Genomic DNA, 72,089 nt, shown 5'->3' with positions numbered 1-72,089 from the left:
ACTGACGAAACCACGTCAAATCTGGAGGCCAAAATCCAGAACAAAGCCCGAAAAAACCGAGGCACTGGCTGCTGGCTCGGCCAAAGCCGAGTCACTAAAAGCTGGCTCGGCCAAGGCCAAGTCACTAAAAGCTGGCTCGGCCAAGGCCGAGTCACGAATTACTGACTCGCGTAACCACCGAGCTGGTTCATCTCCGTCTGCAGAAATTTCGCCTCCTACGACCAGCTTCAAGTCTCCGATAGCTCCTGCTTTTGTTCCGATGACTTCCTCACCTCCTGTAAAACCCCACGGCGGCATGGACTCATCCCGAATTAAAATGAGCATTATGGATCGTCTCGGCCCTTTGCATAAAGACAAACCCCGCATGATTTGTCAAAATGGGGGTCGGGAGCGAGTCTCCAGTAACTCAAAAACCCCTCATACAGAGAAAGTACCAGTAACCGCTCGCCTTGGGCTACGGGTAGAAGTTCGAGATTCTGTTGAACCCTCACACGCGCGAAGGCGAGTTTTCAAACGAGCGACTCTTGAAAATAATGACAGAGCGATATATCCTCAAAAAGAGCTTTATTCGTCAGAAGAAGATGATGATAGAATAAGAGGGTTATGCCAACACAAGATAGGTGGCTCCGATAATAATATCGATGAGCTGTACTATCAGACTGGGGGTATGAGTAAATCTCGGAAGAGAAACTCCCGAGAAGGAGATTTTCGTTGTGCTTGTACTAAACTCATCAAGGCAGTGTTAGCAGAATGTAACTGTTCCAAAACTGCCTCACAAAGGATTTCAGTGTTTGAAAGACTTTCTACAGAAACGAAGAGAAACAAATCAAGACGTTTCCGTAAAAGAAAGCCACCCGTTCAGGAACGTGAACTCTCGGAATTCACGATTAATATGGCAGAAAAAGGAAAGTCCACGCGGCGCTACAACCCTGAGCCTTTTTCACAGATGTCCAAACGGTTGACTCGGCTGCAAACCGGGGCTATAAGGCCTAGAGATTACAATTACAACAGATTCCAGAGAGGACAGTCCTCAGACGAAGAAGCGTCGGATGCTAACTCAGCGATCGCTTCAGATGCTACTGTATCCAGTACAGGACAGTCTCGAGAGTCGTTCATGATCACCACTGAACAGATGGCTCAACTTCTTCAAGAAGCTTTGGCAAAGCGAAAGGAGGATTTTAAAATTGAAATGGAGATGGCTGTACAACGTGTTAAAGATTTACACGCACAATAACTCCAACAGCTGACAAACCAGCGCGGTGAATCTAGTCGTCGTCCGACCGCTAATCAGATAGATAGCGACTCAGAGGTAGAAGAAAATCTTAACATCGAGACTCCCCGCGAGAACAGGAATACGGAAGGCGTTCTTAACGCTGAGGGTGGTATCAATATCCATCCCCAAAATCGCCAGAAGAGAGAGGTAGGCGAAGATCTTAAGATGAAAGACTTGGAAAGCAAAATCAATGCTTTGATGTCTGCCCAAGAAGTAAAAAAGACTGGCATTCCGTGTCCCTACCCGAGGGAGTGGGACTCCATTCCATACCCACCGAAGTTCAATTTGATCAACTTCACACCATTCGATGGAAGGGGCTCCCCTACCCAACACTTGATTTATTTCAAGTCTCACCTGGGGATCATTTCAGGTAACGAACCTCTGATGGTACGATCATTCGTAGGAACCCTTCGCGCTGCTGCGTTTGATTGGTACCGCCGGCTTAAACCGGGAAGTATCACTACATGGGACGATATGGAAAGCATGTTTCTCGCTAATTTCTTCGACGATGACACGGAGGTGTCAATCGGGACGCTCTTTGAAGAAAAGCAGAAAGATGGAGAACTCGTGGAAAACTTTGTTAAACGCTTCCGGAACAAGGCAATGAACTGCCGAGATCCGGTCACGGAGGAGTTCATACTCCAGACGTGCCATAATAATCTTTCCATAGATGTATTAGAAGCTATGGGAACAGCACCGTCCAAAACGTGGAAGGATCTGAAGGTCCGAGGGGAGCAAGCTGAGCGATTCCTCCGAAGGAAGAAAGCCGAGAGGGGTCAATCAACAACTAAGCCTCCGAATTCTAACTTTGCCTCTCGTGGCAAAGGCAAATCACCTGCAACAGCTGTTGACGCTAACCAGACGTCGCAAAAGCAACTCCGAAAACAGCAAAAGACTTCGGGTCCGAGACTCCAAAAAGAGTACTCTTTCAAGGACGAAGACGTTCCAGCCATCTTCGAATCCCTCCTTGGAAGCAACAAGATCAAGCTACCACCTATCACAAATCAGGAGGAAGCTGACAACACTACGGACCCGAAGTACTGTGCATACCACAGGAAGGTCGTTCATCCCACTAAGGATTGCTTTGCTCTCAAGAATAGCATTCAGACCTTGGTTGAAGCCGGCGTCATAACGCTAAGATAAGCCAAATGAGAACGGCAAGACTCCAAAGAGTATACGAGTATAAACTGTTTCTCAATCCTCCAACAGGTGCAAGAGGTTAAACTGCTCCCTGCATCCTCCAACAGGTGCAAGAGGTTAAACTGCTCCCTGCATCCTCCAACAGGTGCAAGAGGTTAAACTGCTCCCTGCATACTCCAATAGGTATATGAGTCTAAACTGTTTCCCCACTTTTGACGGGAAGTTCCTGGAGAATATTAAGCTAATATTCTTAAGGATAACCCGGTTAAGTAACTGATAATAATGTCCGAACCAGTTCCGCAGAGGAAACTGGGGGTGGACGATTTATGTAACGGGAAGTTCCCAAAACCACAGCAATGTAATGAATAAGAACTCCCATTCAAATTCTCACCGTGTCTGTGCACTCAACACTCTCTCTGTTAGAGTCTGGACGTAAAGTTCCCAATTGGTCAAACCTTCATACAGTTAGGACCAAAACCAAAATCTCCTCTCGATTCCTTCAATGAACGAGAGGCCCACAAATCCGATAAACGAAGAACCCATTTTCAGTTTAGATAACCCATCCTATAAAAGGCAAGTTTATCTAAATTTTCCAGATTCTCGGAGTGGACACCCCACTTCTAGTTTCTTCTTCGCTGGAAATAGAATATAAAATTCTTCCTTTCCAGAATCAAGGAATAGAATATAAAATTCTTCCTTCCTTGTTTTCGGGTTCGCCTTCACCCTAAAAGAAGACCGGGAAATAGAATATAAAATTCTTCCTTTCCCGCATCGATCTTTTCCGAAATTTGTCAATTTAGGATTCATCCTAGGAAGTTTATCCCGAATCCTAAGCAGGGATAAGTCTGCGCCTAACACGCGCTGCCGGTTTAGTCTTTTTCCGTACAAAAAGACACCAGAGCTCAATTCTGGGGTATTCTATCCTGAAACCTAAGCAAGGATAAGTCGGCGCTTAACCCGCGCTGCCGGTTAGTTCTTAACCGTTAAAAAGAACACCCGTTCACATATTCAACATAGTGGCAGGTTGTTATTAATAACACCAGAATCCCTGCCTTACACGCATGGGGAATTTCATCCTGAATCCTAAGAAAGGATATGCCGACGCCTAACACGCGTCGCCGGTTTAGTCTTTCTCCGAAGAAAAAGACACCAGAGTTTGATTCTGGGGAATTTTATCCCGAAGCCTAAGTAGGGATAAGTCAGCGTCTAAAACACGTTGCTGGGTAGCCTATTCCCATAACAATGGTGAAGTCTACATATTCAAAGTTGTAGCATCAAGTCTAAGGGAGTTCATTCCTTTAGCACAACGTCACATGCGGAACGGACCCAGATAATTCGCATGCTAGCCCGACTCAAACGGTGGTCGGTAAAGGCTCATCAAACCCGTTGATGGCTGAGGGTTTGCCAAAAATCCTATAAATACGAGAGTCACTGACGCATCAACTTCATTAGTTGGTCTCGTGACTTGACCAACCAACCATTCAAGAACCCAAAATCAAGAACCAATTGATGGAGCAGGAAAACCCAAAACTGAACCCCCAAATGGTCGGTCATCACACAAGAAATCAGTCTTGGTGTTTCCCCCAAATCAGAAAAGCTAGGGTTTCGGCTAAAACTCTATAACCGAAGTTCAAAAAGTTAAATGGATTCGAATTGAAGATATAAAGAACGAGGCATACCTGAAATCCGATCAAGAACAGAGATGACGAACCCACGTCGCAAATCCCCTTCAAGATTCAAATCAAAACCCTAAGTCCCCAAACTGAGGCTTCAAGATTCTAGTCGAGCTCACAAATCAAATGAGGAAGGCTGGAAGAAGCTGAAGGATTTGAAAAGAGGAATAAAGGAGGGAAGAGAGAAATAACAGAGGAAAAAATCAAAACGAATGAAGAAGAAGAACAGTCGTTCTTTTAAAGTACCGCCCGAAGGTGACTCGCAAAAGCCGAGTCACCACCAGCTGACTCGCAAAAGCCGAGTCACCACCAACTGACTCGCAAAAGCCGAGTCACCCCAAAGCTGCCTCGCCAGTTCCGAGTCACCATTTACTGACTCGCAAGACCTGAAGCTGGCTCGCATGTATAGTAAGCTATTTTGGGTCAAATTTTGGGTATTTTGGTCCTTGGTATACGATATCCATATTTAAACTCCAATGGGTATACGAGTTTAAACTGTTTCCCACCCTCGACGGGAAGTTCCTGGAGAATACCGCATACAATATTCTTAAGGATAACCCGGCGACCTCCGATAAGTATATGAGGCTAAACTAACTTTCAGAACTCCCAAGAGTATACGAGTATAAACTGGTCCTCTCTGCTTCAAACGCATGACTTTTGGTCAATGTCTGTCAAGGCGTCACCAGATGGGAATTCCCCAACAACGATGGTCAATTCAATGTCAAATCAACGACGCCATTTAGTTTCAAGATTTCAACAGCGGTCAGGCGATAAACGCAGAGCCGTAAAAACTTCATTTTATTCGACAGAACGTGGAATAGATTGAAGGCTAGAGAAATCAAGAGATGAAATCCATTACGGCTCCTTTTTCATCGATTGAAGGCTGGGCCTATCATATCCAAAGTATTTCAGGCTCTTCTATAAAAGAAACGAGACCGAAACACTTTGGAGGGGGTATAGTGACCTCTGGGAGTTTGTCATCTCGCACAGCTGATCGTTTTCTACGGAAACACCTTGGCTTGGTTTCCGACGCTTCATAGGAAAGCCTTTGGAATACCGAGACCCTCTGTTGAGCGGTCTTGGGGTAGCTACATGCTGATAATACTGCCCTGATAATTTTGGTACAAGGACAGTGAGAATCCACTTTTCGGGTACCTCTCTTTCGAGATTTATTCGTACCCCTAATCCTATAGTACAACTCATCGACGTCGCGATCAGAGTAACATATCGGCTGTTTATACGAATTCTCAGGTATAACATGTTCGTCTGCTTGACGCGTTTTCTTCTGAGTAAACAACGCATTGTTGGCGTGTGCAGGAGTCACTCGTTTGGAATCACACTTTTCTGAGGGTGAAACCTTAACGGGCTCCTGGCCTTCTGTACACACCCCAAGCGGACGGTTACAGGAATCAATTTGTTAGGAGGTCGTGTACGACCCCCAGTCTGGATGTTTGCTCGGGGTTCCTTCAACTGTCCTAAGCGTTCCTTAACGGGCGGTTTGCCTCGATCTTCATGCAAAGGATCTAGGCATTCTGCTATTGCTTTCCTGCCTCTGGATATGTCCATACTATCATGGAGCTTCACCGGTAGTGTAGGATTAGAAGGAGCGAGATCTGAAGTTGACGAAGGTTGGAGAGCAGCCTCGGATGCTTTTGCGTTAGGCGCTGATTTGACCTTTGGCATCCAAACTTGCTTAGATCTTGGTAACTTTTTGACCACCTTTTCCTTCTGCAACTCCTGTGCCTTCCGCACAAGGATCCTTATCTGCGCTAGCAGTGCATGGCATGTATGGATACGCTCCTCAAGAGTTGAACGGATCTTTTAGACACGAACCCATCATTGGTTGTTGGTTTGGAGGAGGAGGCATTTGCTTGCTACTGGAACACTTGGCGCCTTCTGAGTTTCTGATCCGCATCATAGCAGATCCCGTTAACAGGCTCTAAAGCCTTGGAAAATTAGCGCGCGAGATGTTGATGGCGCCTTTGACGAGCCCTCTTCGTCAGCACTGGTGCACTTTCAACGGGCAACTCCTTGACTTTCGAGGAGTTGTCACAAACATTGGATCTGGTTTCTTTGGAGGCTGGGGAGGGATCTTCCACTGCATTCGGGTTCAAATCATCAGCCCTGGTCTTCAGATCTGAAGGCATGTTCTTCGTGGCAGTGGTTTTCCTGCGTTTGTAAGAAGAAGATCTGGAGGAGGAGGAGGAAATATATTCCTTGAATTTCTGCTGGTTGAATTCGTATTCGACCTCTTCGAACACCGGGATCTTAATCGTCGGCTGCGGCACGACAGCTTCGGCAGCGAACCTGTTGGCTCCCACTCTGATCGCCAGCTTGTTTGGGTAGAAAATTAATTTCTTTATTGTGGTACTCATTACAACTTCAGTCGTTACAATGAAAATACAAAAAGATAGTCTTTTTATAAGACTTTTAAACAATGAAAATATAATTCTCGTCAAACAGCACAGAGATCGTTTATCGGTCTTCTGTTTGTGTGGGATCTTGGCCTGTGACGGGGACATTGATATCCGTGGATCACCAAACGATCAGATCAGATTCGGAGCTTCGTCGATTCCGAAGGAATCAAGAATCCGAAGCGCTTATCTCGGCAATAGCAAGATAATTACTCTTCTTAAGATCACCGCAATGGGGTAATCTTAAGGGACGAACTGGGCTGTAGATCTAACGAACTCCTCTTCTTTATACCAAAGAATCCACTGAAGTCTCCTCCTCCTCTCTGAAATTTGTGGCTCTTCAATCCTCAATTCGGCAGGGCTTCGCCAACGCTCGAGAATTCCAGATCTGAAAAAATAAAGGCCCTGGGGCTGTATTTATAAGCTTCAGGAGCCCTGTGTTCAGATAAGAATGGTTGATTCCCTCTTATCTTCAATTAAAATCACTTAACCACATTATCAGCAGTTGGAACAAATCCAGACGGTTAACGATCGAAAAACCACCGAAAACACCAAAATCAGCATTTTTTGTATTGCAGACACTTCTGAGTGTCTTGGCCAAGCCAAGACACTTGAGAGTGTCTCGGCTTGGCTAAGACACTTATAAGTGTCTCGGCCAAGCCGAGACACTTTGAAGTGTCTTTGCCAAGCCAAGACACCATGGGGTGTCTCGGTTTGGCTTTTTCTGGTTTTGGTTCGTCGAGTTTGTTTCCACCGTAAATTCGTCGTCCGGACTCGGAATTACACGGTTCAATTTGCGTTAGAAAGCCGACGAGGAGATCTATAGGCTCCCATGATTGAATCATATGTGAAGTAAATGGGACACGAGGGGTGCTCCACCTTTCGTAAATGACGTGGGGCTCCCGATCAGCTCTTGTTCCCGTTATTCCGAAGTTTCGTGGCTTCGTATGGTCCGCCGACTCACTTCATATGTTTGTTGTCGTCAAATGAGCTCCTGTGACTTGGATAGAAACATTCATCATCTTCTCTCTATCTCGAGCCATGTGCGGGGACCTATAGGTAAATTTTGATGCCTACAAGCGGCTATAAAGAGAGGACTTTTTGGAAGATTTTTGGCGATCGCGTGAAGAGAGATCAGAGTCTGCATTCTCGTGATCTAAGCCACTGTCAGAAGCTTTTGTGATCTTGATATGATTGTTAATGGGAAGCAATCTCAGCTTGAGCATCGAGAGAAGCATCCTTTCGCCACCAAAAACCCACTTTTAAACAAAAGAAAAGTCGGATCAACCTTCTCTTCCTATGTAATCGAGAGAGAGTGAGTGATTGTAAGAGATTCGTACCAAGTGATCGAATCCATTTCTTAAAATAAGAAAATCAATCAACTTTAATTTTTTGATCCTACAGAAGATGGTGACCATAATGGAAGAAGCTATACTTTCTGATGAATTGATGGTGGTGCAGTCAGACAAGATTGCAATGGGAACCGAGATTGAAACTCTGGTCATAGAGTTTGACCAGACGAAGTATGAGGAGTTTCTCTCCTCTGGAAAGTCAAGTCCCATGAAGTCACGAAAGTGCCATCGAGTCTCTTATCAGACTTCAGCCCATGTGGCTTCGGATGATTCAACTCGAGTTAACCTTAAGGAAAAGTCTACTCCTCTTAAGGATGAGGCTCCAGCAACTAGCCGTCAAGCTAAGAAATAGGTTGTCAAACACCCTAACCAAACTTTGGCTTCTGTTAACCAACATGGCCAAAACCTGGCCGTTGTTGACGAACCTCGCCCAACTTCGGCTAAGGTAGTAACTCTTGTGCCAACTTTCAAGACGTGCGTGACAACGTCAACGTCAGAACCAAGCTCGCCATAGGGCTCAAGCTTTGGTCTCGTTGGACTGTTTCCACTATCGACCGAAAGTTGATTGGTTCAAGTTTAATAAGTCTGTCGGGTGTCAACTGGCTGAGGAACGTCAAAATGACGGATCTCATCCCTACACCTGAGTAGGCTCAGAGAACGATCCTCATCCACAGAGTGAGGTTCAACCAACTCAGTAAGTTGTTCACACCGAGGTTTATCAAGAGCATGAACCTCAAGCTAAGATGGACCGAGAAGGCGGATGCGCCAAGCTCGTCCTATCAACGAACCTCATCATAAATATATGACTGACAAAGTTTGTTCAGCTACCCAAGTTCGTCAACCTCTATCATTTAGAGGGTCTCGCTTAGGTAAAGCTAAGTCGACAGAGCTAGTGATACGAGTCGCCGTGCGAGCACTCTTGATCGCGGAATTATCAAGAGTGGGTAAAGAAGAAAACGACTGAAGAACACAAGAGTTATAATTAGGGCGAAGGAAAATACCTTCTATAGATTATGAGAATCAATTGGATTTACAAAATCTCTCTCTCACAATCTCTCTAGATCAAAGAACAACCTCCCTGATCTCTTTTCTGATTACAAACTGAGTTCTTTACCCAAGAAAAGTCGTGTTTCTATTTATACTAAACAGAAATCCCAACTGGAGCAGGAAACAGACCCAGGCCCGGAACCGCTACGCGGTCGACCGCAGTGCCCAAGGCGGTCGACCGGTCAGAACGACGAAAAACTAGAAAATCGATTACAGTGTTTCCGGTCGACCGCAGCGCCATCATCGGTCGACCGCTCTCAGTCCCGAGACATAGTCTGGGCCTGTGCACTACGCGGTCGACCGCCGTGACCAAGCCGGTCAAGCTCCCATGAGGATCGCTAAGCTCCCGAAGAGAAGATACACCCGTATCATGGGTCCCCCCTTTAGGAACTTGAAGTCCCATTCAAGTTAGAACTTCAGCTGAGGGAACTCGCGAGCCCCTCCTTCTCTGTTGAACCACTTGGCCTTGCTAGGGACCTGAGAAACGACTCCTTCGTCCCCCGCCTCGTCTTGGTCGTCTTCCGTTCCAAAATACAATCTTCTTTCAGTGGCTCCTCTCTATCAAACCACAAGTCCTCAACATGCGGTAAGATCAACTTTTCATCACCTCCATCATCCAATAACGGAGGCTCAAACAACTTCAAGTACTCGGCATTGATCACCGAATACATGCCTAAGTAAGGTGGCAAATCTAAACGAAAAGCGTTGTCGCCAATCTGATCGAGAATCCGAAACGGACCATAACGAATAGGCTTCAACTTCTTCCCTTCTCCTTTCAACCTCTTCTTACTCAATTTTAGCCATACAATATCACCTTTACCAAAGTTACAAGGAACCCGATGTTGATCATGCTTCGCCTTGTACTTAGCTTGCGATTTCTTCAATTGAGCTTCAACCGTGGCATGACGCTGAGCACGTTGTCTTTCACTCCCTTCCTTGCCGTCCACTGTGGCTTCACTTGAAAACACAAGATCGAACGGGCTCGGCGGTAAAAATCCATAACAAGTCTCAAACGGTGACTTTCCGGAAGATCCATGAATTGCCCGATTAAAAGCAAACTGCAAATATGGTAAACTCTCATCCCAAGTCTTAGGATGCCTAGAATTATACCCCCGCAACATGTGCACCATAGTCCGGTTGACTACCTCCGTTTGTCCGTCTGTTTGTGGATGAAAGGCCGTGCTCTTCTTCAATTTAGTGTCCATCAAACTCCATAAAGAATCCCAAAAATGCCCGAGAAAACGGCTATCCCGATCCGAAATAATCGAGCTCGGCAACCCAAAGTGCTTCCACACATGTTCGAAGAACAATTGTGCTGCACCCGCTCCCGTCACGGTCTTCTTACAAGGAATCAATATCACTTTAGTGTCCATCAAACTCCATAAAGAATCCCAAAAATGCCCGAGAAAACGGCTATCCCGATCCGAAATAATCGAGCTCGGCAACCCAAAGTGCTTCCACACATGCTCAAAGAACAATTGTGCTGCACCCGCTCCCGTCACGGTCTTCTTACAAGGAATCAATATCACCATCTTACTGAACCGGTCCACCACAACGTACAAATAGTCATGCCCGCGCTTCGTAGTTGGCAACCCTCCTAGAAAATCCATAGAAATGCTCTCCCACGGCCTAGAAGGAACCGGTAATGGTAGGTACAATCCCCTCTTTCTGTTAGAAGGCTTCGAAATACAGCATAACTTACACCCTCCAACATACTTGGTCACATCATCAAGCATCCGTGGCCAAAACACATGTCGCCGTAGATTGAGAAGCGTTTTCTGAATGCCAAAATGCCCTTGCACACGCGAGGTATGCGCTTCCCGAATCCACTGCAACCTATCACCATCTTCCGGAATGCATAGTGATGTCCCACGATACAACAAGCCATCTTCTCCAAGTGCATACTCCCCCCTTCGACCAGCCTTCGCCTGCTCAAACACACTACCGAAGTCCCTACTAGATGCATACAGCTGTACATACTCCAAAGGAACCAAGGGCTGAATACGCGTCGCCACCAACAACGACCTTATCGGTGGGCGAGATAACATATCGGCCAACTTGTTCGTCGCCCCCTTCTTGTACCTAATAATGATGTTGAAAGCCATCAAATAGGACATCCACTTCATGTGTCGTGCCTGCTGTAGCTTTGTCTGGGCATGTAAGAACTCCAACGGCTTGTGATCCGAATGCACGACCACCTCCTTCCCTAACAAGTACACCCTCCAATGTTTGATTGCTTGATACAATGCATAGAACTCCTTGTCATAGGTCGGGTAGTTCGCAATAGCACCCGAAAACAACTCAGAATGGTATTCCACCGGTTTCCCATCCTGAATCAACACCGCGCCCATCGCATAATTAGACGCGTCGGTCTCTACCTCGAAAGTCCGCTGCAAATTCGGCAACGCCAACACCGGTGCCTCTGAGATCTTCTTTTTTAGCAACTGAAAAGCCTCCTCATGCGTCCTTCCCCACTCAAACTGAACTTTAGCCTTTGTGAGGCCATGTAACGGTGCCGCATAAGTCGAAAAATGTCGAATGAACTTGCGCAAATACTGGCAAGCCCCCATGAAGCTCCTCACCTCAGTCACTGTCTTCGGCGTCGGCCACTTTGTGATCACCTCCACCTTGCCTGGATCTATCCTCCGCTGGCCCTTCCCTACGATGAAGCCGAGATACACCAACTCGTCCTTCCCGAACTCGCACTTTTTCCCGTTGAGCTTCAGCTGTCCATCGTGCAACACTTCAAATACCTTCTCAACATGAACGAGATGCTCCTCCCAAGTCCTGCTGTACACCAAGATATCATCAAGGTAAACTATCACAAAATCCTCTATAAAGGGTCGCAACAAATCATTCATAAGCCTCATAAAGGTAGCCGGAGCATTGCACAATCCAAACGGCATCACCAACCACTCGAACAGGCCTTGCTTGGTCTTGAACGCAGTCTTCCAAGTGTCTTCCTCCCGAATCCTCACCTGATGGTAACCAGACTTCAAATCCAGCTTCGTGAAAACCTCGCTCCCTCTAACTGGTCCATAAGATCATCGATCTGCGGTAATGGGTAACGATTCTTGATGGTTATCTTGTTGAGCTCCCGGTAATCCACGCACATGCGCCAGCCTCCATCCTTTTTGGGCACCAACAACACTGGTGACCCGCAAGGTGAACAACTCGGCATAATCACTCCCGCCTCCAAGAGCTCCTGAACCTGCTTCTTGATCTCCTCGGACTCCAGTACTGATGTGCGGTATAGGCCTATGTTAGGTAAGGAACTCTCCCCGGTCAACATAATCTTATGCTCTATACCTCGACGTGGTGGTAGTCCTGTAATCTTCGAAAACAAGTCCGCATACTTGACCTTCAACCTGTCAATATCTCCCTCCTGGAGCTTGCTCAAGGTGGACAAGCACGTCCTACTCAGCTGCTCTTCATACGGCCGAATGAACAATAAAATGAACTTCCTGCCTGCGTTCACCAACCTCTTAGCCTGAGTCACTGTCACCAAGCTCGTCTCCTGTGGGAGAGATGCTGAACGAAAAATGAATTGCTCGCCATCCTTGTTGAACGTGTACTTTTGGGCTCGCCGATCATATACTGCGTATCTATCCCACAAATAAGGATTGCCCAAAATAACTTGGCAAACATCCAACGGAACCACGTCGCATGTGACCTCGTCAATATACGACTCGTGGAGTGCAAATCTGAATGAACACTGGTTCACCACACTCAATCCCGCCTCCTTCTGAATCCACCCTAATGGATAGGGCTTCGGATGCTTCACCGTCTTCAATCCCAGCTTCTGTACTAATGCCTCAGATATCAGATTTTTCTGACTCCCTGGATCTACAATAGCATCCACTAAGCTGGTCTTGACCTGCAATTTCAGAACAAAGAGCTGCTCCCTCGGGTCGTCATCTTCTTTGGTGGCCTGCTTCCCCGCCATAAGGTTGAGACTGCTATTGGGTTCGGTCATCCCGGGAACCTCCTTCGGACCCTGTGCTATCACGTACGCCTTCTTCTCCTCCTTCTTCTTCAATCCTTTTGGCTTCAGATGAGGATACTTATCCCAGCAACGATCAGCCACATGCCCTGTCTGCTTGCAGTGATTGCATGTCAATCCTGCTTTCCCCGAGTCAACCTTCTTCTTCTCATCCTTAGACTGAGAGGGACCCGTCTTGCTCCCTGATGGTTTGGAATCCCCCTTTGTCTCGTTGCCCTTCTTCTGCCGGCCCTCAATGGCAATGGCCTTCACGCTCGCCTCTGCGATTGTCTCCACTGAAAATAGCTTCATCTCCTTCCGGATGTAATCATTCAGACCCGCCATGTACTTCATGAAGATAGGGTACTCGGACGTTGTGATGTTTAGGACCATCGTCTGTTGTTGGAACTCCGTCGTGTACTCTTGAACGGTCTGATTAAATTTTTGGCGCAAGCCATACCACTTGTACCAACGCTCCTCAAGGAACCCCACTGGATAAAACTGTTTCCGAAGTAGCTCCTTGAACTTGTTCCACGACGCCGCTTTCTTCTCTTGTTTGCAATAGGATTTCCACCACGTCAACGCGTGCCCTGAAAGCTTCAATGTCGCGAACACTATTTTCTCCTTGGACGAATATCCATAGAGAGTGAAGTACATCTCCATGCGTTCGATCCAATCATCAAGCTTCTCCACATTGATACTCCCATCATAAACAGGAATCTCAACCTTGAAGTCAATCTTCAGATTCTGGTAATGATTCTTACCCCCATTGATGTCCAGTAGTCTTGACAATCTCAGTCTCCCCCTCTAAATCAGCTTTCTCGCTCTCCTCATCGGATTCGAAGAGTCCCTTGTCTCCTCCGTTGATGAGACCCACGAGTTGGGTAAGAGTCGTCCCGATCGTCTCAATCTGCTTCTCCATGGCATCAAGTCTTGTTGAATTATCTGCTTCAGACATCTTCTCCTTCCTTAATTTCTGGACCCCCTCCGAGGAATTAAGGATCTCGCCAAGCTTCTTATACTGTGAGCGAGTAAGGACCATACACAGTTCCCCCCTTCATAGGATCTAGTGCTCTGATACCAACTTGATACGAGTCGTCGTGCGAGCACTCTTGATCGCGGAATTATCAAGAGTGGGTAAAGAAGAAAACGACTAAAGAACACAAGAGTTATAATTAGGGCGAAGGAAAATACATTCTCTAGATTATGAGAATCAATTGGATTTACAAAATCTCTCTCTCACAATCTCTCTAGATCAAAGAACAACCTCCCTGATCTCTTTTCTGATTACAAACTGAGTTCTTTACCCTAGAAAAGTCGTGTTTCTATTTATACTAAACAGAAATCCCAACTAGAGCAGGAAACAGTCCCAGGCCCGGAACCGCTACGCGGTCGACCGCAGTGCCCAAGGCGGTCGACCGGTCAGAACGACAAAAAGCGGTCGACCGCAGTGCCCAAGGCGGTCGACCGGTCAGAACGACAAAAAACTGGAAAATCGATTACAGTGTTTCCGGTCGATCGCAGCGCCATCATCGGTCGACCGCTCTCAGTCCCGAGACATAGTCTGGGCCTGTCACTAAGCGGTCGACCGCCGTGACCAAGCCGGTCGACCGGACAAAGTCCAGCTGCAAATCCTGTAGTTTTGTCGAATCCTTTGACTTCGTCGCCTCCAATGGCCTCGTCTACGACTCCTCTACTCTATTCTCAAGATACCATGAGAATCATCTATCCTCAAGCTCCCATGAGGATCGCTAAGCTCCCGAAGAGAAGATACACCCGTATCAGCTAGCTAGGGTAGTTCCACTATGGACCTCCGTGATTATCTCACACGTAAACGTAGCATAAGTCAGATGCAATCTCATTGCTGTTGCGAAAAGCTTATTTTACAGTGCTTCCCAATGCCCATGTGGGAAGTCGGCATACTGTAGGATCTGAAATAGTTACACTAGAACACTAGAGGAGGGTGAATAGTATTCTTTTAAAAATTATGCAAAGTAGATTATAAATTACAAAGAAACAATGGTAACAATCTCAGAAAATCACAATCACAATCAAGAGTTTTTATACCGGTTCCACCAATCTGGTGTACATCCAGTCCCCAAGCAAATCCCGCTTGAGATTTCCACTATAATTTTGAATCAAGTACAAAATTAAAACCAAACCTGACCAATTTGCAAGTCCCTACAAATTGCAACACCAATTGATAACACTTTGCTAATTACACACCAATCTCTAAACCAAGAGATCAACCTCTCTCAAACCGAGAGACCTTTCCTTGAATCAAACAACTCAATTCCTATAAGCCTTGATTAGTAGTGTTGTGTATCAGTGGCTTAGGAATAATTTTATTTTCTGGAAATTGCCTAAATAATTTATATTTTGAATGAGGATAAAACTCAATTTTCAGTAAAGATCTTTTTCTCAAAACTTTCTGAAATCTGAATTTTTTGACTTTTGAAAAATGCACAAAGAATGAAGCTTATGAGTATATTATCATGTGTTATTTTTCTGAACATATAACCTTTATATAGCCCTTGAAAAGACAAATTTTAAAACTTCAAAACGTTTAAAAAACGGCTAAAAACTATCACAAGTTTAATTTCAAACGTTCAGAAAAACTATCTTAGTAGTCAACTATAATGCATAGTAGTCGAGTACTCTGTAATACAGAAAGTCTGGAATTCAGAAACTGAAGCTTAGTAGTCGACTATTCTTCTTAGTAGTCGACTACTCTGTATTACAGAAAGTCTAGAAAACAAAAATCAAAGATCAGTAGTCGACTATAATTGTTAGTAGTCGACTACACTATAAAATAAACGTTCTGTACAACAATATTTCAAAGCTCAGTAGTCGACTATATTTACTTGTAGTCGACTACTCTGTAAAACTGAAGTTCTATAAATCAAAATTCAAAGCTGAGTAGTCGACTATAATTCTTATTAGTCGACTACTCTATAGTTTTACAGAAACTTATATCTTGAACTTAGACTATAATAGTCGACTACTATTCTAATTAGTCGACTACTAAGGGTAAAAAATATTATGTATAAAATATTTTTAGACTCAATGATTAACTAAATACTCTAATGGTTAACATAGGGGATTTCTATTGTTAACCAACACACTAAGCCTGTGTTAGTGTGTTCTAATTTCTATGTGTGTGTGTGTGTGTGATGTAAAAATTACATTGATGTATTTGTTCTTCATCTTCTTTACTTCATAATGCCTTGAACTCATCTTGCACATGTTCATATTTGATGTTGAAAATCTACATTTAAATGTCAGTGCATTTGTATAACACACATAGTGATTCACATTATGAATAAATTGTTATCATCAAAATTATATCATGGGGACATGATATCCAACATTCTCCCCCTTTTTGATGATGACAAACAATTTATGCATATGTAAGTATATTTAAAAAATAAAAACTTTGATAAACAAATATACTTACTCCCCCTGCATAAAAGCACATTAGAGTCTACAATTCATATTGTTAAGTCTATAAAACATAAATTCTGAAAACATTCTTCCCCTTTGTCATTAACAAAAATAAATATATAACTATCCTAAACATATCATAATTTCCTCTTCATGAGCTAGCACTTCAAACAATTCATCCAGATTATGAACATAGCCCATAACTTCACCCATCCAGATAGGTAGGCAAAGACTTCCCATAAAAACCAAAAGTTCCACAATGTTCATCACCATAATCTGTTTAAAATATATATAGCACATGAATTAACTTTTCAATCATCATAAACGCAACATAAAATTCAATCCCATAAAACATACTAAAGTTAAAGCAACGTAGTAGCAACACAACACATATTACATATGTCTTAAAAACAAATAACTACGACATAGTTTGTGACAATCAAACTTAAACAACCAACATAACACATATTAGCATTGTTTTAACACTAAACATAAAAATTATCCAAATCTAAATGATGCATGGTGAGTCTTCTAAGGTGCTGGAGGTGGTTGATGTCCTTGAAAGAAAGCACTGAGCTTCATATCCAATGTATCAAACTTCATATTCATTGTGTCAAACTTCATCTCCAGAATATCAAATTTGTTGGTTAAGGCCTCTTGATTTTTCATCATGATCACAATTTGATCAAACAAGGCTTTTTGACCCACTTCCAAATCTAGTATTCTAGCAGATATTGTATTGTATTGTGCATCTGAGAAACAAGAGGATTCATGCATTTGTGGTATTGGTGGTGGAATATGATACGAGGAGGGTCCAGCTTCATCAGTGTTTTGTGGTTGGGGTTGTTGTTCTGTTTCAGGTTGATGTTGAGGTTCATCTTGGTGAATTTCAAAGTTTGTTAATTTCATCCTAGTTAGGGAGGGCATTAGAATCAAAGAATTCAATAGAATGAACGACAGAATTTTCAAACTCAATATCAACATGAAATTTATCAAAGATTTTTGTTAAAAAGGCACCGTAAGGAAGAAATCCTTTTGGTATTGTCAGAAGATTATCAAAATAAACTTCAGCCTAATTAACTTGGATATTCCCCCATTATAGCATATAATGCTTTTGCTAAGTCTAGGGAAATGAAATGAAAACTTTTAGTTTTTGGAAACAAGTTATAAGCTAAGATTCGGGCAATGAAACGAGGAATTAGACGTAGCTTATTTGAATTATTCAATGGTTTACTATAACCAGGAAGAAAAATATGATTAGATAGTAATTCTGAATCATTCATTCTGATTGACCTAAGAGAGACTTCTCGGAAAGGAATTGTTGAAAATTTTTCCAATTGACTTAGAAGTCAAGTCAATTTCTACTCCTTTGACAAGAGTTCTAAGCTTTTCAGTTCCACTAATAGTTCCTATACGTTCTATATTAGTATAGAACAATTAAACCAGAAAAGGATATGTGGGTTTTCTATTTTCAGCAGAGAATAATTCAAGCAATCCCACATTCTCAAAATATGATCCAAAATTCCATGGGATAAAATCATCAAATTTCACAAATCGTCCTGGAAGATCTTCAAATGCGAATATTTTGTTAAATTCTTCAAGTAAATCAGGACTTTTTAAATATATGATGATTTCATCGTTAACATTAGTATGAACTTGCTTAGCTTTAGCTCTAGACATGATGAATCAGGAATATACCACAAAATAAGAAAGATTAAGTTAAGAAATTACCAAAACAGATGAAACCCTAGGATTAGTCGACTATTGTTGGGTGTAGTCGACTACAGAAAATGTTAGACTGAAGAAACCAATGAATTTGATGAAGACTTTGAGAAGAAAAATGAAAATCTGATGATGCCCTAACTTAGATTCAATGGGTTCTGAAGAGGGGAAGAAGAGGGATCGGTTATGAGAAGAAGAAGATGGGTTTTGAGTTTTGATTTTCTTTAGAATAAAAATCATAATTTGTATGGTTAGGATTAAATTAAGAACAAATGAATGGTGAAGATTTGTTCTTAAAAATGTGGCTAGGATTGATAGGATTAGAATTAATGGTTGAGATGAATTTTACTTAAGTGAAACGGGTATTGGGTTTAGGGTATAATGGGTTTAAATCCAATATTCTAAAAAACTAAGATTGAAAAAAAAAATCTAAGGTTGTAGTCGACTACTAAGCAAATTAGTCGACTACACTGTAATTGACAGAACTTTAAATTTTAGTTTGAACACATATTAGTCGACTATTAAGTGAATTAGTCGACTACACTGTAATTGACAGAACTTTAAATTTCAGTTTGAACACAAATTAGTCGACTACTAAGTGAATTAGTCGAATACACTGTAATTGATAGAAAGTTGTTTTTCATATTTTAACTCATAGTAGTCGACTACAAAATGAATTAGTCGACTACACTATAATTTATAGAATACCTTATATTCAATGCTTGTGCATGTAGTCGACTATAAGTTAAATTAGTCGACTATTAAGGATATGTATGCATATGTATTTGTTTTAAAACTTTATTTAAATCTTCAATTGAACATATACCTAATTCACTTCTTAATTTAACATGAAATTCTTCTTTTAAGGATTTTGTTAATATATCTGCTATTTGTTTATCAGTAGATATAAATTCTAATGAAATATCACCTTTAAGCACATGATCACGTAAGAAATGATGTCTAATATCAATAAGTTTTGTGCGTGAATGTTGAATAGGATTTTTAGATAAATTTATTGCACTAGAATTGTCACATATTATGGATGATATGGGACAATTTATGCCATGATCAGATAATGTTTGTTTCATCCATAAAACTTGAGCACATGCTAGACTTGCAGCAATATATTCTGCTTCAATCGTTGATAATGATACTGAATTTTGCTTTTTACTAAACCAAGATACAAGTGAATGTCCTAAGAAATGACATGTTCCACTTGTACTTTTTCTATCAGATTTGCATCTAGCAAAATCAGCATCACTATAAGATAATAGATCAAATGTGCTATTCTTTGGATAAAACAAACCGTAATTTGTAGTATCTTTAATATATCTAAAAATTCTTTTTACTGCTTTAAGATGTGATTCTTTAGGATTAAATTGAAATCTAGCACATAAACATACACTAAACATATATCAGGTCTACTAGCAGTAATGTAAAGAAGTGATCCAATCATACCTCGATAGAGCTTTTGATCAATATTCTTATCATTTTCATCTTTGTCAAGAGATATAGTAGTACTCATTGGTGTTGGTTTGCTTGTTGTATTTTCCATTCCAAAGCGTTTGAGTAACTCATTAGCATACTTGTTTTGATTGATGAATATTCCATCTTTTAATTATTTGATTTGTAGTCCAAGGAAGAAATTGAGTTCACCCATGTGACTCATTTCAAATTCATCATGTATAGTCTTAACAAACTCTTGATAAAAATTATTGTTAGTAGAATCAAAAATAATATCATCTACATATATTTGAATTAATAATATATCTTTATTTATTTTCTTAATAAATAATGTTGAATCAACCTTTCCAATTTCAAAACTTGGAGTTAAAAGAAAATTCTTTAATCTATCATACCAAGCACGAGGTGCTTGTTTAAGACCATATAAGGCTTTCTTAAGTTTAAAAACATGGTTTGGAAAACTTTCATGTTCAAAACCAGGAGGTTGTTCTACAAAAACTTCTTCTTTTATAAAACCATTTAGAAAAGCACTTTTAATATCCATTTGAAATAGTTTAAAATTCAAAAAACATGCAAATGCAAGTAAAATTCTAATTGATTCTAAACGAGCAACTGGTGCATAGGTTTCATCATAATCAATACATTCTTCTTGATTATAACTTTGTGCAACTAATCTTGCTTTGTTTCTAACAACTTGACCAGATTTATCTAATTTATTTCTAAAAATCTATTTTGTTTCAATGATTGATTTATTTTGAGGTCTAGGTATAAGATCCCAAATATTATTTCTTGTAAATTGGTTAAGTTCATCTTGTATAGAAATTATCTAAAAATCATCAAGTAAGGCTTCTTTTATATTTTTAGGTTCAATAGTTGAAATAAAAGCAGTATAAGCAATCAAATTAAAATAAGATCTAGTAGTTACTTTATCAGAAATATTACCAATAATTAAATCATGTGGATGATTTTTAACTTCTATAAAATTCTTTGGTTAATTATTTTGTAAATTATCATCTTTTGAAGCATCTATCATTGGGGTATCATTGATAGTATCAACTAATTCATCATCATTGTTTGAAACAATAGGTGTTTTTGTAAAAATTTCATCAAAAGAAACATGCATTGATTCTTCAATAACTAAAGTTCTTTTATTGTATATTCTATAAGCTTTGCTATGGTTAGAGTATCCAACAAATATTCCTTCGTCAGATTTAGAATCAAATTTATCCAAATTATCCTTTGTGTTTAAAATAAAACATTTACAACCAAAAACTTTGAAATAAGAAATTTTAGGAATTCTATCATAAAATAATTCATAAGATGTTTTCTTTAAGATAGGTCTTAATAAAACCATGTTTAGAACAATAAGATGTTTTCTTTAAGATAGGTCTTAATAAAACCATGTTTAGAACATAACATGCTGTAGAAACAGCTTCTGCCCAAAAATACTTTGATAGGTCTTAATAAAACCATGTTTAGAACATAACATGCTGTAGAAACAGCTTCTGCCCAAAAATACTTTTGTAAATTACTATCACATAACATGGTTCTAGCACATTCTTGTAAAGATCTATTTTTTCTTTCTACAACTCCATTTTGTGGTGCTGTTCTAGGAAAAAAACTATGAGAAATACCATGTTTATCACAAAGATTTGAAAATAATTCATTTTCAAATTCACCTCCATGATCACTACGTATAGAAGTTATAGAAAGAGATTTTTGATTTTGAACTCTTTTGCAAAATATAGAAAACTCATTAAAAGCATCGTTTTTATATTTAAGAAATAATACCCATGTAAATCTTGAATAATCATCAACAAGAACAAAAGCATATCTACGACCATTTAAAGATGCTACTCTTGAAGGACCAAAAAGATCAATATGAATTAATTCTAATGGTCTACTTGTAGAAATTACATTTTTAGATTTGAAAGAAGATTTATGCATTTTTCCTTGTTGACATACATCACAAAAATTATCTTTATAATAAAGCTTAGGTAAACCTTTTACAGAATCATTTTTAGAAATCTTAGAAATATGTTTAAAATTAACATGTCCAAAATGTTTATGTCATGTCCAAAATGTTTATGTCATAAAATAGAATCATTAGAATATGTAAGAAGACAATGTTCATTAGAAATATTATTCATAGATAATACATATATATTATTTTTTCTATGTCCTTTAAATAATATAGTTATTAAATCTATGTCATAAATCAAGCAAGATTCTTTTTCAAAAACAATTTTAAAACCTTTATCACAAAGTTGACTTATACTAAGCAAATTATGTTTAAGACCATCAACTAATAAAATACTATCAATAAAAGGTTTATTTGGATTACCGATAACTTTTCCTTTGTTGTTATCTCCAAAAGTTACGGTACCACCATCCTTATTTTAAAAAGATGATAACAATTGTATGTTTCCAGTCATATGTTTGGAACAACCGCTATCCAAAATCCACCTATCTTTCTTAGGTACCTGAAATGATAAATATTTACAAATTTGGTACCCGTGCTATGTTGGGTCCATGAAATTAGCCTTTAGGAAACCAAACCCATGAAGAGTTTGATTTGCCTAAATAGTTAGTTGATAAACAAACAATTTTAATATAATCAGAAATATAAAAAAATTTATGTAATGAAGTTAGTTCTTTAGGCACCCAAATAGAAAAGAATTTTAATTTCTTTTTACATATATCATCATTTATATTACAAGAAGATTTTACAAAAATGGTTTTCTTAGATATATTTCTATTAACTTGAAAACCTAAACCTTTTGTCATTTGAGATTCTTTTTGAAAAGAAAGTATTTTATTAAGATTTTCTTTACCTTTATTGAATTTACTTACATTTAAATATATATCATCATATTTTAATTTAATAGAAGAAATATATTTATCTAAACTATTAATGCGAATATTTAAATTATTACATTCTGATTTTAGATAAACGTTCTCATTGGATAAACATTGATTTTCTTTAAGCAATGAATAATTTTCTTCTTTCAAATTAATTACTTGAGAATTAGAAATAGTAGAAGAATTAAAATCTAAAATTTCTTCAAGCAATCTTTTATTTTCTTCTTTAAGAAAATTATGTGAAGCCTTTAATCTCAAAAAAGTTACATATAATTCATTAAAAGCATCTAAAAGTTCTTCGTTGTTACTTACTTCATCTTGTGTCATAAAGCACATATGAGCACTTTTCTTTTCTTCAATTTCTTCATCTGAAGATGAATCATCGCTATCATCCCAAGCAACTGTCATTGCTTTCATTTTCTTATTGTTTTGAATATTGTTGAAGTTGTTGAAAAAATTTGATTTTTGCTTACTCTTCAATAAAGGACAATCTTTCTTCATATGCCCTGGTTTATTACACTTGAAACAAAGTAAGTTATTTGAATTTAAACTTTTTGATTTGTACTTACCTTGTTTTATGAATTTTCAAAATTTGCGTGCAAACATGCTCCTTTCTTCATCATCATCCGAATCTTATTTATCGGAAGTAATATTAAATGCAAGCACTTTCTTGTTCTTTGTTTCATCATTATTCTTTCAATCTTCAATTTGAACTTCCTAAGCCATGAGATTTCCGATAAGATTCTCAACCGTAGGAATTGAAAATCATTTGCTTCTTCGATTGCGGTAACCTTCTTTTCCCATTGTGGAGTGAGTGATCGGAGTATTTTTCTTACCATCTCCACTTGAGTGTATGTTTTTCCAAGACCAATGAGAGAATTTGTAATGTTGGTGAATCTTATGAACATTTCTCCAATTGTCTCATTTTCCTTCATCTTGAACAATTCAAATCTATGTACAAGAACAGAGATTTTAGATTTTTTAACTTTAATTGTACCTTCATAAGTTACCTCAAGTGTGTGCCAAATATCGTATGCAGATGAGGGCGTTGACACTCTATTAAACTCATTCTTGTCAAGTGCACAGAATAAAGCATTCATTGCTTTAGAATCCAAATTTGCATTATTTCTTTGTGAAGTAGTCCATTCTGAAAATGGAGTTGATGGCTTCTCATATCTTATTTCCATAATATTCCAAAGTTCGTAGCTAATTGATTGAAGGTAAATCTTCATTCGGCACTTCTAGTAGTTGTAGTTCAATCCATCGAACATTGGTGGACGGTTTGTAGAATGACCCTCTTTAAATTGTGATGTATTTATTGATGCCATCTTTCACCTTGCTCTGATACCAAATGTAGGATCTGAAATAGATACACTAGAACACTAGAGGGGGGGTAAATAGTGTTCTTTTAAAAATTATGCAAAGTAGATTATAAATTGCAAAGAAAGAATAGCAACAATCTCAGAAAATCACAATCACAAACAAGAGTTTTTATACTGGTTCCACCAATCTGGTGTACATCCAGTCCCCAAGCAAATCCCGCTTGAGATTTCCACTATAATTTTGAATCAAGTACAAAATTAAAACCAAACCTGACCAATTTGTAAGTCCCTACAAATTGCAACACCAATTGACAACACTTTGCCAATTGCACACCAATCTCTAATCCAAGAGATCAACCTCTGTCAAACCGAGAGACCTTTTCTTGAATCAAACAACTCAATTCCTATAAGCCTTGATTAGTAGTATTGTGTATCAGTGGCTTAGGAATAATTTTATCCTCTGGAAATTGCCTAAATAATTTGCATTTTGAATGAGGATAAAAGGTAATTTCAGTAAAGATCTTTTTCTCAAAATTTTCTAAAATCTTAAATTTTTGAATTTTGAAAATGCACAAAGAATGAAGCTTATGGGTATATTATCATGTATCATTTTTCTGAACATATAACCTTTATATATCTCTTGAAAAGACAAATTTTTAAACTTCAAAACATTTGAAAAACGGCTAAAAATTGTCACAAGTTTAATTTCAAACGTTCAGAAAAACTATCTTAGTAGTCGACTATAATGCATAGTAGTCGAATACTCTATAATACAGAAAGTCTGGAATTCAGAAACTAAAGCTTAGTAGTTGACTATTCTTCTTAGTAGTCGACTACTCTGTATTACAGAAAGTTTAGAAAACACAAATCAAAGATCAGTAGTCGACTATAATTGTTAGTAGTCGACTACACTGTAAAATAAACGTTCTGTACAACAATATTTCAAAGCTCAGTAGTCGACTATATTTACTTGTAGTCGACTACTTTGTAAAACTGAAGTTCTGTAAATCAAAATTCAAAGCTGAGTAGTCGACTATAATTCTTATTAGTCGACTACTCTGTAGTTTTACAAAAACTTATATCTTGAACTTAGACTACAATAGTCGACTACTATTCTAATTAGTCGACTACTAAGGGTAAAAAATGTTATGTATCAAATATTTTTAGACTCAATGATTAACTAAATACTCTAATGGTTAACATAGGGGATTTCTATTGTTAACCAACACACTAAGCCTGTGTTAGTGTATTCTAATTTCTATGTGTGTATGTGTGAGTGATCAAGGCTTGTACAATATTTCTAAGTAAAGAAAAAATGTAAAAATTACATTGATGTATTTGTTCTTCATCTTCTTTACTTCATAATGCATTGATCTCATCTTTCACTTGTTCATATTTGATGTTGAAAAACTGCATTTAAATGTTAGTGCATTTGTATAACACACATAGTGATTCACATTATAAATAAATTGTTATCATCAAAATTATATCATGAGGACGTGATATCCAACACATACAAGTCTTTAGTTTTTGAACAATTGACTGAGCTATTGATGATCTCGTCATCCAAAAGATGGCACTTTCATCCCAAAAAACAAGTACCCAAGAATCGCCACATTGAAGTAACGATTAATATGGTTAGCAAGGGCATGAGCAAAGTCTCGGCTAATTCTTCTGAATCTTCTGATCCTGAGTACTCTCCAAGATTAGGTAAAATACTTATTGATGGACAAGGAGTGTATCGGCACACTCGTACTCATACTGATGTGGTGATCCCACTAGACTACCAAAGATTAGTAGGCATTACAGTCGAGGCTGACAAAGAACCTGAAAACTCAACCACCGTAACCTCTTAGCCTTCTAATACCAATCAAAGTGAATAGGCAAGTGCTTACATGGTTGGAAGTGAGGAAGACATGGTAAGGAAAGTGGAAGAGCAACAATCAACCATCCTCCGGTAATAGGAATCTATCAGACGCTTGGAAGCAATGGTAGAAAGACTCCTCGGGTAGAAACAGAAAAAGAAGAAAGTTCATTCCCAAACCTCTGGATTGAGGCATAGGCGACCATCACCTGCTGATGAAGAAAATAGCCGTAGAAATCAAGATGGTAATGATGAAGACGATGAAGAGGAAAATGTTGTGAAGATTCATTCTGAATCATCTAAAGCTGAATCCAATCCTCATACGAAAGTACGGGACCAAAAATTGGATGATTTCCAGAAGCAACTTGACGCATTGAAGCTCCAAGGAAACTTCAAAAACATGGGGTAGCTAGACCCTATCAGTTGAATGGGATACTGTCCCATATCCCCAGAAATTCTAGCTGCTCAATCTAATGTAATTCGATGGCAAGCGTTCTCCTACCCAACACATTTACTATTTTCAGGCGCAGACTGGACGAATAGTGGGGAATGACCCTATCATGACTCGATTATTCATTAGTACCCTAAAGGGGTTGCTTTTAAATGGCTTCGCAGACTAGAACCTGGGTCTATTAAATGTTGGAGGGATCTAAAAAAGCTTTTCCTAGCCAGGTTCTTTGATGATGACACTGAGGTGTCTATGGCCGCACTATTAGCGAAGAAGCAGAAAAAGACAGAGTCTGTCAGTAACTTTGTTAAAAGATTTAGAAATCGATCGTTTCATTCACGTGATCAAGTATCAGAAGCAACTCTTGTGGAGATGTGCCGAAACAATCTTTCTACCAATATATTGTCAAAGATGGGCGTAGTTAAAACTCGTTCTTGGAAGGATTTAGCTTGGTAGGGAGAGTAGGTCGAGAACATGCTCAAGAGGATAGATGCTGAAGAACCTCAGGAGTCTCATTCTAAAAAGGGAGGGAATAAAGGCATCTTCAACCCTCAAAAGCAATCAAAGGGGAAAGACACTTTGGCTGTGGATACCAACCCTTCTCCTAAATCTTCTACAAAGCAAAAGGGAAGTTCTTCTAATAATCGCTTTCAGAAGAAATATGATTTTAAAGATGACAACATCATCCCGAACCTTAAGTCTTTGATAAAGACAAACAAGATCAAACTTCCCGATTTGAGGCATCCTGAAGAAGTGTCAAGGACAGATGATCCTAACTCAGGATGGTGCATCACCCAACCAAGGCATGCTATATCCTAAAGGATAAGATCTAGGCCTTGCTGGATGCAGGTGTTATGACCCTTCAGGCAGATCAAAAGAAGGTGTCAGCAAACATGGTCTCGTTGTAGTTTAGAGACTTTACGAAAGTTCAAGTTCAGGACGGTGTGAAACCAATTTCTCAAACAGAGACCAGGGTCATGAACCTCGATCCTCATCGACAAAAGGAGAAGGATATGGTTCCTTATACTACTCCCAAAGGTGAAATCATGTGGGTTCATCCTGACCTACTAATGGATGGACAATGGACATAGGCAGGCTCAAAGAAATCCAAATCCTAGCAAAAATCCTGCAATGTTGTGTCCGTCATTCCTGATGAGGAAGTTAAAACTACGTCCCTCAACAGTTCTGAAGACGAGCAGCCAACGTTCACCATACAACCTATGCAGATATCAAGAACCCATGGAGAAAAGGAGTATTTAAAGAAGTATCCTAAAGCAGTAGTTGCACCGTCAAGACCGGAGAAGGAGGTGGCGGATAAAATACAAGCATCTCCCAATGTTCCCAAGGTGAAGGAATTTTGTTACAACAAGGCACTCAGGAAGGATGTTCCAGAGAGCTCGAAGGGTCCTTTTCAGTTTGATGTATTAGCTCAATTAGCCAACATCCCAACAAGGATTACCTTGTTTGAGCTTTTACGCTTATCGCAATCGACAAGAGTAGCCCTCCGCGAAGCATTGGTGGATAATGAGACCTTCCTTGCTCACTTTCCACCAAGTCCGATAGAGGAAACATTAGAGGCCTACCCTCAATGTCATCAAGTCTTTCAAGGATGGATGTCATGCATTACTTTTTCTCTGGAGGATATGCATGTGAGAAACCCGAAGCATGATAGACCCATATACTTCACAGGGTATATAGGTTCTATTCTGGTAGATCAAATTCAAATTGATCCTAGTTCTGCTTTGAACATCATACCTTTAAGACTCATTTACCATCTTGGGGTCCCACTTTATCGATTGTCAACAACAGGAACCATCATTTATGGCTTCAATGCTTCCAAAACTCGTCCCCTAGGAAAAATGAAGCTCAAATGCCAAATGGGTGACTTGAGGACAGATGTCACCTGCTACGTCATTGATGCAGAAATGTCTTATAATTTGTTATTGGATTAGCCTTGGATCCATAACAATTTGATCGTTCCATCAACTCTACATCAAAGCATGAAATACGTGGATGAGAGCGGCGAAGTTAGAATAGTGGTCGCAGAAAAGCAACCATTTAAGAGAGTTGAGAATTATTTTACAGATTTCATCCACTGCCTTGATGATGAGCCAATTAAGGTACCACTAGTTAAGGACCTTGATAGTGGCAATGAGGCTGATACTGAGTTTGAGTGCGAACAGGGTCTTGTTTTCATTGACATTGAACCCGTCGTAATTGGTCTTGAGAGTCTGGATGTAAATAACATTACGGATGATGATAGTGGAATTATCTTTAATAACAATGATGATTTAGCTTACTTATCATGTGTTGAATATAACTCTAATATGCCAGATAGTAATAATAATGCAATATCAGATCTCCTTCCACGACTGTATGCTAAACCTGCTTTGCACATGCCGATCCAATCATCTTTCTTGACAAGTCGATGGCAGGTCGAATCTTCACAAGCAGTCTTCATAGTACCAGCCAAGAATAATGGTAAAAAAGACATCATCTTTGGGCAAACTGAAGGTCCAATACAAACCCTTTGGGAAGAATCTGAAAAAGAAGTAAGAGCCCCTCAATTCTTATAAGGAAAATGGGATACGTTTTCACCCGTAAAGAAGGTTTAAATTTTGGTAAAGGGTGGAAGACACCTCTTAAACTTGCCTATGTTCCGGAAGGGAAACCTGATGACTATCACAAAACTCATAGGGGGTTAGGATATGAATCCCCAATGTTAACATTATGCTTCGAGGCAACTGAGGAGTCAGAAGGTAACATCATCAATTCTTCATCTCAGTCGACCTGCTGAGATTCAGATGTCAGCACTGACACTGTATTTAAGGTACTCATGGTCAACATGACTTCGGCTCAGCCAATAAAGACTTAAGAGGATGATAATTTGCTCTTGTGTGAAGATCCATTGAGTAGGCAACTCGGCATACAGTGGGAAAATCAATTTGAACAACATGAACCTCCTACTGATGATAAAATGATTCGACGAGTCTAACCCGAAACCTATATTCATAAGTGATAGCCTATCACTTGAAGAAAAGGAGGACCATGTCACTCTCATTCGTGAATATATCAATGGATTCTCTTGGAATTATGAGGACATGCCGGGTCTTTATCCTCAGGTGACCATGCATCACCTTAAAATCAAACTAGACGCTAAGCCTGTTAAGCAACAACAACGGCGATTTAGGCCCCAGATCATGGAAGCAATTAAAATTAAAGTCAAAAAGTTCATTGAATTGGGATTTATCCATGAGGAACAACATCCTGATTAGGTGGCCAATATTGTTCCTGTTCTAAAAAAGAACGGGAAGATTCAAGTATGCATTAACGTCTGAGATTTAAATTCGGCTTGTCCAAAGGACTATTTTCATTTACCTATCATGGATGTCATTATTGACAATACGTGCGGGTTTAAAAGGATGTCCTTTATGGATGGATTCTCAGGGTACAACCAAATTAAGATGTATTCTAATGATGAGAAGCATACTTCTTTTCGAACACCTTCAGGAATATACGGTTACATAGTAATGCCCTTAGGGTTGAAGAATGCTGGCGCTACATATCAACGTGTCTTGGTAACTATTTTCTGAGAACATTTAAGGAAGATTGTGGAATTTTATATTGATGACCTAGTTGTCAAAAGTCATGATAAGGGAGATCATTTATATGACTTGAAAACAATGTTCGATCTCATGCAGACGCACCAATTAAAGATGAACCCAACCAAGTCATTCCTAGGAATGGCCAGCGGTAAATTCTTTGGGTTCGTAGTCACAGCTAATGGAATTCATCTTGACCCAGAAAAGTCAAAACTATTCAAGAGCTTCTGCCTCCAAAAAACCCTAAGGAACTTTGTAGTCTACAGGGGCATTTAGCGTACATGTTTAACCAACACAATCACTATCTCTCTAATGGAAATAACAAATAGGTAAAGGTACAAAACAGGCAAATAATAGAAGTAGTACAAAATTAGATATGCACAGAAGAAGTATATCAACAAATGAGCCCAACTGAAATAAAATGAAAATATCTCTGAGTCTGAAATACATCTAACCACAATGAGTCAAATGAAATCTTACTAAGGTACTCAGCCTCTACAAAATAAATACAACTCTAAAGTCTGAACAATGAACATAACTATACAGTGGAGCTTCAGCTACTAAGACTGTGCGACGGTAACTATGCTAGAACTCCGTCATCCCGCGGCTCTCCGAATCTCTGATCAACCTGAAAGAGATAATTTAAACAAAAAGAACAACAACAAGAGCGTCAGAGCGCTACAGCAAGATCACCTCCATCCGTCCCCAGAAGAAGAGCTACTAGATGGAGTGGATGCTCTATCTATTAAGTATAGTCTACCTATATTATTTTTCCTGTATCTAATGGAGTTAATATTTAGACATCTACAAGACAAGACGTAGTATGTCGAACGAAATAATCCAAACAAGAAAACCCTCATATATATACCATATGTCTCAAATTGTAGATCCCTAAATACCAATTCCAACTCTATGAATAAAAACAATATTCAAAAGAAATACTCCAACCCTCAACCATATAGAACCAATGTAAAAATCTCAAACTACTTCTCAAGTAGTTGGCGTATTAATAAGAGAATATCATCCAACTCAAAAATTACCAAAGGTCATATCCTGTATGACACAAATCAAAGAATGTACCCTACTCATGGGTAATCTAACATAGGAGTAACTACAACTGATAATACATATATGTGTACATCTCCTTGTGCAATAGCGATACTCTTGTAATATTCTTACTCAATTGCTCTGCGGCAATAGGTTTTGTCTCCCTATTCCGGATACATGAAATGATAATACTTTTATAATACACTTACTCAATCATCCTACAGAAATAGGTTTTATCTCCCTATTTTCAGAGGATGTATCCAGATGATCGTACAGTGGAGTATAGACATATCAGCCAAATTTAGAAAAAACCTCGATCATCTTCGAGTATTAGTACAGCCACGGTCTTATTGCGGGAAACATCCAATACTCCTAGTGTAGTACAGCCGCAGTCTCATTACAGGAAAACATCCACACCGAGTATCCATAACTGATGAACAATACTTTATTATATGTTATTACACTTTTATCAACTCAACGTGTATCAGAAATCTCAATAGTGCATGTTAACAGAACATAAACTAAGTGTACGTACACAAATCTCGGTGTGCGTGTCCATAACTGGTGTTCACCATTATCTCAGGTGTTAAACAACACTTAAGTATCATAATATATCAGTACAAGATCGAGAAACTCTCTCGAAAATCAAAATAAAGCCAAACAAACATGCACAGGTCAAAGACTGAGTGGCGGTCGACCGCACATACACGTCGATCGACCGCGACGGATTCCAAGGGCTACCCAGGCCTCTGTCTTTCACGCGGTCGACCGCCACTAAGGTGCGGTCGACCATGGGTTAAATTTCCAGATTGTGTAGGTTTCTGCACTGTGTTGTGTTCATATTGATTTCGTTATTCAAACTTGTTTAAAATCTTACTGAAACATATGTGGAACATTGTATACATCAAATCATCATCTCTAGGAATTATATCACATATCTAACATGATTATTTGTAACAAGAAACATGCTTAAACCCTTATACTTGAATGAAACATAAAACAAACTCTTGTGTTAATCTAAAAAAAGGGGCTTTTCAACCTAATTAACCAAATTCTTCAATCTAAAGCATGAACATTTAACATATTAAACATAAGTATGATTTCCAAACAACTTAGAAAAGATAAACATTTATATAATCATATTTTTAACACTTAATTAGGTATTACAAACCTAGGATTTTCTCATCTTTAATCCACATGTAAACTTAATTAAAATGTCAAATTAGGGTTTAAACATGATTAGAACATGATTAACAAGATAAAAATAAAATTGTTAAGAACCCTAATAATCATGATCATGTTTCTATTATAAACAGTAAGAAAAATATGTAGATCTAACATTTGTTTCAGATCTAACAACAAAAATCTAATCTTTTTCATATTAGATTAAGATCTAAGCATGTAAACACAAATTAAAGTCCTAAGCTAGTTATTTAAATATAGGGATGGGTTTGGATATAAGTGATCTTGCCTTAATATCATGTGCAAGCCTCTAAAATAAGCAGCAAGCTATCCCCGAGCATAAACAACCTATTCTCCCTCGCCACACGTCGATGATCTCGCCCTCGTGTTGGTGTTTTACTTCACAAAGCTCTCCAAACTCATAAGAAAAAGATATAGGGTTTTTTAGGGGAGAGGGTGGATGCTAGGGTTCATAGATATGATAAAACAAAAGAATTTTCGTGAAAAACACAGGTAGTTATAGAGGCAAACCCGAAACAAACATGTTTGACCCGAACAAGGAAACCTAGTCTGACTAGGAAAACAACCTTCGGTATTATGGCTGTAACTTTCTCATCTGATCTTGGAATGAGGTGATCTAAGATTTGTTAGAAAGCTGTTGAAGAGATCTACAATTTTAGTCTTTTACACTTTTTTAGATTCTAACTACATAGGTGTGTAAAACCTAGAAACTCATAACTAGTTATTATTCCCGGATTTTTACTCTTTTGGCCTTTTGTGCATGTTGTGTGCATTTGCACTCATATTTTTACAAATATACATTTAATTGATCTCAAATCAATTTTTATCATACTCAAACATCAAAATATATTATTTTTTACAATATAACATATTTATCATTATTTATCATAAAATATTCAAATTTACGGGGTTTTACATTCTTTCCCCCTTAAAAGAATTTCGACCCCGAAATTCCATAATCATATCTTAGGAATTAATAATATGAGAAAAGCATTAAGAGGCGATAATCTAGACAAGGAAACCCTCCCGTATACATCTCATACCATTAATCCCTAGATATGAATCACTAGCAATATTTATGCTTAACAATCTAAAATACGAATACTCTCACTTAACCCCTAACAAAACAAAACTAGTACGTCGGGCGAAAAATCCAAACAAGGAACCCCTTATATATATACCATGTGTTCCGAATGATTAGGAGCTAAGTGTTAATACCCCCATTCTAGCGTTAAATATAAATATGACCATATAGAAAATCAAAAATCATAATCATCAATAAGCTATAACCAAATCATTTTACGCATTCGAATAGGTGCGGGTAGTCACGACGCATATCCTCCTCGTGCTCCCAAGAAGCCTCCTCAGCTCTTTTCTATCTCTATTGAACTTTAACTTAATGTATTACTTCCTTTCTAAGCTCTTGTCCTCTCTAGTAAGAATACAACCCGTGATCTCCACAGAAGTTAAATCTATCTGAAACTCAAATTCTGGTGCATCAATCACTCTCTGCTACTCCTCATCGCGCAATTACTTCTAAATTATCAAAACATAAAAAACATCGTGTATACTCGACATTGATGCTAGAAGATCTTGCCCATACAAAACAGCTCCAAAAATATTCAACTCTCATGAACGGACCAATATATCTCAGGATAAACCTTCCCCGTCTACCGAGTCGCTGAGCTTGTCGGTGATATTTTCAATAAGATATAGTCCCCAATCTCGAACTCTAACGGTCGTCGTCTCTTGTCTGCGTAACTCTTTCGACAACTATGCGCTACAAGAATACACTCACAAACCTCTGTTACCTTCCTTGTAGTCCACCACACAAGCTCCTGTCTAAGCAATAAACTTTCTTGTAATTCTGCCCAATGAATAAACAATCTATAATGCCTCCCGTACCATGCCTCATACGGTGTCATGCCAATAGTCTATGATAAATGATATTATAATCACACTCAATCAATGGGATATGATCCTCCCAGCTATCCTCTAAATCTATAATACATGTTTGTTACATGTTTTCCGATACTTGGTTTACTCTCTCTGTTTGTCCATCCGCCTGTGGGTAGACAACACTAGAATATCACAACCGGCTACTGAATAAATCCTGGAAACTCCTCTAGAAGTGCCTCTTCACATCTTTGTACATTTTCATTATACCTGGATACACTGTATATCTGGTATGATGCACCTCAACTGTCGTGAAATAAGTCATACCCTCCGGGTCTACATCAAAACACCTCCTAGTCCTACTAATGGCGTGTCCACATAAATGATAAATATTGTATCACTACTCAGAAAAGTCAAAATTGTTATTATAGTCTATCTAGCCTTAATAGTCTCAAAGGCTTCCTGGCACCCCGTGCCCAAAGCAAACTATACACCCTTCTTCGTAAGGTGTGTAAGTTATATCACAATCTTCGAAAAGTCCTGAATAAACTTTCTCTCATACCCTACCAAAACTACAAATCTCCGTAATAATTCTTAGTGGCTCCCAATCAAGTACAGCCTCAACAATAGCTGGATCCACTGTTATGCCCTCCATGCTGATGACGTGGCCTAAAAATCTAATTCTTATAGCCAAAACTCGTATCTGCTGAACTCAGTGTATCATTGATGCCTCTAATCTCGACTGTCCGCTATGCCCGTAATGCCAAAAGAGGATGATGCTCGTGTTCTGCCTCCGATCTCAAAAAGATAAGGATGTCGTCAATAAAACGACTACGAACTGGTCCTAACATGGATGAAAAACCTGGTTCATCAAATCCATGAATACCACCGGTGCATTGGTCAGTCCAAATAGCATGACAAGAACTCAAAAGACCCATATCGAGTCAGAAAATACGGTTTTGGAAATATATATTTACCACACTCGCAACTGGAACTAACTAGAACAAAGATTAATCTTCGAGAAATGCTGCGCTCCCTGCAACTGGTCAAACAAGTCATAAATCCTCGATAGTGGATCCGTAATCCGAGAAGTAACCTTGTTCAACTCATGATAATCTATACATAATTACATGTTACTGTCCTTCTTCTCCACGAAGAGGACCGGTGCTCCCATGAAAAATGACTCCAGATAATAAAACTCTGATATAACAACTCATCTAACTGAGTCTATAGCTCCCTCATCTCAACGGGTGCCATATGATATGATAGGGTGTTTGGAATATCGGTATAGTGCCTGCTACAACTCGATGCAGGGAAATAACCTCTCTCACTAGAGAAAATGTAGATATGTCCTGAACGACATCCTGATACTCTGAGACGACTCCGGTCTCGCTCAAAACTGCACCCTGATCCCGTATCATCGCCTCCTCAACGTATGCCAGAAATGACTCCGCATTCTGGTTACCCTATGAGGTTGCTACTATCTATACAATCCTAATAAATGCTCACAAGCGTACTGTTTTAGCAAAACAGTTGATACTGATATTGTAGGATGATAACCATTTCATACCAAGAATAACGTCGAAATTCGATATCCACAAAAATGACCAGGTCAAAGATGAACTCAAACTCATCTATACTAATGACACATCTCCTACATATACTCTTTAATAGGGACACCTCCCCTAAAGGAGTAGAAACTAATAACAGAACATCAAAGGGATGTGTAACTAACTAAAGCCTATACATGAAGGCATGGGATATGAAAGAATACGAAGCTCCTGAACCAAACAAGATTCGAGCTGGAAAAGAATTTACTACGAAAACTCCACTCGCACTATGATCACATGGTACGACTATATAAACTCTGTCGGTGACTGGCGACTGTTGTGCTACTGACGGTGGAACGTATGAGTCCATCTGACCCTGATGAATACTCTGAATAGCGCAATTCTAGCCTATAGGCCCCTAAATCCTCAAAATAACTGATAGTACATCTATCCTCCGATACTGGCCGTAACTGCGGTCCTAAGACTATTGACCCTGACCTCTGTAATACTGGTCTCCTGCTGGTGTACTGCAATAATTCTTCACTCTATGTTTGATCTTGTTACAATTGTATCATGTATCACAAATCATGCGCTGCTGCGTTGCTATCGAATCATGTTGTGCTCTCTTCTTATAATGTCTTTGTTGCTGATGGTAAAAATCCTTACCCCGATGATGTGTCCTCTAGATCCCACAATAAACCTCTTGCCCTTGTCATTTCCATTATGCTAGTCTTGATTTCATAATTAACTATAGGCATATCTCACTGTTTTAATCAAACTAGCTCTAACTGCTTGTCGATAATTAACTATAGGCATATCTCACTGTTTTAATCAAACTAGCTCTAACTGCTTGTCGAAGAAGTAAACAAAATTTTTCCAAATAAGTGATATTCGTTTTAATCAAACTAGCTCTAACTGCTTGTCGAAGAAGTAAACAAAATTTTTCCAAATAAGTGATATTCATTGTCTCGGTAAAAATATGAAATCGTAGCTATCCTTTGCTGCTATTCCCTAGTGATGTCCTCTATGCTGAATATTTTTAACCTCTGGTTGGGTACTGAGTCTACGTTAAGAAATTTTTACATATTCCTTTTTATTTATAAGCTGCATATGAATCCAGTGTGCCCTACACTATGGTGTTCTTAGTGTCTAATATCTTTACTATTCTTACAAAGCCAAGTCTCCTGCTCTACTGCTCTATCAACAGCTGGTTATGGTGATGATGAAATCATAGGTATTTCCTCTTTAATAGACATGACTTGTACAATTGGTGGTGCAACTCCAGAAAATAATACTACTGGCGAAAACGGATGCGCCTCTCACTCCTCGAGTGTTACAAAATCTTACAGCAAATGGTGCCATAAAGTTGATCAAATACTATAGAGCCTGTTGCGGCTCGGGCTTTGCTTGCCCAGCTCTCCAGGTACGAGTTTTATCTCGACCGGATCCTCATCCCAACATTTATAATATCAAGAGGAGAGCTTAATGAACATAGTAAATAAGGTTACAAAATATATATATACATAACGTATCACAATATGTATTCATAACATATAGTATTCATGCAAATATTTTAAATCAACATAAAATAATTGTCATAAAAAATTTCAAAAATTTTGAGATATACGCACATATCGTCCTCACTTATTCTAGGAAAATCTTAGCGTACTCTATACATGAATCCTAGGAAACTCTATCCTAGCTCCACAATTTGACACAGGAATGATCCTAAGGATGTCGGAACTAGATCTCTGATACCAACTGTGATGCCCTAGGGTTCACACAAGGCTGCAGTCCAAAGTAAAACCTGGATTGTCAAACCTGCCAAGCACCAAACACCATGCTACGACATGTTTCACCATCAGAGTCACTATCTCTCTAGTGGAAACAACAAATAGGTGAAGGTACAAAACAGGCAAATAATAGAAGTAGTACAAAATTAAATATGCACAGAAGAAGTATATCAACAAATGAGCCCAACTAAAATAGAATGAAAATATCTCTGAGTCTGAAATACATCTCAACACAATGAGTCAAATTAAATCTCACTAAGGCACTCAGCCTCTACAAAATGAATACAACTCTACAGTCTGAACAATGAACATAACTATACAGTGGAGCTTTATCTACTAAGACTGTGCGATGGTGACTATGCTAGAACTCTGTCATCCTACGGCTCTCCGAAACTCTGATCAGCCTGAAAGAGACAATTTAAACAAAAAGAATAACAACAAGAGCGTCAGAGTGCTACAGCAAGATCACCTCCTTCCGTCCCTAGGGAAAGGGCTGCTAGATGGAGTGGAGGCTCTATCTATTAAGCATAGTCTACCTATATTATTTTTCCTGTATCTAATGGAGTTAATATTTAGACACCTACAAGACGAGACGTAGTACGTCGAGCGAAATAATCCAAACAAGGAAACTCTCATATATATACCATATATCTTAAATTGTAGATCCCTAAATACCAATTCCAACTCTGTGAATAAAAACAATACTCAAAAGAAATACTCTAACCCTCAACCATATAGAACCAATGTCAAAATCTTGAACTACTTCTCAAGTAGTTGGCGTATTAATAAGAGAATATCATCCAACTTAAAAATCACCATAGGCCATATCCTGTATGCCACAAATCAAAGAATGTACCCTACTCATGTGTAATCTAACATGGGAGTAACTATAACTGATAATACATATATGTGTATATCTCCTTGTGTAATAGTGATACTCTTGTAATATTCTTACTCAACCGTTCTGCGGCAATAGGTTTTGTCTCCCTATTTCGGATACATGAAATGATGATACTTTTGTAATACTCTTACTCAATCATCCTACGAAAATAGGTTTTATCTCCCTATTTCTGGAGGATGCATCCAAATGATCGTACAGCAGAGTATGGACATATCAGCCAAATCCGAAAAAACCTGATCATCTTCGAATATTGGTACAGTCGTGGTCTCATTGTGGGAAACATTCAATACTCCTAGTGTGGTACAGCCATGGTCTTATTACGGGGAAACATCCACACCGAGCATCCATAACTGATGAATAAAACTTTATTATATGTTATTATACTTTCATCAACTCAACGTGTATCAGAAATCTTAATAGTGCATGTTAACATAACATAAACTAAGTGTACGTACACAAATCTCGATGTGCGTGTTCATAACTGGTGTTCACCATTATCTCAGGTGTTAAACAATACTTAAGCATCATAATATATTAGTACAAGATCAAGAAACTCTCTCGAAAACCAAAACAAAGCCAAACAAACATGCACAGACCAAAGACTGAGTGGCGGTCGACCGCACATACACGTCGGTCGACCGCGACGGATTCCAACCCTGCACGCGGTCGACCGCCACTAAGGCGCGGTCGACCGTGGGTTAAATTTCCAGATTGTGCAAGTTTCTGCACCATGTTGTGTTCATATCGATTTTGTGATTCAAACTTGTTTAACATATTAAACATAAGCATGATTGCCAAATTCTAAAAAAAAAGTGGCTTTTCAACCTAATTAACCAAATTCTTTAATCTAAAGCATAAATATTTAACATATTAAACATAATCATGATTGCCAAACAACTTAGAAAAGATAAACATTCATTTAATCATATTTTTAAAACTTAGGTATCACAAACCTAGGGTTTTCTCATCTTTAATCCACATGTAAACTCAATTAAAATGTCAAATTAGGGTTTAAACATGATTAGAACATGATTAACAAGATAAAAACAAAATTTTGAAGAACCCTAATCATCATGATCATGTTTCTATTATAAACAGCAAGAAAAACATGTAGATCTAACATTTGTTTTAGATCTAACAATAAAATTCTAATCTTTTTCACATTAAATTAAGATCTAAGCATGTAAACACAAATTAAACTTCTAAGCTAGTTATTTAACTATAGGGATGGGTTTAGATGCAAGTGATCTTGCCTTAATATCATGTGCAAGCCTCTGTAATAAGTAGCAAGCTATCCCTGAGCATAAACAACCAGTTCTCCCTCGCCACACGTCGATGATCTCGCCCTCGTGTCGGTGTTTTGCTTCACAAAGCCCTCCAAACTCATAAGAAAAGATCTAGGGTTTTTTAGGGGAGAGGGTGGCTGCTAGGGTTCATAGAAATGATAAAAAAAGAATTTTCATAAAAAAAACATATGTAGTTATAGAGGCAAACACGAAACAAATATGTTTGACCCGAACCAGGAAACCTAGTCTGACTAGGAAAACAACCTTCGGTATTTTGGCTGTAACTTTCCCATCCGACCTCAGAATGAGGTGATCTAAGATTAGTTAGAAATTTGCTGAAGAGACCTACAACTTTGGTCTTTTACACTTTTTAGATTCTGACTGTATATGTGTATAAAATATAGAAACTCATAACTGGTCATTATTCCCAGATTTTTACTCTTTTGGCCTTTGTGCATGTTTTGTGCATTTGCACTCATATTTTCACAAATATACATTGAATTGATCTCAAATCAATTCTTATCATATTAAAACATCAAAATATATTATTTTTTACTATATAACATATTTATTATTATTTATCATAAAATATTAAAATTTACGGGGTTTTACACATTCGTAGGTTCATTTCCAACCTATCAGGCAAGTGCCAACCATTCTCAAGACTTATGAAAAAAGGGGTATCCTTCGTATGGAATGAGGCTTGTCACAAAGCATTTGAAGAGATCAAGCAATATCTCTCCAGTCCACCAGTGTTGGTTGTACTAAAGTCAGGTAGACCATTCCTGATATATATTCGAGCTACAGAGCATGCCTTAGCAGGACTCTTAGCACAATATTATGATAATGGACATGAGTAGGTCATATATTATCTCAGTAGGACTTTATCAGGAACTGGACCTCGCTATCCTCCTATTGAGAAGGAATGCTTAGCTCTGGTCTTCATAGTCCAGAAGATGCGACATTACGTGGTTGGACAAACCATACATGTCATTTCTCAGATTAATCCTATACGGGTGTTTATGACACAGTCTGGTGCATTGAATTGGCGACTTACAAGATGGGTGTTGTTGCTTATGACGCCCATATTTTCATACATGGTTGCAGTCCAAGATAAACCTAGAGATGTCAAACATGTCATGCACCCACACTATGCAACAACAAGTTTTACCAATCACAATAATATCCTCTAGTGGAATCAAAATAAAGTACATGTACAAAACAGGCAAAGGAAAGGAAATAACTACGATAGACATGATATAGAAAGAAGTATCTCATAAATAAATCATGTCTCAATGAATAACCTAGAGTACATCTGATATCCAAAATGAATAAATATGTCTCGACAAAAAATAACTAAAAATCGTACTAAGGCACACTGCTTTTATACTATAAAATAAACTCTAAGGTCTAAACAAAAATATAAAATTACGGTGGAACCTCTAATAAATCTTATGTGATGATGACTATGTAAAAACTCTGTCATCCTGTGACTCTCCGATACTCCGAATTACCTAAAAGAATATTAGAAGAAAAAGAACAACAACAAGAGTATCGGAGCGCTATAGCAAGATCACCTTCATCCGCCCCCAGGGGAAGGGCTGCTAGATGGAGAGGAGACTCTATCTATTAAGCATAGTTTACCTAGATTATTTTTCCCTGTATCTAATGGAATTAATATTTAGATACCTACAATACGAGACATAGTACGTTGAACAAAATAATCCAAACAAGGAAACCCTCATGTATATACCATATGTCCTAAATTATAAACATCTAAACATTAATACCGAACTAAAGATAAACAATCTAAATAAAATCAATAATTAGAAATCCACAACATGAAACTGGTACGTCGCGTAAAATAATCCAAACAAGAAAACCCTCATATATATACCATAAGTCTCAAATTGTGAATCGTTAATTATTGATCCCAACTAAGAAAATAAAGAAAAGCAGTAAAAGAAAGTAAAGACATCAACATATCGTATTCATAATATCATGTATTAACCATCTAGAATGCGAATATTCCCACATAACTCCTAACTAAGTAGAACAAGTACGTCGGGCAAAAAATTCAAACAAGAAACCCCCCATATGTATACCCCATATATATACCATGTGTTCTAAAAAATTTGGAGCTAAGTGCTAATATCCCCATTCTAGCGTTAAATATAAATATGACCATATGACCAAACCCTAAACAAGAATAAATCATAATTGACCACTCAATTTTGTTGGCCTTCTCGTTTTGATAATGATTTACAAACAATTTATATCTAATATTGTTTGTCTAGTGTTTGTATTTTATATCTATTCCTTTATACAAATAGGAGGATTAGAGATTCACAGTTTATGCTACAGTAAATACTACAGTAGCATTTACTGTAGCATCATTACTGTAGCTAATAATTAATTAAAAATACTACTGTAGCACACGGATATATTGTAACATTTAAAGAATACTGTAGCAGAGCGGGATACTGTAGCACTTCCAAAAATTCAAATCATGCATATTAAAAAAAGCGGGATTACTGTAGCAAAAAAAAAATATCGTGCTTTGCACGGACCGCAAACTAGTTTTTTCTAGGCAAACAATATGTTGGAGGTTGGATGGAATTGCGTCATAACGATCATATCAAATGGAGGTTGGCGGAATAGTAGAGTGAAGCCTTGCTATCAAGTTAAAGATCCAGTTACAAGCTTAATCCAAGTTTACCAAGTTGAGCTACAATGAAGATCAAGATCAAGCTTGGTTAACATTTAGTTTAGGTTTATATTATGTGTGTTACTACTTTAAGCTCAATATTATACACACATATTTTATTGGTTTCCTTGTGTATATATATATATATATATATATACATAGTTATATATATGTACACAATTTAGCTTTGGTTTCCATGTATATATAGTTTCATATATACATACATATTTTTCGCTCTCTTTATTCTTTTGTTTTTCCCTTTTTGATGTTGTCAAAAGGGGAGAAATATTGTGAGTATACATTTCCTTGTTTATATACATGTGAATTATAACTTATATATTCATTTCTTTTCATGCATATATCCTTTTTATAAATTGTTTGTCATCATCAAAAAGGGGGAGATTGTTGGCTTTCTTGTTTTGATGATGATTTACAAACAATTTATATCTAATATTGTTTGTCTAGTATTTGTGTTTTATATTTATTCTAGGCAAACAATATGTTGGAGGTTGGATGGAATTGCGTCATAACGATCATATCAAATGGAGGTTGGCGGAATAGTAGAGTGAAGCCTTGCTATCAAGTTAAAGATCCAGTTACAAGCTTAATCCAAGTTTACCAAGTTGAGCTACAATGAAGATCAAGATCAAGCTTGGTTAACATTTAGTTTAGGTTTATATTATGTGTGTTACTACTTTAAGCTCAATATTATACACACATATTTTATTGGTTTCCTTGTGTATATATATATATATATATATATACAACACAAGTTTTGGTTTTTATGTTTATAAATATGAAATTACATATTTACATACATGTTTTGGTTTTATAGCTTTCAAGCTTATATATATGAAACAAATGAATATAATTGGAAAATACATATTTGTTTCATGTTTATATGCCTATATATGATTTCAACAATATCAAGTCTATTTAATTCAATGAAATCATGTTTTAGTGCTTTATATGTGTATTTTGTTAAAATACTATATTTATTGTTTATAGACTTCATAACAATAGTTTACATCTTTTTTTAAGTCTATAAAATCAGTTTATAAAGTTTCAAAACTTTGTTTATGTCAAAACATCAAAATTCAAGTATATCAAGTTTGCATGTTCTGGACATTTTTGTAAAATGACTAGTTTTCACAAATGAGAAGTGTAATTCTAAAAAATCTTTTTGTAACATGTTCATTAACATGTTTATAAACATTTCCCAAAGTTTCATAATTTTTAGAATTTATTTGATATTTTTAAACCATGTTTATAGTTGGTTTTTACTATTTAAAACAGGCTGTGTGCATGTCATGAGTCGACTCATGAACAGTGTTGAGTCGACTCATAAACTGTTGTGTAGTTTACATTTTGGTTCTGACGAGTCGACTCATAACATCATGAGTCGACCCATCAGGTTGAGTCGACTCTTGTCTGTCATAAGTCGACTCATGAAGTGTGCTGGAAAACTAATTTTGTTTCTGCTAAGTCGACCCATGAATTCATGAGTCGACCCATGCATGATGAGTCGACCCATGAATTTTATTAGTCGACCCATAAGTTGGTTTTTAGCCTATAACGGCTACTTATGAGTCGACTCATGAAAAGTACGAGTCGACTCATAACACTGTAACGGCTATATTTCCAGACTGTATTGTTTTTGGTCTTTTTGCCTTGTTTTCTCTTGGCTTTGGGGTTCCTATAAATATCCCCACATATCCTCAGTTCAAACTACCCAAGAAAAGTTTAAAAATAAGTTTAAGGGTGTTTAAGTTTTATTTAAGTTTTTTTAGTGTTTGTTTAAAATAGTTTTTGTTTGGGAAGAAGTTTTACACAAGTGGAGGAGATCATCTACATCGATTGAGCTTCATCTTAATCCATCTCTCCATCTTGTTTTTCAGAGAAGAATTTCTAAACTCTTATCTAGCTTTACATTTGTATATTTGTTTGATTATCATTCTTTAAAGCTAGTTTTTATATTGAGTTTAGATTTTATTTCACTCATTGTTTACACACACCCACTTGAGCTTATTGTATTTTTATACATAGTATATTTGAGTTGGTGAGAGTTGTAACAATTAAGTGTGAGCTTTCATTGTGTTCTCATCCATATTAGAGAACAATCATTTATTGTATTATGCTTATTGTGAGGTTCACTTTGTAATACACTTGTACACCAAGAGAAGTGTGTTGCGAGAGTCGGGGATCATCCCAAGAGGAGTGGCGTCGGTTGACGAACCTAGGGAGAGGTTGTATCCGAGCACTTGAGGGAGACACGTCTAGTTCCAACACTTAGTGGGTGTAGAGTGAGATTGCAAGAGTGTTGATTGTAAAGTTTTCGGTTAGCTAGAAAATCGAGTGTGAGGTGTAAACATTGTTCGGGTAAGCGTTGAAAACCCGGTTGTGATAGTGAATTTCTCCCTGAGAGTGGGGAGCAGAGACGTAGGACGGAAGGTCCAAACTCCGTGATCATATTGTGTGTTTGCATTGTTTATTTTCCTCTTGTGTTAGTTTATATATCCTTGATCATATATTTGTAATATCTCATTGCTAGGATATATTCATTTGTTCATATTGCTTATTCTTGCTTATAACATATTGTATATCTATCTTGCAAGAATAGTTTGATAATAAGTTTTAATTGTCATAAAATCGGATTAGATTAGCATAAGACCCTAATCACCCCCCCCTAGGGTCTAACAATTGGTATCAGAGCTTGGTGCTCTTTGATTTAAGGTCTAATCGCATTGAGTTAAAGATCCAAGTTATCTTTTTGTGCTAATCCAATTTTTAATTTTTATATCTTGCTTGCTTTTTACATTATGGATATGCATGGTTTAGGTTATGCCATTAATATTGCTCCTAGATTAGATAATTTTCCCTATGCCCAATGGTGTGTTAGATTTAAACTTTTTGTTCAATCTAAATACTTTGATTTATGGGAAATTATAGATGATGCTTACATTGTGCTCACTTCGGAGAAATCCAAGTGGAATAAAAATGATCATCGATTGTTTACAATGAATAATATTTTGTTAGAATATTTGCTAAATGCTTTTAATTCATCTATGTCTAACAAGTTTGTTCATTTTGATAGTGCTTATACCTTATGAAAATTTATTGAAGCACATCAAGGGGACTTGGAGGCGATCTAATAAGCTTTGGCGGATCCGGCTTCAAGTTCATATGGAGCATCATGCACACGGCCACTAGGCGATAGCCCTAGTGAGGTTTGCGAGTTCGAATCCATTGATGATTTATCTAGTGATGAACTTGCTTGTGCTAGTGAAAAATTATTGGATGCCTATAACAAATTGCATAAAAATTTTATTGAATTGTAAAGCAAGCATGAAGATTTAAAATCCAATCATGAGAAGTTAGCTTCCAAATTTGATATCATTTCTCAAAAAAATATTGCTCTTAAAGAAAACAATGATATGCTAAATTTGGAAAATAATAATTTGAAATTGGATATTGCTAACTTAACTCATGACAAAAATAATGTCATGTTAAAAGTTAAGAACATAAAAAATGATACTGCTTCTTTTATAAATGACTATTTATGTTCTACTTCTAATGTTAATCTAATATGCCTAATGTTGAGTTAAACAATGTTAAAAACCATATTTCTTATTTAGATTCAACTCTAACTACATGCATTAACAACCATAAGAAACTTATGGATATGTGTGCCAAGTCTAAATCAAAATCATCAACTCATTATGCACACATATATAGTAAAGTTTACAAGTGCTCTATTTGCAGCCGTAAATGCCATTTAGGTAAATTTTGCTATGATGCACACAAACATAAGAATACTAATTCTCCTTGTACATCTCATGTAGCTTCATCATCTTGTACACTTTCACATTCACATGCTCATTCTCACAAAATTCATCACAAGCATGCTAGTGTGTTCAAGCGTGATCATTGTGGTCGTTTTGGTCATTTGGCCGAATATTGTTTTGATTTGAAAAAAAAATATCTTTTTTGCCAAAAGTTTCTAGTAGACCACGTGTTTTTAAATATGATGTTTGTGGTAGGTTTGGACATCTTGCAAAATTTTGTTATGATATGCAAAAAGCTTGGACATCTTGCAAAATTTTGTTATGATATGCAAAAAGCTTCTAAGTTACAATATGTTCCAAATAGACCATTGTTTAATTGCAAAATTTTGTTATGATATGCAAAAAGCTTCTAAGTTACAATATGTTCCAAATAGACCATTGTTTAATGATGTTTCTCATTTGCAAGACAATTTAAAAGAACAACCTATGTTTGCAAATGTTTTTCGTGCACGAGCTAATGGTCCACAAAAATAAATGGATCTCTTTCATTGCATAAATTATAATCGGAAGGGTCATTTGAGTGATTATTACTTTGACCGTGTTAGTGCACCACATCCGCCCAAGAGGGTTCATAACCCTAGGGCTTTGAGCTTTATTGATAGGGGTCATATCCCTAAATAATCCGGCACCAAGAATGCTTGGGTGCCAAAATGATTCTTAAACCAAGAACTTTAGTGATTTTTATTTTCTTTGTCTTGGTTTTGAAAAATGTTTTGAAATTCTTGTTAATCAAAACAACTTTCTTTTGATCAATTCTTTTGTTTTCATTTTATCAACTTTGATTTTGATGAGAGGTTTGTGTTTATAACCCTCTGGGGTTATTGGGTGTTTATTCTCAAATCTTTTTTACCGGGTGCTAAAAATATTTATATGGGTTGATACTAGCTCAAGATCTAGATATGGTTGCCTCTCTTGATTTTTTTTTAAATCAATGATGGTTTGGTTTTATACTCTTAAAGATAATTTTTAGTTTTTAAAATCCATAGTTCATGATTCTTGTATGTTACTTTTGAACTATGAAAATTTTGTTTTGATTTATTGCTTTGAATTCATTATATAAGCACAAATAGATGATTCAAATTTCAATTATGCTTTATAATATATTCTTTATGTGGTTTGATCATGTTTTACAAAGAAAATTTTCTTTATTGATCAAACGTCACTTTTGGGCTTAAAATTTGATTTATGATTTCATTTGGTTGATTTATTTTCATTTTGAAAACATTTTGCATGATTCTCAAGTTCCCTTTCTTTTGATTTTCATAAATCTACTTTTATACATGATTTTTATGTTCTTTGATATGAGACACTATTTTCATATTGATATATTTATATGTATTCTCATTATCTTTTTGTATGTGAGTTGGGTTTAGCATCTATGCTTTCCCACATATGTATGCCTTAGCATTCATTTCATACTTTTATGAGGTATTTTGATAGGGGGAGCAATCCCCATATATATATATATATATATATATATATATATTTATACTCACACATGCATATTGATAGGGGGAGCTTTCGCTCTCTTTATTCTTTTGTTTTTCCCTTTTTGATGTTGTCAAAAGGGGAGAAATATTGTGAGTATACATTTCCTTGTTTATATACATGTGAATTATAACTTATATATTCATTTCTTTTCATGCATATATCCTTTTTATAAATTGTTTGTCATCATCAAAAAGGGGGAGATTGTTGGCTTTCTTGTTTTGATGATGATTTACAAACAATTTATATCTAATATTGTTTGTCTAGTATTTGTGTTTTATATTTATTCTAGGCAAACAATATGTTGGAGGTTGGATGGAATTGCGTCATAACGATTATATCAAATGGAGGTTGGCGGAATAGTGGAGTGAAGCCTTGCTATCAAGTTAAAGATCCAATTACAAGCTTCATCCAAGTTTACCAAGTTGAGCTACAATGAAGATCAAGATCAAGCTTGGGTAACATTTAGTTTAGGTTTATATTATGTGTGTTAGTACTTTAAGCTCAATATTATACACACACATTTTATTGGTTTCCTTGTATATATATATAGTTATATATATATACACACATTATAGTTTTGGTTTCTATGTATATATAGTTATATATATACATACATGTTTTGGTTTTATAGCTTTCAAGCTTATATATATGAAACAAATGAATATAATTGGAAAATACATATTTGTTTCATGTTTATATGCCTATATATGATTTCAACAATATCAAGTCTATTTAATTCAATGAAATCATGTTTTAGTGCTTTATATGTGTATTTTGAATTCAATGAAATCATGTTTTAGTGCTTTATATGTGTATTTTGTTAAAATACTATATTTATTGTTTATATACTTCAAAACAATAGTTTACATCTTTCATTAAGTCTATAAAATCAGTTTATAAAGTTTCAAAACTTTGTTTATGTCAAAACATCAAAATTCAAGTATTTAAGTCTATAAAATCAGTTTATAAAGTTTCAAAACTTTGTTTATGTCAAAACATCAAAATTCAAGTATATCAAGTTTGCATGTTCTGGACATTTTTGTAAAATGACTAGTTTTCATAAATGATAAGTGCAATTCCAAAAAATTCTTTTTGTAACATGTTCATTAACATGTTTATAAACACTTCCCAAAGTTTCATAATTTTTGGAATTTATTTGATATTTTTAAACCCTGTTTATAGTTGGTTTTTACTGTTTAAAACAGGCTGTGTGCATGTCATGAGTCGACTCATGAACAGTGTTGAGTCGACTCATAAACTGTTGTGTAGTTTACATTTTGGTTCTGACGAGTCGACTCATAACATCATGAGTCGACCCATCAGGTTGAGTCGACTCTTGTTTGTCATAAGTCGACTCATGAAGTGTGCTGGAAAACTAATTTTGTTTCTGCTGAGTTGACCCATGAATTCATGAGTCGACCCATGCATGATGAGTCGACTCATGAATTTTATGAGTCGACCCATAAGTTGGTTTTTAGCCTGTAATGGCTACTTATGAGTCGACTCATAAAAAGTACGAGTCGACTCATAACACTATAACGGTTATATTTCCATACTGTATTGTTTTTGGGTTTTTGGTCTTTTTGCCTTGTTTTCTTTTGGCTTTGGGGTTCCTATAAATATCCCCACATATCCTCAGTTCAAACTACCCAAGAAAAGTTTAAAAACAAGTTTAAGGGTGTTTAAGTTTTATTTAAGTTTTTTTAGTATTTGTTTAAAAGAGTTTTTGTTTGGGAAGAAGTTTTACACAAGTGGAGGAGATTATCTACATCGATTCAGCTTCATCTTAATCCATCTCTCCATCTTGTTTTTCAGAGAAGAATTTCTAAACTCTTATCTAGCTTTACTCTCTCCATCTTGTTTTTCAGAGAAGAATTTCTAAACTCTTATCTAGCTTTACATTTGCATATTTGTTTGATTATCATTCTTTAAAGCTAGTTTTTAAACTCTTATCTAGCTTTACATTTGCATATTTGTTTGATTATCATTCTTTAAAGCTAGTTTTTATATTGAATTTAGATTTTATTTCACTCATTGTTTATACACACCCACTTGAGCTTATTGTATTTTCATACATAGTATATTTGGGTTGGTGAGAGTTATAACAATTGAATGTGAGCTTTCACTTTGTAATATACTTGTACACCGAGAGAAGTGTGTGGCGAGAGTCGGGGATCGTCCCAAGAGGAGTGGCGTCGGTTGATGAATCTAGGGAGAGGTTGTATCCGAGCACTTAAGGGAGACACGTCTAGTACCAACACTTAGTGGGTGTAGAGTGGGATTGCAAGAGTATTGATTGTAAAGTTTTCGGTTAGCTAGAAAACCGAGTGTGAGGTGTAAACGTTGTTCGGGTAAGCGTAGAAAACCCGGTTGTGATAGTGAATTTCTCCCTGGGAGTGGGGAGCGGAGACGTAGGACGGAAGGTCCAAAATCCGTGATCATATTGTGTGTTTGCATTGTTTATTTTCCCCTTGTATTAGTTTATATATCATTGCTTATATATTTGTAATATCTCATTGCTAGGATATATTCATTTATTCATATTTCTTATTCTTGCTTATAACATATTGTATATCTATCTTGCAAGAGTAGTTTGATAATAAGTTTTAATTGGCATAAAATCGTATTAGATTAGCATAAGACCCTAATCACCCCTCCCCCCTCTAGGGTCTAACAAATTTACCTGCTCAAATAGGTGTGGGAAGTCCCGACGCATATCCTCCTCGTGCTCCCAAGAAGTCTCCTCAGTTCCTCTCCGGTTCCACTGAACTTTAACTAAGTGTATCATCTTATTTCTAAGCTTATTTTTCTCCTTGGTAAGAATGCATACCAGAATCTCAATCATAGTCAAATCATCGTGAATCTCGACCTCCGGTGCGTCCAACACTCGCTTCTCCTCCTCGTTGCGTAGATGCTTCTTAAGCATAGAAACATGAAACACATCGTGTATGCTCGACATCAAGAACGGACCAATGTACCTAGGGGCAAGCTTGCCCCATCTACTAAAATGTTGTACACCCTTCATTGGGGATACTTTTAACAAAACATAATTCCTAACCTGGAATTCTAATGGTTGTCGCCTCCGATCTACATAATTTTTCTGATGACTTTGCGCTATAAGAATACGCTCTCGAATGACTGCTACCTTCTCCGTAGTCTGTCTAACAAGCTTCGGTCTAAGCAATAGACTGTCTTCTGGTCCTGCCTAACAAATAGGTGATCTATAAGGCCTCCCATGCAATGCTTCATACGGTGCCATGTCAATAGTCCCTTGATAGCTATTATTTATAGAAAAACTCAATCAATAAGATGTGGTCCTCCAACTACCCTGAAGATCAATAACGCATGCCCTCAACATGTCCTCTAATATCTGGTTCACTCTCTCGGTCTGTCCATCTATCTATTGGTGAAATACACTAGAGTAAGATAACTGGCTACCGTAAGATTCTGGAAGCTTCTCCAAAAATATGCTGACTTCATCAACCGATCCACTATTACCCAAACTGAATCGTTCCCCTTCTTCAATCTCGGTAATCCTATAATAAAGTCTATAGAAATATCTGCTCATTTCCTCTTCGGAATGGGTAAAGGATTTGGGTTCCTGCTGGCCTCTGATGTTCTGCTTTCACTTGCTGACAGGTGAAACACTTGCTGACAGGTCCTTGTACATTTTTGTTATGCTTGGATGCACTATGTACTTAGTACGATGCGCCTTATTGAATAAGTTTCTTCTTCAGCTGTGGATTTCTCGACATCACTAGTCGGCCTTTTATTCAAAGTCCTATATCTGCTCTAACGTTCCAATTAGCCTTGGGCTCTTTAGAAATCTCCCCCTTTTGGGTTTAAATCCAAGTGTCCTCTAGCTGAGCTCTAACCACTCTATCACTCCAAGATGGTTGCACGGGCAAAGCTCCAAAAAATACATTGTTCCTGCCTATCTCTGGTCTAAAGTCGAATTGGTTAAGTGTGTGAAGATCTCGATACAACGAACACCTCAAAGCCGAAATTCGATGACGATGCTTCTTGCTCAAAGAGTCTATTATGACGTTCACCTTCTTCGGATAGTACTAAATCACGAACTCATAATCCTTAATAAATTCAACACATCTCTGCTGTCTCTGATTTAGTTCTTTTTTAGAGAAGAGATACTTCAAACTCTGATGATCCATGAATAGCTCAAACTGCACTCCATATAAGTAATGTCTCCATGTCTTCAGTGCAAAAACTACCATAGCTAGTTCCAAATCACGTGTGGCATAATTTTTCTCATGCGTCCTCAACTGATGCAAAATATATGCTACCACTCTCTGGGTCTGCATCAAAACACCTCCTAGACCCACTAATGACGCATCCGTGTAGACGACAAAGGTCTTATCACTGCTTGGGATGGTCAAAACTGGTGTTGTAGTTAACTTAGCCTTCAAAGTCTCAAATGCCTCATGGCACTCCGTGCCTCAAACAAAAGGTACACCCTACTTCGTAAGGCGTGTAAGTGACGTGGCTATCTTCGAGAAGTCCTGAATGAACTTCCTGTAATAGGCGGCCAAACCCAAAAATCTATGAATCTCAGTGACTGTCGGCGGTGGCTCCTAATCAAGTACGGTCGCAACCTTAGATGGATCTACTATAATGCCCTCTCTGATAATGACATGGCCTAGAAATCTAACCACGGATAGCCAAAACTCACACTTGTTAAATTTGACATATAGCTGATGCACCCGCAAAATCTGTAATGCTAGTCGAAGATGCTGCTCGTGCTCTGCCTCTGATCTCGAATATATAAGGATGTCGTCGATAAATACTATCACGAACTGATCTAAATATGGACGAAGAACCCAGTTCATCAAGTCCATGAATATCGTGGGTGCATTGGTCAGCCTAAACGACATGATAATAAACTCGAAGGACCCATAACAAGTTAGAAAGGCGGTCTTAGAAATATCTATCTCCCGAACCCGTAACTGATGATAGCTAAAACGAAGATCAACCTTTAAGAAGTACTGCACTCCCTGCAACTAGTCGAACAAGTCATCAATCCTCGATAATGGATACCTGTTCTGGATAGTGACCTTATTCAACTCCGGATAATCTATACAAAGACGCATATTGCCATCTTTCTTCTTCACGAAAAGGACCAACGCTCCCCACGGAGAATGACTGTAGGCAATAAAAATTGCCTTTAATCCTTATCAGAGAAGTTCGGAACAAAACTGCTAAAAAACTCGCCCGAAATAGCAGAAAAAGGGGAAAACGCGGATATCTCCCAAACCGTAAGGAATTTGGCGAAACGAAGGAAGCGAACCGAAGCCTTCGGCTCGGTTCGGATGGCTCCATCTCGTCGAGATAGGCGATTTTCATATATAATTCGTCCAATTCCGACTTACGGTTTGAAAGTTACGACCTATTCTTCAATCCATGCTCAGGAGCTCGCCTGCAGCTCAAATTCGCCTGCAGTCCCAAATCCGCCTGCAGACCCAAGTCTGCCTGCTCGCCTGCAACTCGAAATTCGCCTGCAGTCCCAAATCCGCCTGCAGACCCAAGTCTGCCGCAAGCTCGCCTGCAGACCCAAGTCTGCCTGCAGTCCTAAGCTCGCCTGCAGACCCAAGCTGCAGACTCGCCAGCTCACTGTCAACTGCCCACTTGGAGTATGGGAACAGTTACATCAGTGGTCAAATCCCACAAATCAAGGGAGAGGGCACAATACTCCAGGCCCGTCAGATGGCCGTCCACAGTACGAATGAGCGGACAGGCGCCGAAACAGCCTGCACCCTCATAAATGCGGCTCACCTCAGTTGTCCAGGTGAAGGGACGAGAGCCGCCAACGCTCGGTGGTTGGTCAGATCCACGCAAGCATCTGACAGCCGTTGTCACGCATACGAGGAGGGGCTTTCCCACTCCTATGTAGCGTGATGCAGAGCACAGCTCTTCGAATGACCATTGACGGTACGAATGAACAGCAGGACGTCTCCGAACAACGTGTGGTCACATCCCATAATTCAAGGAGCAGTCAAGCTATCTCCCTCACCTCTATTAGTGGTCAAATCCCATGAATCAAGGGATAGCCCATGCCATCCCTTGCCTGTTAAAACCCATCTTCAGCAGCATGAAGAAGGGGGATTGGCCGTTGCATATTCTGCTGGCTAATCTCCCAAAGGTTGAACCTGGACCTTTGCCAAAGGCTCCCTCATTTGAGAACCGAAGCTCCGGCAGCAACTTCGATCGGATCGTCCAAGGGAAGCAGACTCGGCACGAGCACCGAGCGAGGCATCCTATCGCCACCTAAAGTCCCCACACAAAACAAAGAGGGCCTTCCCTCTGCTTCTGTTGTAAACATTTGATTTGTTAGTTTGTAATAAGTTTTCTTATAAATACAAACGAAACTCCTTTCTTCGGAAGAATCAAATTTTCACCCTACAGAAGATGGCGACAGCAGTGGGAGAATCCGTTCATTCAGATGAATTGGTGGTGGCGCAGTTTGACGAAGTTGCTGCGGGGACTACGGTTGAGTCCCTTGTGATCAAATTCGAGGGGTACTTACAATCGTCCTCTTCTGGCGGCAATACATCTCGCGATGGCTGCAGAGTCGTGCGGGTGGCCCAGCCCCAAGAGGCTGAGGCAACCAAGCCTGAGGGATCTACCCAAGCCGAGGCAGGGGGTTCTTTTCCCCCCAAACCAGTTGAGACCGAGCCGAGATTCGAGAATGCAGGTCTAGGAGCTGCTGGGTGGGTCGATGAACGATCCTCGCAGACCCATGTGCAAGAGGAATCAACCATTCGTGTCGACGCAGAATACGCCTCCGCCGTCGACATGAACGCTCCTCGTTCAAAAAGATCCAAACAGCGACGACGAAAAGCTCTCGCTCGTCTCGAGGCACAATCCCTCATCCCCCACGACAGCCTGAATTATTATTCAGGCTTGAGGCGAATCAACCTCTTGAGCCAGGTTCCCATTTTTGGCGAACCGCTCGAATCGGGCGAGCCTAGCAGTTTAGGCGAACCCATCTCTTTGAGTCCACAGGCAGGCCTTCCCCATCGAAGTCATCAATTGAAAAATCTGACATAAAAAGATATAAGTATGAGGGAAGAAGAAGGAAACTATGGCCAATAAAGACAAGTTACCTCTTGAAGATGTACCTGGGTTCATCGAACTGGGTCCTTCATTGACAGGTTCCCCAACATGGGCGGTCTCTGCAGGCTGTTCTACCTGGTGTGGTGAGTCAGGCTCGCCAGGAGATACACAATCATCAGGACTCATCTCGCCTTCCTCACGATATCCTGCATAGGATGGGAAAGCATGAGCCTAAAATTCTAAACGATCAAGGGAATGATCTATAGAATAGATGTTCCCCCCGCCACTAACAGGATCATCGCCTTGTGGGCTAATCTTTTCCGCCTATCAGCACGGACAGCAATCGAAGGTCTTGCCCGGGTAAAAGGACGGAATTCGTCGTCACTGTTGGTCGCTGTCCCTGAAATATCGAATAGTGGTCAGGAATAGCAATTTGGAAATGCAGAGAAAAAGAAAGATAGGTGACTAACCTTGCTCCAAATCTGCCTCGTAGTCTTCAGGGTCTCCGCCTGAGGCCTCTCCAGCAGAACTAAAGGCCCTGTGACCTTCTGCATCAAGTCGGCGGGTCTTGCCCTGAGCCCTCTGTGATCGAGCACCGTCCTGGATAACACGAGAATCAAGTTGAGAGGCTTCTTCGGCCACCAACTCTTCGATAGGCTTCACAGGGACAGTCTTATTAGCTGCTAGCAACCACTTGCAGCTCAAGAAAGTGAGGTTCAACTGCCGCTCAGTACCTGGGAGACTGAACCTAGCACCAGTGCAGCCAGTCACGGTCCACAACCATGCACGAAGACCGTCCACCAGACCTCCAGGAGCCCGAAGCTGCTGGCGCGGGTTCCCGACATAAAGCTGGTCATAACCGAACTGGCGGGCGAATCGGCAAGGGAGATACGGCTCTATAAAACACTGATTCCCCACCCGGAAAGTCAGGTAACCCGGCCTAATGTTCACTAGCCAATTAAAGCAGCCCATATCCAAATAAGTCCTATACTCCCTCGGCTTCTCCTCATCAATCAAACACTCGCCGTACCGGCTGGAGAACTGCGGAAAGCAAGTGGAGAATGCCCAGCACTTGTGGACTTGTAGCTGACTCCTGATATCAGGGAATCCTCGGCCCTCCCACTCACCTTTCTCAAGCAGCTGTAGAAAGGGAACAGACTGGTCTATGGCATTCGGTACCGACATCACATCAGAACGATGAAGGACGAACCAAGCCATCAAATAAATATACGGAAGCTCCACCTTAATGGTAGGAATCTGAGTCGGTTTATCATCATCTCTCCGTGTAAAAGCACCAGAAATCTGTCGAAGCCCTCGATGAATGTTAGCCACCATCACCGGAAGAAGCGAAAGTTCCTTCTTGTAGGCAAGCTGAACGGCAGGATAAGTGGCGTCGAAATCTTTGATAAGTCCTGTCTGCCTCTGATCTTGAATAAATCGGAGATGCTTCTCATGATCTGCCTCCGATCTTGAATAAATGAGGATGTCGTCGATGAAAATAATCACGAACTGGTCCAAGAAAGGACGAAAAACCTGGTTCATTAAATCCATGAATATCGCGGGTGCATTAGTCAACCCAAATGGCATGACCATGAACTCGAAAATTCCATATCGAGTAAGAAAAGCGGTCTTGAGGATATCTATCTCCCGAACCCGCAACTGATGACAACCAGAATGAAGATCGGTCTTCGAGAAAAACTGCGCTCCCTGCAACTAGTCGAATAAGTCATCAATCCTAGGTAATGGATACCTGTTCCGGATAGTGACCTTGTTCAACTCCCGATAATCTATACATAGTCTCATACTATCGTCCTTCTTCTTCACGAAGAGGACTGGCACGCCCCACGGAGAATGACTCCGACGAATAAATCCCTGAGCTAATAACTCGTCCAACTGGGTCTGAAGCTCCCTCATCTCAACTGGTGCCATGCGATAGGGTGCGCGGGATATCCGGGTTGTGCCAGGCTGTAACTCAATACAAAACTCAACCTCTCTCACAGGAGGTAACCTAGATATGTCCTGAAAGACATCCTGATAATCCGAGACAACTCTAGTCTCCAACAAATTAGAACTCTGATCCCGTCGCATCTCCTCATCGATAAACGCCAAAAATGACTCCGCAAAACGGTTGCCCTGAGAAGTGGCCATAATCATCTCAGACCCATCGGATGCTTGCACCTTGACTGTCTTTGCTAAGCACTCTATACTAATATGGTAGGACGACAACCAATCCATACCAAGGATGATATTTAACTCAGACATATGCAACACTATCAGATCGACTATGAACTCGGACTCGTCTAAACTGATAATACACCTCCTGCAAACGCTCTTCAAAAGCGATACCTCTCCTAGAGGGGTGGAAACTGATAAATGGGTGTCTAATAGATGAGCTACGAGCTGGAGTCTAACCATGAAAGCATACGAAATGAAAGAATGCGAAGCTCCCGAATCGAAAAGAATACGGGCGAGAAAGGAATTCACGAAGAACGTACCCTCCATAACTGCTCCGCTAGCACTATGATCATGGGGAACCACTGCATATACTTTGCCTATGGCTGAAGACTGCTCTACTGCTGGTGTTGGAGAATATGGGACAATCTGCCCCTGGGGAGCCTCCTAGACTTCTCGTACCTGCCCCTCTGTCCTCTGTGCTGCTGGCGGTGCCTCAAGCCTATTCTGCTGGCCTTGACCTCTGCCGTGATGTCGCTACTGCTATTGGTTCGGACCCCTACCCTGCTGGGCTCCTGCTGGTGCACTACTACACTCTGATGCCTTGTGGCCTACCTTGCGATACTTAAAACAAACTCCCTGAAACTTGCACTGCTGATGCGCCCTCTGTCCTGTTAGGGTCCCTTCTTATGAGGGCCCTGCTGCTACTGATGTCCAGACAATAGTCTCTTGTTCTTCCCCTTGTCTCCAATCTGTCCCGCCTTAGTCTTTTCCTCCTTGTCCTTCTGAAACATAGCTGTCTCATTCTCCTGTGAGGTGGCTACCTCGGCTACCTCTCGAACTGAATAGAATTTCCTCGAAACGAGGTATCGACGAAGATTAGGGCGAAGCCCTGCTAGGAACATCTGAGCCTGACGCTCTCCTGTCTGCCACATCCCTGTGAAATGCAGTAACTCTATGTACTTGCTCTCAAACTCTACAACTGACATGTCCCCCTGAGTCAAACGGGACAACTCAAGTTCCTTCCCAGTCCGTGCTACAGAAGAAACATACTGTGCATCAAAGAAGTAAACAAAATCCTGCCAAGTGAGGATCATCCGCTGCTCTAATGGAAATTGGAATAGGTACCATCTCCCGGCATCCCTCTTTAGACTGTATGATGCCAGCCTCTACTTTTGTACCGAGTCTACGTTGAGTATGTCTAGGACATTACTCACATCCTCCTTCCACTTGTGGGCTAAAAGTGGGTTTGAAGAGCCCTAGAACTCTGGTGCTCTCATCTTCTGGTACCTCTCTACCATGCGGAACCAAGCCTCCTGCTCCGTGGTTCTGTCTGGTACCACTGGTGGAATAGCTGCAGGTGCTGGTGGGATAGCTGCGGGTGCTACCTCTGGGTCTCTCTCTCTGATTGGGCCCACTGGTATTCCCTGTGGTGGAACTACTAGTGGTGGTAGTGGTGCTATATGGTTCGCCACCAGCTCCTCAATGGATGTCATCCTGGCAAAAAGAGGAGCCATGATATCCACCAAATACTGAGGAGCCTGCTGCGGCTCGGGTGGTGCCTGCTCCTGCTCGGGTGGAGCCTGTTGTGGCTCAGGTGGAGCCTGCTGGGGCTCTGCCTGAGCGGTTCTTCGAGTGCGGGGTCTGCCACGTCCTGCCATCTGATCATAAGAAAAATAAAAGTTCATGAGTCAAAGTAGACATATATACATACATAATGTATCATAATACAATTTCACAACATGTAGTATTCACGCATATACTTTAAACAAAAATAGTTATCATAAAAAAAAATTCTAACAATTTTGAGATATACGCATATACCGTCCTATCTCATACTAGGAAATTCCTATCGGACTCTATACATGAATCCTAAGAAACTCTATCCTAGCACCACGACTCGATACAGGAAGATCCTAAGGATACTGAAACTAGAGCTCTGATACCAACTGTAACGCCCCGCCCCGGGATCTCGGAGTTGGTACGCTATTAGATCTGATGGACTAGCCTCACAAATCACCACATGTCTTTTCAGCACGTTTTTGTCCTCACTCGCTCGCTCCTGGGAAACCTCCCAGGGGGTCACCCATCCTAGAATTTCTCCAGGCTAAGCACGCTTAACTTTGGAGTTTCTAAGAGTTGGGTTCCCAAAAAGAAGATGCATCTTAATGGTATGACGAATCAATAAGTAATGGGATCTTGCACATAATTATTTTACGATAATCTAAAATTTAAAATAAAGCAAACGAGGTTGGGAATCTTGCCTCAGGCAATGGGCCTGTGGTGGGGGAGATCGGCAGAGCTGGACTCAACTACGTCGTGGGCGTGGGGTTCGAGCTCGGTGTATGGCGGTGGACGAGGGAGGACGGCAGCGACAAACGACGTTGACTCAGGAAGCAGAGGGTGGTTGACAAGGTGGTAGTAGGCGAGGCTGGAGGCGTGAGCCTAGGTGCGGGTCGGCGAGGGTGACGCGGCAGCGCTCACAGATGGATGAGTGGTGGTCGAGGCTGCTGTCGGAGGGGGCAACGGTGACAGTGCGGAGGAGCCGATTCTGGAGGAGGGACTGGTGGTGATTTGAGAGGCTGATGGCAAGAGAAGTGTAGAGAAGAGCAGCAGCGACTAGCGGGGTCTGTGGCGGTGGAGAACAGTAAGAGAGGGGCTGGCGTCCGGCGATGAGCAGGGGAGAAGAGCGGTGCGGTGATGGCGGTGTGAGGAAGAGGGGAGGAGTGGCGTGGAGAGGATAGGCCTGACGTGGTGGTGGTGGCGATTAGAGTGGGGAAACTCGCGGTTGGCTGGGCGAGCAAGACTTGGGGAAGGAGGATGTGATGCCCCTGGGTTCACGCAAGGCTGCAGTCCAAGGTGAATTCAGAAATGTCAAACCTGTCATGCACCACACCGTGCAATAAAATGTTTCACCATCATAATTACTATCTCTCTAGTGCAATCAATTATAGGTGTAGGTACAAAGCAAGTAAAAGATTATACAACAGATAAATGATGAAATGATAGAACTCAAATTAATATATCTCATCAACCAAACAAGCTGGAATACATAGTCAATGTCGGAAATAAATAATAACAATCTGGAGATCTCAACATGTCTTAAGTACACAATGTCTGATAAGAAGTAAATAAGGCACACAACCTTTACAACTCTAGAATAAACTCTCATGTCTAAATAAAACAGTCTATAGTTGAGCTCCAATAATACAATAATATTTATAAAAGAAAAATAGGCGCTAATGAGTAACGCCCTCAACCTGCGACTCTCCGGGCTCCGGGCTCGTTACCTGAAAGGGGGAGGGACAACGAGCGTCAAAGCGCAAGCGAGCAACATCACAACCAACCCCAAGGGAAAGGGCTCGTTGTATAAGAAAATACAGATTTATACATAGAATAATCACATCATTACTCCTAACAAATAAAAGGTTTTAGTATTTAGGAAACTACAACACGAGCGTAGGTACGTCGAGCGAAATAATCCAAACAAGGAAACCCTCATGTATATACCTTATATCCAAACAAGGAAACCCTAAATATCAAACCCAAAGTCTAATACAAGAACAATAAAGAAAAGAGACAACCTATTACAATACGTAAAACAAATGTAAAGTCTAATACAAGAACAATAAAGAAAAGAGACAACCTATTACAATACGTAAAACAAATGTCATGTCGAAACCACATAAGTGTCATGTCCAGCCTAAGTAGCTATCATGTCTCACCTTCATATAATCATGTCATGTCCTGATTCAGCTAAGTGTCATACTCGTGGTCTAACCAATATCAAACACATGGATAGATTTGTGAATGTCCAACACGAGGACTGAAATGGATTATAGTCCAACACGAGGACTTCAATGGATTATAGTCCAAATCGAGGACTGTGTATATAAAACATGGAATGCTAATGTTAAAGATATACATATCCTATTCTTGCGCATGTCTCGATGTACAGATCTAAGCTTGTGAGAAATGTGTCATCTTTCATGTGTAGATGAAATCATCAATACTAAAATTTAATACCCGATAAGCGAGGTGGCTCCTCGTACTCAAAATGATAAACAGTACACTCAAATTTATATATACACTATATATATACACAACAAGTGATTAAACAGGAAAAAAAAAAATAAATCACTCGTCAGTCGACTCATGGTCGACTGGGGTCATCATTCGACTTATGGTCGACTGGGATCACCAGTCGACTCATGGTCGACCGAAAGAAGAAAACTAGAACCCGACAGTCGACTCACGGTCGACTGGGGTCACCTGTCGACTCACAGTCGACTGAACATAGGGGTTTTCCCTGTTCGTGCATGTTGTTTTTATTTGCAAAAATTCATCTAAAAATCAAAGTCATCAAACCCAAACAATATATTATCAATTCTAAACATATGAGACAGTGTAAAATTCGTATAAAATATGGAAAACAAAATATTACATGTTAGATCTAACATTAAATCCCTAAACATGTATGAGAGCAATTAATCAAAATAAAAACTTGTTTTTTTAAATAAATTCCCAGATCTGGTTTTTATCAAAGATTCGTTGGTGAGGATTTAGAGATCTGAAACACATGATTTTTAGCATCTACACTAATAAGAACATCGATTTATACTTGAAAATAATTCTTAAGCTCAATAAACCTCATGCAAAACGTTTAGAAACTCTTAAAAACGTGGGAGAGAGATTGGACGAGATGCTACTCGCCTCTGGTATGTTGAACAACTCCTGGATCCGCGAGAGAACAACTCCCTTCGCTGCAAACCACAACAAGTTGCTGAAAATCCCCGAAAATCTCCCAAAAACGCCCAAAAACTCCCAAAATCCGAACTTAGGGTTTTAGAGAGGAAAGGGGGCTAGGGTTTCTGGAGAGGACTGATGAAAGGGTGTCTTTCACGAGTAAAAAGAGATAAATACCAACAGTTAAAACTCGACACGAAATCCCAAACAGACCCGAACTAAAAAAAACATGAAATCAGCCATCAGTCGACTCACGGTCGACCGAACCCATCAGTCGACTCGCGGTCGACCAAACAAGCTACATTTCTGCCTGTGCATGATTTGCAAATTTGCAAAACTCAACCTCAAACCTGATGCATATATACATTCACATAAACTCAATACACTAGTTATCATGCACAACCATGACATAAAGACATTTATCATAAATAAACATTATTTTTCACTAATAATCACATATATAAATTATCAAAATGTACGGGATTTTACAGAGGGCGAGGTTGTGGAGAAGAGAGAGAGAGAGAGAGAGAGAGAGAGAGAGAGAGAGAGAGAGAGAGAGAGAGAGAGAGAGAATGAGAGAGATGAACAGAGAGAGTGAGAGAGAGAGAGAGAATGAGAGAGATGGAGAGAGAGAGAGAGAGAGAGAGAGAGAATGAGAGAGATGAACAGAGAGAGTGAGAGAGAGAGAGAGAATGAGAGAGATGAACAGAGAGAGTGAGATGGTGAGCTGGAGAGAATAATTGAGAGAGAGAGAGAGGGAATATTATGATCAGGAGAGAGAACGAATGAGGGATGAGCTGTGAGACAGAGGGAAGTGCAGAGATTAAGGAGTAAAATAAGGAAGTGGGGTAGGGATTTGAGGTGAGTTGTCGGAATTGGAGCGAGGGTGAGAATATATGAGAGAGAAAACGATAGGAGAGAGGGAAATGGAGGAAATTAAGGGAATAATCAGGGGATAATTAGTGAGGGAATTAAGGAGCAAATTTGGGAGAAAAATAAGGATATAATCAGTGTAAAATAATTAATAACAATAGTAATAATAATAACAATAATAAGAATTTAAATATTAATTTAAAAAATTTTACCGTAACAATTAAATTTATAATTAAAAAAAACTATATAAAACCGGATTTTTAAATTATAGAAAATTCTAGAAAATCGAGAAAATATAAACACTCTATCAAAAATAATAATTAAATATTTTAAAATACCAAAAAAATTATTTTAAGCTAGTATCAAAGATTCATGGTCATTATATTCTACCCCCCATAAAACAAATTTCGTTCTCAGAATTAAAATAAGAAAGAACCTAAGGACAGAGATATGGAAAGAGAGACTCAACTCAATGCATATAGAGAAGAATTCAAAATAAATTGCATATTCATAAGTAGAGTGTGAGAAAAACACAAGTCAAAATACAGACACACAAACACTAAGTTATCACAATATAAATATACAATTCGTTATAATAATAACACTAGAGATATATGAATATAAATATACAATTCAATATAATAAAACACTAAGTTATCACCATAGACACAAAATGATATTTAAACATTTATAGCACACATATATAAAAGTAATAAAAATATTCTATACAAAGCATCATTTAGATATAATATTCTATAAATAAATAAGATGACAAAAATATGAATGTAAATTCACATATTGCACATATAAGGCATGAAACATGTTATGAGAATGCATTAGGCATCAATATCAAATATAAGCTATATGGGCAAGTCAAATACAAAGCCAAACAAGTAGAATATGATGATAATAGTTAATAGTAAAAGGTATATAATATAGATCAATAATGTATAGTCAGAGAATATAAAATAAGCATGAATAATGATAAAGCAGAAGTATAAAAAGCACACAAATCATCAAGGGAATGTATATAACATAAGGTCATAAGAAAGTCTGGTATGTAGTATAAATAATAAGAGTGATGTAAGTATAACATAAAGAGAATGCACATATACTGAAAAAAGATTACATAGGTATAAAGAAGCTTGTATATAGTAAATAAAATAGTTGATACATATCAAATTATAAAATAACATAATATCTAGGCATAGGCAAAAATATTAGTATCAGTCAACATAGTTTAACAACAAAGAAGTAAATAACGAATATACAATTATAGAAAAATATAATCAACATGATATTACTGATATAGTATCATAAGGCAACACATCACAATGTGAATATATAATTAATAACACAGAAATGACAAAATAGAACAAATATATAACATACAAAAATATAATATGAAATATAAATACATAATTCAAACAATTGTCAATCACTAGAACATATGATAAAAAAATATCAACTCAACAATATAAATAATTAAAAGAAGAACAGAAAGAAGATAAAAGATAAAAAGATCTTAATAAAATATAAATCATTCATATGTAAGCAGATAATAAACACAAAAATATAAAACACAATACAATTAACAGATGAATTATATACAAGCAAAAGCAAAAGAAATATTTGTAGAGTATATAAGAAAAACAAAATAGCAAAGAATGAAACATACATATAACTTAGACAACATAAAAGACAACATAAAAAGACATGAAAAAAAAATCATAATAGAAATATTATACAACTAGTTAGTAGAATAGATATTCAAGATATACAAAAGTATAATTACAAACTAACATATGAATGTAATCAGCAAATCATATTCAACCAAATAAGACATATAATCCATAAATTCTGAAAAATAAAAATTTGCAATTATGTTAAAAAGGTTCAAAGATAGTATTATGGCAACATATATTCAAAGTAATCAAAACATAAACGCACGTAAGAAAACATAGATATAATAATAAAAAATAACAAACAGTAAAGATAGAACATGATGATAATTTTAATAAAAATAATTATAGTTATGATCAATAATTTTTGAGAGCGTATAACAATAAATAATTATCATACAAAACACAATACTAAATCAATATTAAACATGTTTATATAATATAGAAAATAAAATCATCATATATAATAATCGTTAAAAATAAAAACACATACATAATAATAAACATACAAAAGTATGAATACTCATAGTACTAATCATGCTAACAAGATAAATTATAATGGAAATAGTCATAAAATATTATATGATAAAATGGACATAAGAGCAAACAAGTAATTCAAAATAAACATATTATACAAAACATAATAGGAAGGACATAATTAAATATATTCGACAAATAATATGATAAATCGGAAATATTAGTAATATTCATAAGGTAAAATAATAAATATAAATAAGATACAATAATAATAATAATCACTGTATAAAACCAATTTAGATATAGCAATATATTGCATAGTAGTCAAAATCACATAAATACAATCAACATAAAATACATACTACTAATTATAGTAATAAGTTGAATATAGAATCATCAATCTTAAAAATCAATGCATTCAAATAAGTAACGAACAAATTGACAGCATAAAGCTCAAAAAAAATAAATTAACACATACAAAAATCATTGAACACACTAAAACATAAATGTTATTTGGAATTATCTTTTATATAAAAGAATAATAACTAATGATACGATATAATGTATCAAAATCCTATATAATTAGTAACTTAAACTCTAAACTTAACAATATGAATAATTGCTTGAATATCAAAATAGAAATACATTGCTCTTAAAAATAATGGAACCAATGTGAACATACTAAAACAACCTAAAAAGACAAAACTGACTAATAAAATAACTATATACTGAAAATGTTGTGAGTTAAAAAATAAAGAATAAGAATGTAATACATATGTAGAATATTAAAATCATAAATTTATTAATGTATATCACTAAAAATACGAATAATATCCAATAATCTAAAACATAAGTAAATAATGGATGATATGACAGAAAAAGCATACACATACACAATTTAGATATGCAAAAATATATTAAACACAATAAAATAATCTAAATATCAGATACGTTATGTGATGTATATGTGACATCTAAATTCAAATACTTGACTTGAAGGTGAAATCTAAATTCAAATTCCCGTTTATATACATATTATATGTTCCATCCAATTCCCCTTTATAAACCCTATGTTTGTCAGTTTGATTTAAGTGACTGTATATAAAATATTGTGTACTAACCACAGAGTTATGGTGGTACGACTTCTGTAAAACTATGAAAATAACCGTGACCCATAACACATCCGATCAAGAGTGCATCATTTTGTCAATGCTATAATAGTAATAGTCAAGGAAACCTTATACCGGGATATCGATATCAAGGGAACTCAGGACTCCTCACATCGGCATATCGATGTCGAGGGAGTATAGCCATGCTTTGAAGCACGCTTATAAGTCATACTTTTAACAGGAGTCGTCTTCATGTACAGTCTCTCCTATTGGATAACAACTAGGTGATAAAGCAACAAGCTTCCATATAAGCATTTGTCAAACAATCCATGCAGGTAATCACAATATATACACTACAACTAATTATATTATAGTCTAATCTAATTAATTAACTTATAACAGATCTAGAAATTGAATGACGGATCAATAAGTAATAAGATCTTGCACATAATTACTTTACTATAGATCTAAAATTGTACAAAAATAAATAAGAGGAACAGGGATCTTGCGCCTAATGATTTTTATGATAATCTAAAAATTAAAATAAAACAAACAAGGTTAGAAATATTGCCTCGACCAATGAGCCTGTGGCGGGGATATCGGCAGAGCTGGACTCAGCTACATCGGGGGCACGAGGTTCGAGCTTGGTGTGTGGCGGTGGACGAGGGAGGACGGCAGCGACAAACAACATCGACTCGGGAAAGCTCGTGAGCGAGGGTAGTTGACAAGGGTGGTGGTGGGCAGGGTGGAGGCAATGCGCTAGGCGCTACGGTCGACGAGGTTGTCGGAGAAACAAATGCGTGCAGCACTGGAGTCGTGGACAAATATCGGTCGAGGTCTGCCTTGGAGGGGTGATTGGCCCGAGAGCGGAGGCGGCGAGTTCTAGAGAGGACTAGTGGTGTGCTGAGTCGCTAAGGTCAGAGAAGAAGTGTTGGAGAGAGAGAGCAGCGAGCGGGGGTCTGTGGCGCGGTGAGAGATACAACGGAGAGAGGAGGCTGTGTCCCGCGGCGGAGCAGGGGGAGAAGGACGCGGTGCAGGGCAACAGAGTGCCCTACGATTTTTGAGGCGGGGAGTGCTGCTGTTGAGGCTGAAGAGGGTGAGTAGTAAGTCCCTTGCGCAGATGCGACGCTGTAGAGAGGATGAGCCTGATAGTGGCAGTAGTCAAGAGTCGGAGTAGGGAAACTCGCGGTTGCTGGGCGGGCAAGACTTGGGAAGGAGACGAGTTTGGAGAAGAGAGAGAGAAAGAACGAGAGAGATGAAGAGAGAGAGAGTGAGATGGTGAGCGGGAGAGAATAATTAAGAGAGAGAGGGAATATTGTGATGAGGAGAGAGAACGAATGAGGGATGAGCTGTGAGACAGAGGGAAGTGCGGAGATTAAGAAGTAAAATGCGGAAGTGGGGTAGGGATTTTAGGTGAGTTGTCGGAATTGGAGCGAGGGAGCGAATATTTGAGAGAGAAAACAATAGGAGAGAGGGAAATAGAGGTAATTAAGGGAATGGATATAATTAGTAAGGGAATTAAGGAGCAAATTTGGGAGAAAAAAATAAGGATAAAATCAGTGTAAAATAATTAATAACAATAGTAGTAATAATAACAACAATAAGAATTTAAATATTAATTTAAAAAGTTTTTATCATAACAATTAAATTCATAATTAAATTTTTTTTATAAAACTGGAGTTTTAAATCATAGAAAATTCTAGAAAATCAAGAAAATATAAACACTCTATTAAAAATAATAATTAAATATTTTAAAATACCAAAAAATTTATTTTAAACTAGTACTAAAAATTCATGGTCATTACAAATAGTAACTAAAATAATAATTATTTATACTTAAATTAGAATGATTGTAGTTGGTCACTCACTAAGAAATTTTTATAAAGATATATATCTTACTTTCTATAGCTATCTACACTTCCCATATATATTTTATAAATTAGTTCTTAATTTGACATATTAAATTATTTTTCTTTTGTAGAAATTTCTTTTTTTACCTTTAAACCGTGTAATCACCATATCATCATTCTAGCGTAGTAAGGGCCTCAACACTTTTTAAATAAAAGAGAATATTCTAACCTCTGATATTATAAAAACTAAATATAACTAATTGAGTGATTAGCAAAAGAGAACTTACATCAAAAAGTGTGAATAATAAGATAAAGAGCAAATGTAATGATATTGCCAATAGTACTATAAGTAGCAAACTACAATGTAAAGTTAACCTATTTTGTTGAGCCTAACTACTAGCTATAAGCATCGATGTTTTCATATATATACTTTATAATTTAATATAAAAAAGTCATATAATCTTATATAATAAAATTAATTTAATACTAAATAGTAATATCGTTATAATAATATCATTATTAGGAAAAATTATTCATGAGACAATATGTTCTTTACGATATATAAGCTACGCACTTCAAATTTTTGCGTCTTTTATAGAGCCAAAAAATTTGAATACAAGCCTTTGACATGTTACTCTCACAACAGCAAAATCCACTTAGCATATGTGGATGTTCAAGATGAGTTATGTGTCTAATATACAATATAATTGTTCTAGACAAGTGAGTTATAATAGCATTTTTATTCACATCATTTTGTTAGACCGTAGAGGAGAGGTGATTAGGGTCTTATGCTAATCTAATCCGATTTTATGCTAATTAAAACTAATAACAAGTTATCCTAGCAAGTATGAAATACAACAAGATATATGAGCTAGGATAAGTAATATGAACAATGAGATATATCCTAGCAATGAGATATACTATGAGATATATGCAAGGATATACAAATTAAGCCAAGGGTGAAATAAACACAAACAAGATAGTGGATGATATAAATAATGAGCAATGGACAATGGCGACAAGAAATATAAACATAAGAGAAGTGCGCCAAAACAAACTCAAACACACGATATGATCACGGAGTTTAGACCTTCCATCCTACATCTTCGCTCCCCACTCCCGGGGAGAAATCCACTATCACAACCGGGTTTTCTACGCTCACTCGAATAACGTTTACACCTCACAATGTCGGTTTTCAACGCTCACCGATCAACATCTACACCTCACACTTAGTATTCTAGTTCACCGAAAACTTCACAATTCACAGTCTCACAATGTCGGTTTTCAACGCTCACCGATCAACGTCTACACCTCACACTCGGTTTTCTAGCTCATCGAAAACTTTACAACACTCATAATGTAACTCCAATAAAATATTCTCTAACATGAATGAGAACTCAATTAAGCACAACATAATTGTTACAATCTCTCACGACCCCAATATACTATGTATGTAAATACTAAAAGCTCAAGTGGATGTGTGTAACAATGAGATTCAATAAAACAAAATTGAACTAAACTTAATTATGAAAATCTAGCTTATAGAGATGATAATCAATAAACAATGTAAATACAAAGCTAGAAATTGAGTTTAGAAAACTTCTCTATAGATAACAAGAGAGAGGGAGAAGATTGAATGCTCAAACACCAAAGGATGATCTCCACTTGCTCTTGTAAAAATTTCTTCACAAACAAACTCTTTTAAAACAAACTTGAACCAAAATTAAACACCATTAAACTTGTTTAAAAACTTTCTTGGTTAGTTTGAGAGATGAGGGAAAGGGGGTATATATAACCTCCCAAAACCTCAGCCAAAAACTCCAAAGGAAAAGACCAAAAATCCCAAGAATCAGAAATCTGATTCTGTACCAAAATGACCCTTGGGGTGAACGACGGTCGACCGTGAAAATTTCGCGGTCGACCGCGAGCCACTTTCGAGGATCGAAAAATTTCTATAGACTTTTCCGGTTGACCGTGGGAATTTTCGAGCTGACAGTCGACCGTGGCGATCGACCGCGAAAGTTTCTGTAGCCCACTCAGCAAGAGACACAAGTGCAGTCGACCGTGGCGGTCAACCGCAAACTGACATAAGAAAATAACAGTTTAGACACAGTTTGATGATTTTGAAACCCTTTTTAAAAATATCAAATAAATTCTAAAAATTATGAAACTTTGGTAAATAATTGTAGACATGATAATAAACATGCTACAAAAACTGGTTTTCAAAAAGAACCTCCCAAATAAAAAATATCATTATTTTACAAAATAGTCCAAAACATGAAAATGTGAACATATGAGTTTTGACATTTTAGCTTAACCATGTTTTGAAACAATACAAAATGATTTTATAGACTTGAAGAAAGATGTAAACTATTGTTATGAAGTCTATAAATAATGAATATATTATTTTATCAAAATACACATATAATGCACTAGAACATGATTTCATTGAACTAAATAAAATTGATATTGATGAAATCATATATATGCATGTAAGTATGAAACAAAAATATATTTTCTAATTATATTCAATTGTTTTATATTAAAACTTGAAAACTCAAAACCATGTATGTATATATATAACTAAATATACATAGAAACCAAAAATTAACTTATGTATATATATATATAACTATATATATACAAAGAAACCAATAAAATGTGTGTGCATATTATATTGAGCTTAATGTACCAACACACATAATATAATACCTAAACTAAATGTTACCCAAACAATCTTGATCTTCAATAAGCTTGACTTGGTAATCTTACGGATTAAGCTTGAACTTAGATCTTCAACTTGAATTGTACATAGCTTCACCTACTATTCCGCCAACCTCCATTTGATATGATCGTTATGGCGCAATCCATCCAACCTCCAACTCGTTGTAAGCCTAGAATAAACACGAAAATACAAACACTAGACAAATAACATTAGAAGTAAATTGTTTGTTAAACATCATCAAAATAAGAAGGCCAACACATTTGGGGTAAGATTTGATAGGGACCTTGCATTAAAGAAAAAAAATATTTAGAGCACATGACGAAATATATCATAATCTCCCTTCTCTAATTTCGCAAGAAAATAATTCCGCATTTTTAGTTTTACTTCTATGATACACAAAATGAGCTATAAAATTGAATGAGAATATTGAATAATATAAATATGAGTATAACAACAACTAAAAGTTTAATGGACATATTACAAGTAAATTCATATGCAAAATTCTTTTACGAATTGAATGATCACTCATTTTTTGAAGACTTCAAGATACTAATAAATTGACATGTTATATTAGATTAATGTGTTTATAACTCACAAATAGTAGATCATGTGGTCACAGTCTGGGTTGAAAAAAACAAAGATAATATTTTATTTGAGAGAGATCATTGAGTTGATGATCAATCCCACAAAATACTTTATTCTTTTTTTTATTTTTACTCTAATTTTATCAATTTAAATAATCATGATATTCAACCACATGCATTGCACGTGCATCTCAACTAGTGTGTGTGTGTGTGTGTGTGTGTGTAGAGAGAGATAATTAGTATTGTAGTCCCATAATGGTTATGTAACAATTATGTAAAGGTTCTCCTATTATAAATATTAGTTGAATAGAGGAGAGAAAATTAACTCTTCTTCTTCCCTATTTTTCTTTGATTATTTTTATTACACCAATGACTCGTTCGTATCACAAAACTCTTAAATCACATTTAGTGCATCGTTGTTGACACAAGTATCCTTAATACCAAGATATCAAACGAAAGACACGCCCTCGATAAAGAGGGAATACTTAAATGAAGATGATGTAGGAAATAAAAATTAAGTAGGAGATAAAAATAGGTAAAGTTATATAGAGAACGTGCTCGAGAAAATAATTTGGAAGATTTATTACCCGATTAATTAAGAAAAAACATATTTAAGAAATTAAAATTTTTTAGTTAATAATGGTCCATATCTTTGTAGAATTAGCGACACAGCGACAAAGTTCAGAATTTTTGAAGCAGGGAATATTTTGGTTGCTGCACGGTCGACCGCGAGTGGTGCTGCGGTCGACCACGAACGTGCACAGCACAGGAAAAGTCTCTGGACTTTTTCACGATCGACTGCAAGTGGTGCAGCGCTCGACCGGCAAAACCCTATAGTGTTTTTTGGTTTCTTTCGTTGGATCCGGTCGACTGCGATGGGTTCGACGGTCGACCGCGAGTCCGTCTAGGCTTGCTTCATTTTCCTGCACTGTTTGGGTTTCCTGCTTTATATAAATAGGAACACGATTTGTTTAGGGTTTATTAGATCATATTGATCACTTTTGGGGTAGCTTGAAGGAGAGTTTTGAGCATAGAAAAGAGAGTTCTTTTCTGAGCAAATTGTTTGAGGGTTTTGTGAGAGATTTGAGGGTTTTATTTGAGAGATTAGTTTGAGTGATCTTGTAATCTATATTTTGTACTCTCTTTCTCTATAGTAAAAACCCCTCTCCTTCTTGCCCCGTGGACGTAGGCAATTTGCCGAACCACGTTAAACTTTGTGTTTGAGTTTGTGTCATTATTCGTGGACGTAGGCAATTTGCCGAACCACGTTAAACTTTGTGTTTGAGTTTGTGTCATTATTGTTTGATTTGAGTTGCCGCCGAACCACGTTAAACTTTGTGTTTGAGTTTGTGTCATTATTGTTTGATTTGAGTTGCCTTCTCTCTCAGTGTTTGGTTTGGTTCCTCGGTGCACAACAAGTGGCTTCTGCGTACAACAAGTGGTATCAGAGCTCGGGCTACGCTTGGGCTATTTGG

General features: G+C 37.9%; 1 protein-coding gene across 1 annotated transcript; it reads right to left on the bottom strand.

The window, feature by feature from the left end:
* Positions 30,190-50,353, bottom strand: LOC109823374. The gene is made up of 2 exons (XM_020389648.1): positions 50,012-50,353; positions 30,190-30,237 (listed from the first exon to the last, which is right to left on the bottom strand). The coding sequence occupies exons 1-2, from the start codon at positions 50,351-50,353 to the stop codon at positions 30,190-30,192; spliced, it is 390 nt and encodes a 129-aa protein (XP_020245237.1).

This window comes from Asparagus officinalis, chromosome 9 (genome assembly GCF_001876935.1).
Source record: "Asparagus officinalis chromosome 9, Aspof.V1, whole genome shotgun sequence".
Lineage (NCBI taxonomy): Eukaryota > Viridiplantae > Streptophyta > Magnoliopsida > Asparagales > Asparagaceae > Asparagus > Asparagus officinalis.
This window is presented reverse-complemented; position numbering and strand designations above follow the sequence as displayed.

What these genes read in the sequence shown, in the direction of transcription:
- LOC109823374 (XM_020389648.1), bottom strand. Translation starts at nt 50,353, where the DNA reads ATGAAGGGTGTACAACATTTTAGTAGATGGGGCAAGCTTGCCCCTAGG. An exon ending in TCCCACACCTATTTGAGCAG is followed by an intron (nt 30,238 to 50,011) that starts GTAAATTTGTTA and finishes TATCTCTTTCAG; the next exon opens with GTTGATCAGAGATTCGGAGA.